Genomic DNA, 72,089 nt, shown 5'->3' on the forward strand with positions numbered 1-72,089 from the left:
TCATTTGAAAAGGTTAACATAGCTGTTCAAAATGTCCAAGGTATTCCCAGAGAATAATTTATGCATTAAAAGTGTATTTTAATTGGGAAATGTCTAAATAGAAAAAAATTAAAGTACAAATTAAAGACAAGTTGATACTATAGTTCATAACTGATTTTTTTTCTCCTTGAGCTTCATGTATATGGATTGATTTATAAGCCTGGCCATCCCATTTAAAATTTCAATACTTCTTCTCCTTTATCCCAGAACTTCCTATCATTCTTTTTACTTTATTTACCTCCATAGCACTTAACACAATATAGTTTGTACTTTACTTATATAGCTTGTTTTCTTTTGACTGCCTTCTAGAATGTAAGTTCTATGCAAATAAATGTTTTCTAATGATTGTTCTTCAATTTCCCTGGACAGTCCCAGGCACATGTAAGCATTCAATAATAATAAATAAATATAGAAATAAATTGCTATTGATCAGATTTAATAAGGAATTGTCAAATTACATCTAATCCTCTTATAAGAATCATTTTTTTGGAAGGCAGTACCACCTTATAGTTGAGGCTGCTTTCTGGAGTCATTGTGCATTGAATCTTGATTTTAACACTGGTTGTCTGTTTAACCCTAGACAAATAAGTTAACATCTCTGTGCTTTAGTTATCTCATTCCCAGGATAAGGGTAATAATTCACTTATCTCATGTATGAAGTGCTTAACAAAAAGACAAAAGTACGTTCTCATAAACTGTCACCCTTTAACATTCACTGATACTGTCATTAAATCAATTTGTGCAAATAACAATATTCTTGATGCACTCATTGCCTAAGTGAAATACAGCCATGACAATTATGTAGAAGTTAAAAATATTTCGCCTCAATCATCTAAATCTTTTAGTTCAAAGCATATTTTAAGCACACATTATTCATATAATTTACTTTCTGAAAGTTAGCAGGACATTAATTTTTTTTTATCTGACAAGTCCCAACTAAGTCAAACAGTAGAGTTACAATTCCAAGAGTCAGGCTTGGCTTTGAAGTCTGCTCTGCCATTTCCTAGGTATGTGGCCCTTGGTAAATCAATGAAAAACTTTAGGCTCTGTTTCCACATTTTTAACATGGGTAAAACTTAATTTTATGTTAACAGTTGAATATCAAGCAGAGTGCAGTGCCTGGCACATAGCAGATCTCAATAATAGGAAGGTTAAAAAAATTAAATATATAAAATCTAGAGAACCATGTTTCTGACAGAACTGTATAATTTGATATAAAATTAAGTGAGAATTGAAAGTAAAATTATATTTCTCTGAATCCAAGTTTAATCTTAAGAAAATACATTAGAAATTCATATTTTGGAAGAAGCTATTTTAAAAAGAAGATTTAATATAAGAAATGTTGAGATATTTGACAGCAAATTATTTAGTATTTCCTTTGTTTGGCTAAGTATAAAACACAGAGCCCATTAGTACCAGTTTAAAGATGAACATGACTCTTTTTAAAATCAACACCTCTGAATTCCTTAAAATTCAATGTTGTGTATACAACCCCTCTCCTCCCCTACCCGCATCAATTTAAATTTATGGGAGTTCTAAGTTAAGAAACGTACAAAAACTTCAGGCACACATATCTTCAAGGTCATTATTATCCAATTATCTATTATCTAATTCTCTATTGTTGATTTTTTATAATTTGGCTGTGTTAGGCCGCCTTGTACACCTTGTTAGCACCACAGTAGGGGCGCTGGTTCCTGCACTTAATTACGGTGGAGAAGAGGGGAGATGCTTCTACTCTGGTTCTCTAACCAGAGTTTGCTGGAGCCATAGTGGAACAGCAGGCACCTCAGGCCACCCCACAGCAGACCACAGAAATAAGATTCTACCTGTGACATGAAGCTCAGCTAAGTTTTTCTGAGCCAGATCAGGACTGGCGTACATTTGTCTAGAACTGCACCCGCCCAGGAGCTAAGGAGTCTGAGCAACCAGGACATTGCTTTGAGGAGTGTAAAGAGTTTCAACATGCTACTTTCCTTTCTTTAAATCCCAGTGACCCTATTTCAGAAAATAACTTTAGGAACTGTGGCAAGGTAGCAGCTCCAAGTTTGCTACTGTGAATTGATGCTCAGATTTTCTATGTTCAGGGGAAATGATGGAGATAGGATTGGGAACAGGAAGTTTGCAAGTTAGTAGTTCATCATTTTGTTTTAACCTGTAGATGGAATATAAAAAGCCTCCCAAAGTCTTAAAAATGCCATAAGTACTGCTAATGTTATAAGGGACCAAAATGTAGATGCTGTCTATACAAGGCATGTGGATGTCCTTTCAAAAATGCCCTGCTCAATATTTCTTAATACTAAAACACAGACCAGTGCAGATAACGTTATAAATAGAATAATGTGATTCAACTTATCAGAACTGCCCCTAGTCTATGGATTCCTTTGTGTCGAGCAGTCTAGCTCCAGTGCATGTGGCTTAGCCAAAGGGGAACAGGCTCTGTCATCATCTCTTTCCATTGGATGCCCTTGTGCAGGGTACAACTTGCACATCAATGTGTGGTGGCCCTGAAACTAATATTTTAATACCTTCTGTATATCCAGACTGACCATGCTGTGTTCTGATCCTTACCTTGATTTTTAAATGACTAGAGATTGACTGAAGGGGGATTTGAATCCATTTATTTGAATCTGCTTATTTCAAAATCAATGTATTTTCTGTTAAAGCAAGCTGCCTTCTACTGCTACCTTCCTTTCTTTAAAAATATTCATTAAGGGTTTTAATCTCCATGACAGTGCAGGAGGTCCTATTCATGGTATGAAGGGGAGAAGCATACCTCTTTTGGACAACCTCAGATCAGATCTAAAGTGGTAAAGCAAAGACTTACTATTGCTGTCAGTAGACTTTTCAAATAGCTTGAATTTCTCATCCATTTTTGATAAACACAGATGTGTCCAGTTTAGTCTATAGCAGTGGTCGGCAAACTGCAGCTCACGAGCCACATGCAGTTCTTTGGCCCCTTGAGTGTGGCTCTTCCACAAAATACCACGTGCGGGCACGCATGTACAGTGCGATTGAAACTTCGTGACCCAGTGCAGAAGTCGGTTTTCAGCTTCAAAAGAAATTTCATTCGTTGCACTGTTGATATTTGGCTCTGTTGACTAATGAGTTTGCTGACCACTGGTCTATAGTAATAATTCTCACTCTTTTCATAATAAGGGCTTCCTTTCCCTTATTAAAAACATAATGTTTCCCTCTTATGTCCATATTATAAATACATCTGTTAAACGTATTACATTCACTACATAAGAGTTTGTTTATTCATTTTCAGTTAAAAATATAATATTAAAGAGTACATAATTCAGAAATCTAAAGAAAGCAACTGATGATAAATAGCAACCAAAAAACAGAAACAAAAAATCCCACTGAATTTATTTAGTAACAGATATTTAGATAATTTGTGCAATAAACTCTGTTATCAGAAAGACCTGAAGTTGAATTCCAGTTTCTCTATTTGTTTTCCATGTCATTTAAACTTCCTAAGATGTATTTTTCTTTCTCTGTACCTGTACCATCCAATTATGATAAGAAATATGAATGAGACACTGTAGGTAAATGGTCTGGTACACAATGCCCTCTATGTGTACAGTGTGTACTCAGTAAATGTTATTTTTCTCTTATGAGAGAATATAAAAGCTAGGAAGCATTTCAGAATAATAAAATAACTCATTGTTGAAAACGCCTAACTGTGAATCCCTAGGAATGGGAGACGTCTCCAGAGTGAAGACAACAGTGTGGGCATAGAGTCTCAAGGGTACCTATCATGAGAACGAAGGGGCAGGGCTGAGATAGGTGTGTGTGAGGTGGAAGATACCATTCAGAAACAAGCTGCTCTTTTTGCTAGTAGTCTTCCAAAGTCTCCAAAAGAGCAGGGATGACTTCATCTATCTGAAGGGTCTCCAGGAACTAGACAATGAAGGTGTAGGTGTGGCCAAGAGAGCCCACACCTGGGCCAGCAATTGTGTGAGCCTTTTGTTTAGGGACTGACCTAGGGGAGTGGAACTAATCGGACGTGTGGCTATTCTCCCAAAAGTCATTAGGTTTGTGCCTGACTATTATGTTATAATGCTGAAGAAAGGAAGCTCCTGTTGAGATAATATTTGTTCAGACTATTTTTGAGTGTAAACTCATGCCTTCCTTTCCCACATCCTCACCAAAGTGAGGTCGCTCATCATGAACTTGTTATATTAAAATGATTATTCAAAAACAAGATGTATTTCCTTCCTTTTGCTAAAGACTTGAGTAATCATCCAAGGGCAGATCTTTAAGGACATCTAAAACATCATTTTCTCCCCAAAACCTCAAGCTTTTAAAGTGCACTAAATTATTTGAACCAACCATTTACAATTTTATTTTATTTTTGCTTTTTATGCATAAACCAAAACCACAACCTAAAAGATTATTATTTTTTTTAGTGAAAATATTATACTCTATGAATAAGTTGGTCGTTCCTGGAACATGTTTTAACTTTATCAGGCCAATAAAAAGACATTGAGGAGAAAACAATAATTAAATACCAGACTAACTGGTGCTTAAGTATTAAAGTCAATTTATGTTTGTTTATTCAATCCACATTGACAACTTGAAAATATCACCTTCCATTACCTTTTTGCAAGAATTCAAGGTTTTCGTATGTCTAGCAATCCTTATTACCCACCAGTGAACAGCCACTGCAGGAACCATGGTGTTGTTCCACACCTAGTGTCTTTCTGTTCTCCTTTTTGCTTTATGCCTGTGTTTCCTGACAAAATGACATACAAACCAATGATTTGGAGAAGTAGTCTGGAATTTCTTTGTTGAGGGGAAATTTTTCCTGACATTATTTGGTCATTGAGAGTATTAGAATTCTCTGAGGATCAAGTAGTAAGTGTTAAATTTCTCTGCCTTTATGTATATGGGTATTTTCAAGTGCAGAGTTTTCTCCAAATTGGTCAGTGTGCCTAACGATGGTGTTCTAATCTGCCAAATACTTAGTTTGAGTTCTTCCTATTTATGTTAAAGATCTTTTCTTTTATAAACTTGATAACTTACACCTTACTAGTAGCTCTCCTATGACTAAAGCCTGGCTTTGTCGCCTTTAGCAAAATGAAGCCAAAGAATGAAAATAATTTTGACTTATTGTAACCAAAATCTCTGCCTTGTTGCTAATAATTATTTCTGAGAGTCTTTGAGCCTTTCATGACCTTTGCTTGCAGGAATATAGACTGCTTGCCTATCCAACAGTGAGTTAGATCAGCCTCAGTATTTCCAGCAAGTAAGAGTGAAGGCTGGTGATAACATAATAGGTAACTCTTTTCTAGGTTTTGCAATGGAACAGATATGGTTGCTGTTGCTTCTAACAATAAGGGTACTTCCGGGGTCTGCTCAGTTCAATGGCTACAACTGTGATGCCAACCTCCACAGTAGATTTCCTGGTAAGTCTGAGCCTAATCTTTTCTCTAATTATATCTGGAAAGAGTGATTATGTTTGGAAAGTAAATCATTTAAATACATATGAAAAATGGTTTGGGGACCCCTCTATATTAAGTGGATATTAACAAATGGCAAATGACAAAAGACATTTTTCTGGAGTTGTAAATTACATCCACATTAACATACAAAGTGTTCATCATGGTTAATATCATTATAATGGCTGCTCACAGATGTAAAAAATATTGGCTAGTGGGTGATAAAATTGGGAAAGGCTAATTTTATTCCAAATTTGCCTAATTTATGCCTTTTTTCCCTCATAAGTTAATTCAGACTCTCAAAATTGCTCATATATGCTAATAGACTTATTAGAAGTAACACTTAAGAAATGATTGTGAAATATTATGCAATACTCAAAAAAATACTATTTCAATAAAATGTTGGTCACCACTAAAATACACGGCCAGCTTCAGAGTGCATTTCACAGCAACCCATCAATTTGGTGACAGATAGAAGATTTTGACCATATTGATAAACATGTCTCTCAGGTTCCTCAACTCTACACTCAATGAGATGTAAATCCAACAATTCATTTAAGTATTTGTCATTTCATATGAGATAAAGTTATAGAACCACAGTTCAACATTTTCAAAATGAAAGTTAGACAATCTGAAACTACTTTTTCAAGTCTGCCATCCAAATTAAAATACCTTCTACCATGTTTTACAGTCTCCATACCTGTCATCACTCCTGTGTCCAGAGCAGGCTAGGGCAACAACACACTCGCACAGAGCAATCAGTAGGTTGTTACATAGTTGATGTGAGATTTCTAGTTTATCTGCAGAGAGGCAATTTGGCTTGCTCCAGAGTAAAGACCAAAGTGTGTGGGAATGTCTTCATGAACTCAGACCTAGGATGCAGATGTTTGGCAGGTTAACTAAAACATGGAGGTCAGGAAGGAAAATGTCTAAAGGTAAGTATGCAAAAGCAGGTTTGTTAATGGTTTTGAATACCAGAAATGATGTTTTGCTTTGGTTTGTGTATTTTATTTATTTTTTATTATGGAAAATTTCAAATGTATACAAAAGTAGAGATTAATAAAAACAACACTTATATTATCAGCTCCATCAATTATCAAAATTTACAAATTTTGTTTTGTCTTCCTTATCAATCCCATCTCTGGAATATTTTAAAATAAATTCATAACAAAGAAGAATTTAAAAATCATTATACTTCATGTGCACATCTAATAAACTTAATGATTCCTTAATATTATCTAGTACTCGGGCATTTTGCTTTTAAAATATCCACATTTATTAATATGTGTCTTAAATCTAATTTAATTTATAACCGTTCCTCTCTGTCCTTCACTTTTCTAAAATTCTATCTATCTCTTTAAGTAATTTGGTCATTTGTTTTGTAGGACTTTGACACTCTGTATCTGGTTGACTGCCACTCTGACGTGTCATTTAATATGCTCCTCCTTTCCTGTATATCCTATAAACTAATAAGAGCTAGAGATTTGAGTAAAGCCAGGTTCATTTTTTTTTTTTTTTGACAAGAATACTTGGTGTGTTATTTGTGTAATAAAAGTATCTGTCTTTATTTTATAGGCAGTGAAGAGCCATTTAGTTTTTTAAACATGCCTTCTGAAGAGTTTGCAAAGGTCACATTTTGTTGTAAAAAGCAGACACTGGGAAAAGTATAGACACACATCAGGAGAGACTAGAGGAAGAGAGAAATATGAAGGCAGTGGCAGTGGGAGCGTAGATACTGTGTGGTAGACTCCCACCAGCACTTAGGACTGATTCTATTTGGGATGTGAGAGAAGACTAGAGGATGTTTTGAACATGGATAACTGAATGTTGATATTGTTACCTGACAGCAAAAGTATAGGGCACTTGCATATTTTAGAAAGAAATTTGGGGTTTGGACAAAATGAACTTGAGGTGCTTTAAGAACTTAGAGTGGTAGCGTCTGTCCAGTAATAGGCCCTGGCTCTAAGGAGAGAGGTTGACACTGGAAACAGCTATGTGAGAGCTGAACCCCTGTGCAGCAAGTGAGCAAGAAATGGGGGAACAGTGAAATTAAAGTTATGAAAATAGACTACTAGCTAGATAACTTTGGTGGTGAAGGAAAGGAAGAAGTAACCTAACTCAGCTATTTAAATGAGAAGAAAGAATTTTAGGATTAGAGGACTAGAGACAACTGAGTATACATGGGTAATGGGAAAGTACTCCAGAGATTTGAAATAATTGAGATAACAAGGAAATAAAATGTGGATGAGACTTAAGGTACAGGTGGAGGAGTTAACCTTGAAAAGTGGTAGCTGATTCTTTAATTTAAGAGAAAAGGAGAAATAAGACACAGGCAGAGGAGTTGAGAGATGCTAATTGTCTTTATCTCTGCAGTGAGGTGGGAGGCAGGGGCTCTGAGAGTGAGGGGCCAGGGCCTGGGCTAGGGATGGCCAATGCTTTCTTACTCTGTAATTGATGAAAAAGAAAGCCCAAATGTAAAAAGATTGCTTAACATAGAGGATCTAGCTGCTGTTGAGGTTATATATTTGTAAGGTAAATAAAATATGTAGATGAGCCATGGAGTGATTAGGACAGTAAAAGGAAGAATTTTTCCTTAAAAGTTATGTTAAAACATCTATTTACAATGGTGCCCACAGACAACCTGCATCAAAATCACCTGGCCTACTACTTCACCCAAAATATGGAGTGGCAGAATCTCTGAGTATGGTGCTTGGAATCTGTATTTTAAATACTGCAGATGAGTCAAATACACATTTATGATTAAGAACAACTGACAGAGTATAATCTATTATTCTCTCAAGTCCATTCTTCCAATTAAAAGCTCAGTCATATGTTGGGGAAACAATTAAAAACAACATCTCTCAATCCAGAAATCCTCTCCACAAAGATGGTAGAGATAAAAACACTTTTATCATTGAATAAACATTAAGCTAGAATGTGGTGCTCATCACAGGCAATCCACTAAGAGTTTGCAAAGACAAAAAGAAATCTCACTCTTTTACTAGTATATAGCCAAGCAGATGCAACCCATTACGGATATGTTTTCAAGATAAACAATAACAAGACCTGAAGTAGGAGGACTTGACACCAACATTTGTCACATATAGCTTATCCTAAAATTACTTGATAATTCTGTTAGCATAATGGCTTTATCCAGAGGAAAAATAAAATCCACATATTTTTATGAAAGGAGGTACTTTTGCCATCTTGAAGCAAGGATCCCACTGAAGTTAGGCTCCCACCCTCCCACGGGGTGCTTTCTTTTTTGATATTTACATTTTCAAGAGATATTTCCCAGGTCTTGAAAAAGACATTTCTAGGTCATAGAACTGACAAAAGACATGTCTAATTTTCCACAGGATTTATATACATTTCAAGGAAAGGAGAAAGTACTTACAATTATGTTTTCTGATGTAAATGATCTAAAAGAGGGAGAAGGCCTTTCCTTTATTTTCAACAAGGATAACTAAGCCTCTTATTTTTAATTTCTGTTTTTCTTTATAAATCTTAGCACTTTTAGTATTATCTGGCTTAGACAACAAATATCCAAATTTTCTAAAACTACACACACACACACACACACACACACACACACAAACACACTGTTGCAATTTAAAATTTATATTTAAAAAATTTTGAAATCCAGATAAATTAGGAATTCCAGGAGAGGCTTTAAGTTTATATGGGTACTAGAGGCCTGGTGCACAAAATTCATGCACGGGTAAGGGCCCTAGGCCTGGCCGGCAATCAGGACGAATCTGTGGGGTGACCTGTGGGGTGATCAGGGGGCCCTTGCTGGCACCCGCCTTGGCCAGCCTGGTGCTGCCCACTTGCCGGCTCCAACCCCAGCCCTCGCCAGTCACCTCCCTTGGCTGACCTGGGGCCTGTGGGCTGGGGGCAGCTCCTGCGTTGAGCGTCTACCCTGGTAATCAGTGCACGTCATAGTAACCGGTCGTTCCGGTTGTTCTGCCATTCGGTCAATATGCATATTAGGCTTTTATTATATAGGATTACTTTCAAGTAAGTCTACTTTTGCAGGTCATTTGCAAAAGATCAGAGTGAGCTAATAAAGTCTAGAGGTTAATTGCTCACTCCCCTCTTGACTCACTTTTCCATATCAAGATCACTCTTGATGTCATTAGGAGCTTCACAAGCAGCTCAGCTACTGAGCAGTGGGCTAGAATGAGAATGAGTCTGGTACAGGAGAGGGGCTATCTAAATGCAAAGTAATGTTAATAATGAGAGTAATCATCTCACCCTATCTGACCTTTGTGTTTCATGGCATTAGAACTATTTTCTTTAATTTCCATGGCATTTATCCTTGAGCTAAGGGAAATACCATTGTCTAATTCATTTCCAATTTAAAGGGATAATATTTAATTTTAAGATGGTTAACTATTGGCTTTCCAAGCTAATAGCAGGGAATAGAGATATGCCCAACTAACATTATAGTGTGCTCTTCCCAGTATAAAACTCAAACCACAGTTGACTTTGAGGGTATCAAGGAATTATTTGACCAGAGTGAAATACATAGATAATTGCATTTGACCTCTGTTACTGATGGGTATCTTCTGGAACTAGCCCCCTTTGTGGGCAAGATGATAGTTTATAAGGGTTAACCTAAACTTTCAGATTTCTAAATAAGTCTTTAATGATAAAGGCACAATCAAGGAGAGATTAGGTTTATGGCACCATAACCTTTGGGTCCTGGCACTGTTTTAAGGTGACTAATGAGATATGGGAAACTGAATGTATATCAGTGTTACATAACTTATCATTAATAAGGAAGAAAACACTAGGTTCCACATATTGAATGCTAGGAACATTACATAATTCTCTCTTTTATTTCTTAAAACAAGCATACAACACCATTTTTTGAAAAATTTTATGAGTTTTTTTGAGGCAAACTAATAACATATTCCAGGGAGCAAGATCTCAAATGCTTTAGAAAATAATAGTTTTGCAGTTTCTTTTATGCATTTGAAATTGAGGGAATGTCGTAAAACCATTTTTTTTCAAATATATATATTTTTTTATTTCAAGAGAGGAAAGGAGAGGGAGAGAGAGATAAAAACACCAATGATGAGAAATAATCATTGATTGGATACCTCTTGAATGCCACCTATTGGGGATCAAGCTCACCACCTGGGAATGTGCCCTGACCTGGAATTGATCTCCTGGTTCATAGGTTGATGCTCAACCACTGAGCCATACCGGCTAGGCGCAAACAACTTTTTTTAATCGTTATTTTATTATCAGAAAATTGAAGAATAGAATGCTGCCAAGTTAGCAATTGACAAATAAAAAAATTAAAAACTAAAAACTAGACTTTTTAAATCAAACAATGATACCTAAAAGTGAATTTTAAATAGCTTAAACAATGATGTATACAAACAAAAATAATCCAATTAAAGATGGGCTCTAAACCTGAAAAGGTATGTGAAAATTGTTGAACATCACTAACATCAGGGAAATGCAAATCAAAACTACAATGAGATATCATTTTACAGTTGTTAGTATGGCTATCATAAAAAAGACAAGAGATAGTAAATGCTGATAAGGATGTAAAGAAAATTGATGTAGCTCCCATGGAAAACAGTATGTTTTCTTTTTTTAATTTAAAATAGAACCACCATATTATGTAGTAATTCTACTTCTGGGTGTATATTTGAAAGAAACAAAATCACTATGTAAAAGAGATATCTGCACCCTGATGTTTATTGCAGCATTATTTAAAATAACCAAGACATGGAAAAAGCTAAGTGTGCATTAACAGATGAGTGGATAAAGAAGTTTTGATATCTATCTATTTCTATATCATCTATATCTACATCTATATCTATATCTATATCTATATCTATATCTATATCTATATATCTATATCTATACATACATACAATGGAATACTATCTTATCTAATAAAAGAGAAACATGCAAATTGACCATACCTCTGCTACACCCACAAGCCACACCCACAAGCCAATCAGGAGTGAATATGCAAATTAACCCAACCAAGATGGCGGCAGCCATGGAGCTGGAGCAAACAGGAGGCTTGGGTTGTCCCCGGTGATGGAGGAAGCCAAGCTTCCCCCGCCCTGGCCTGCCCTGGCCTCCACTCAAGGCTACAAAGTTTCAATTATAAGAAGATAAATAAATCCCAGATACCTGCTTCCAGTCTATGCTTGGGTCACTGGGGTGTGTGGCCAGCCTGCAAACCAACACAGGCCACTCGCCCAGGCTGCCCCACACCCCAAAGGAACCCCCACCCTGATCCGGGACACCCTTCAGGGCAAACCAGCCAGCCACCACCCATGCACCAGGCTTCTATCCTATCTAATAAAAGAGTAATATGCAAATTGACTGTTACTCCAACACATAAGATGGCTGCCCCCATGAGGTCAAAGATGGCTGCCCCCATGTGGACACAAGATGGCTGCCACAAGATGGCCAGCAGGGGAGGGCAGCTGGGAGGGACCAGGCCTGCAAGGGAGGGCAGTTGTGGGCAATGAGGCCAGCAGGGGAGGGCAGTTGGGGGTGATCAAGCCTGCAGGGAAGGGCAGTTGGGGGGACCCAGGCCTGCAGGGGAAAGCAGTTGGGGGCGACCAGGCTGGCAGGAGAGGGCAGTTAGGGGCAATTGGGCTGGCAGGGGAGCAGTTAGGCATCAATCAGGCTGGCAGGGGAGTGGTTAGGGGGTGATCAGGCTGGCAGGCAGAAGCGGTTAAGAGCAATCAGGATGGCAGGCAGGTGAGCAGTTGGGAGCCAGCAGTCCTGGTAGGATCAGGCCTAAATGGGCAGTCGGACATCCCTCGAGGGGTCCCAGATTGGAGAGGGTGCAGGCTGGGCTGAGGGACACCCCCCCCCTCCGGTGCATGAATTTCATGCATCGGGTCTCTAGTTCATTTATAAAAAAAAAAGAAGAAAATCTTGACATTTGTGACAACATAGATGAACCCTAAGGGCATTGTGCTAAGTGAAATAAGTCAAAGAAAGACAAACAGACAAATACTGTATGATCTCACTTATGTGTGGAATCTTAAAAAAACACATACAAAGAGACTAGATTTGTGGTAATGAGAGGTGGGAGTGGAGGGTGAGAGAATGGATGAAGGGTGATTAAAAAGTACAAACTCCCAGTTTCATAATAAATAAGTTCTGGGATGTAATATACGATATAGTAATGATAGCTAAGTAAAATCTAAAAGTTCTCATCACAAGGAAACAAACATTTAAATTAATACTAGTGTTCCACAGGAAATAAAAGAGAGAATCACCTATTTAATCAATATAATTCATGGGTGGGTCAAGCAAAATGAACTGCCTGGTTTTGTGTTAGGCTTTGCTTAACCTTTGCAATGTTCTGTACCCCAAAACAAAGTAGGAGGAAATCTATACTAATAAAAGCCTAGGTGGTCCTCATGCACGACTTCATCATAAGATGGCCACCACAAGATGGCAAACACAAGATGGCTTCCACAAAGATGGCCACCACTAGATGGCCACCACAAAGATGGCCACCACAAAGATGGCCACTACAAGATGGCTGCCACAAGATGGCCACGAGCACCTGGGGGTCCCACGGCTCTGCGTGGTGTGGAGGAGGCTGGTCCTGGTGGAGGAGGCGGGTCGCGGCAGAGAAGGGCAGTTGGGGGCCATCGGGCCAGCAGGGGTGGGCAGTTGGGGGCAATCAGGCTGGCAGGGGAGCAGTTAGGTGTCAAGAAGGCTGGCAGGGGAGTGGTTAGGGGGCGATCAGGCTGGCAGGCAGAGTGGTTAGGGGCAATCAGGCAGGCAGGCAGGCAAGCAGTTAGGAGCCAGCAGTCCCAGATTGTGAGAGGGATGTCCGGCCGCTGGTTTAGGCCTGGTCCCCTGTGGGCCTAAACCGGCAGTCAGACATCTCCCAAGGAGTCCCAGATTGGAGAGGGTGCAGGCCAGGCTGAGGGACCGCCCCCCATGCACGAATTTCATGCACTGGGCCTCTAGTAATGTAATAATTACCCTAGAGAGTATGTTCTGGACCTCTGGGTAGATAAGAAAGACCAGTTCTCCTGCCTTCTTCCTCTGTAGTGGTGTTTTGGTCTCTCAAGTTGTGAAGAGTTTGCTTGCTTCCACTGTGCACCTGTGACTGCAATTACTGCACTCGATGAGGCAGAAGAACTGATCCAGGCAGCGATTGCTGATCACATCCTGATTAATTTACAGTGATAAAGTGCAGTGGAGAGAAGAGCAATTAGTCAGCAAGTTCAGTGGCTGAATAATTCAGTCCCTATCCTTCTTTACTTTAATAACAAAGTTCTTTATTGAATGTATTTTTCACTTCCTCTGCTTGTAGAAGCAAAACACATATGCTTTTTTTTTTTTCTTCCTGAAAAAGATGACCAAGCTCCTCTGGTTTGGGGAAGCTAGTGTGGGTATACATGTGCAAAATTTGCCTCAGTGTTCCTACAGCACTGAAACAACAGCTTGCATTTGCTAACGAGAAACAGATGTGAAAAACTTAGATGGCAAGAAACCTGTTCAATATAGAGAGGAAACCTGAATTTCGAATCCACTTTAAATTCTTCATCAGCTGCTGGCATTTCATGTAGATGAAATATTAATACCCCTTCAGGACTTCTTGCTCTTTTAGCAACAAAACCTCAATATTGTATAAAAACTTAAGAGGAATAGTAACTTTAAAAAGATGAGTTAAAGCAGCATACATAGCATCTGTTCTCTAAGCAGTTCTGTTTATGTAATGCAAAATATTGCTGCTCTCCTCTTACAGGGATAGAAACAGAAATGGTATATAAATTACTCTTTAAGCTGCTTAAATGGTATACATTAGTTTTGTGATGTCTACCAGGAAGTAAATTGTTTCCAGGTGAGGTTTCTATGGCAATACAACGCGATTCACTCCAGCATACAGAAAGGGCTCCTCCTATTAGATTGGAGAGATTTTGGTTCATACTGTCAATTTTAAACCAATGCTACTATGAACCATGGATACAGGTGCAATAATATTTATGCAGATACCTGCATCTGAACCGCACAGAGCCTCCATCTGCTCACAATAGATTCACCTATCCTCCTCCCATGTCCCTGACCGTAGTTTCAGAGAGTGCCCAGTGCATAGCTGCCCTTTGAAACGGACTATCTCCTTCCTTCAGTTATTAAACTGCTATGGTTTGTTGAATGGAGTAGAGGTGGGGGTAGGAGAAGACAAATCCTATTCCCAAGTTTGTTTGATACATTGCCACCTGAGCACTAGAATGGACTTATTTGGGCTAAGTCTCACAAAGTTTTTCATGAATCTTTATTCACTGAGATTGAAATCAGCTAGTTCCTCAGGAAGAAAGTCAGATGAAACACATCCATCTGCTTCATGACTCATTCTCTCTGTCTCTCTCCTGTCCCTTATCCTATAAATTTCTCCCTTATGAGCATGTGAATCATACAAATAGATAATACATATTTGGTGGGAGTATTTGATCTCACCAGACAGAATCTACCTAAGGGTTAGCTTCTGCCCAGTCAAAATATATAGTTGTGATTAAGGAACTCAACTGGTTAAATAAAAGACTTGAGACTTTGGCCTCACCAGGTAGCCTGTGAGGAATGCACAAATCAGGCTCCACACAGATCTACTGAATCAGAATATGCATTTTAATAAGACTCTAGTAATACATATGCACAGTAACATATAAAAAAGTGCCAGTTAGACATGGTACTCATAATGATTTGTTAGCTCTGTGTTACGATATAGCCATAGTGCTTATGTCAACCTCAGAGGCTGTCATGCACTTGCTTGCTACTAATGACAATATGGATTAACAAATCTATCACTATTAAGGGGAAATGATTTATAAAAACTCATTAATAATGAGGGAAGATAATTAGTCTCTAAGACTAATGCATTTAAATAAGGTTAAGTAATTAAACAAATAATGAAAATCCATTATATTCATATTATTTAAAGGGTTGAATTTTCTTAATTAGAAGTCAGAATGTACCTGAGATTAAGGATTTGAATTTTCATCTAAAACTCTGAAAACAGGAATCATCTCAGGCAGTTGGCAGAATACAGATAGGAAATATGAGCTAGACAAATCCCTATTAATTGTGCACATTTTTTTTTTTTGTCTGTGAATCTTAGGACTTAATATTAAAAGTTATGCCAAAACTGGTTTGGCTCAGTGGATAGAGTGTCAGCCTGCAGACTGAAAGGTCCCAGGTTCGATTCCGGTCAAGGGCACATAACTTGGTTGCGGGCACATCCCCAGTAGGAGGTGTGCAAGAGGCAGCTGATCGATGTTTCTCTCTCATCGATGTTTCTAACTCTCTGTCCCTCTTCCTTCCTCTCTGTAAAAAATCAATAAAATATATTTTTAAAAAAAGTTAGAAACCATGCATGCTGTTTGTGAAAGAATTGAATCAAGTATATTTTAATAAACATTTGCTGAGTATTTCTTAGGCACACTGGGAAAACTCGGAGCTTTCAATGAGTTCATAATTTAGCAAGAAAGTAAAAATTCATTCCTAGATATAATGTAAGCAATATAGTAGACTCACAGCTAAAGTGATGTGGAGAATCATTATGTTCCATCAGGGAAATGAGGAAAAGTCTTATTAAAGGACAATGTAGAAATAATTACTTTGTTCTCAGCCTATTTCTCTTCTTATCTGAATGCTCTCTTGGGCAGTTCACCTGTTGTTATTACTTATTATTGACATCTTGAGTATTTGGTGATTCTTAATTTTATATTTTTTACTCTGTTCTATTCTCCAAATATTAGACTCATATATCCTACTACCTGCTGTATATTTCTGCTTGAATGTCCCATATGTACCCCAACCTCTCAAAAACTGAGCTTACTTTTTCCTTCCTGTATTCCTTACTTCAGGAAATAATCCACTCAGTCATGAAAACTAGAAACCTAAGTATCAGTTTGACATTCCTTTCTCTTAATGCCATCTTTTATTCAACTTTTTATAAAATTTAGCCAGTTAGAACTATTTTATTTTTCCCCAACAATTCTTTCCAAATGCCTCTGTTCTACCAAACATGGCTGTATATAACATGGTATGCAGACCTCTATTGTATCATTATCAGGCTGCATTATCATTGTCTGGCTTTCTTCTATCTCCTTTGCTCAATCATAAGCTCCTTGCAGTAAGGGAATCTTGTTAATGTCTTTATCTTCAGAGTCCAGCACAGAGACTGATACATAATATGTAAATATTATGTATTTTGCTTGAATTTGTTGTTGATATGAAGTAGCATGTAGTTTAGATCTTGAAATAAGTAGAACTTATTTAAAGAGGTGGCACTGATTTTGTGTTTTCAACTCCTGTTCCTGTGCAACCCATCCTTTTTTATATTATGCACTGACCCCCAAGATTGCTTTTTATACAGATTTTTACATTTTTATATAACTGGTGAAGGAACATTTTGAGCCACTGTGCTAACTACAAGCTGACAGCCCAATTTGGGGGTGATACCATGTTTGTTTGTATTGCAGAACATGTGTGTGTAAATTATTTGAATAATTGCATTGATCTGCACTCTTATTATTCTAGGTAATAATAAAAAATGTTAAAATAAATATTCTGACATTAGTGAAAGGAAATGTTCTCAAACTTAAAAGTATTGACATGAGTTGAAAGTCATTCTGGTTATCACCAGCTAGGAATACTTAGCATCATTCAGATGCTGTTAGTTTTAAGCCAGTTGAATACGCAATTGTTGAGAACAAGAACAAAGTTAGATATAGTTATTGGATATGTGAATTATATGCTGCAAATATATTGTCAGTAATTATGTCTAAAAGGAAAAGTATAATTAGGTGTTCTAGGAATGGAACTTTATTGTGGATAAAGAAGTAAAGTGATATTTTTAAAAATATTTATTGTTGAGAGTATTATAGATGTCCCCTCTTTTTCCTCCAAGAATTGGATCCATCCCCTCTTGACTCCCATTTACATGGCAACCATATTCTATGAACCCCTAATCAGAACACCTTTTTGTATATAGATAGGTGGTTGACAGTGTGACAGTATATTTAAAGTGTAATAATTTTTTAAAAATCTGAAACAAATTCATTGCCTGATTTATAGGTGAAAGCAGTGCAGAACATTTCTTTAACCTGAATTCAATTAAATACTGTATTTTTAAAATTTCTACGAAAAGGTTGGCTTGGATAAAGTATCAAGGGAAAAAATGCCTTTTAGGCAACATAATGGCACATAAATTCTGTAAGCAGGCCTGCCATCTTAAACATACTTGGTATCTTTAAACACAAAACACTAAAAATCCAACATCTGAAGGCATTTATTCATTGATTTTTTTTGTTGTTGTTTAATATTGGGTTGTTCAATAGTCAAGTATTATCCCAACGGATGTCACAATTCAGACCACGGATTGAACAATAAGAAGGCTCAAAAAATTTAATTATAGAGAGCAACTTTTATTCAGTATCTCAAAAAAAATTTACCTGTCTTTGTCAGAAATTGCCCATTGGCAGCTTGAAGTAACTCCCCTCCCCGCCCCCCAGAGCCTCACAAATGGACGAATTGTGCTGAATGGATGTCTTTAGTATCTACAATCAGAAAAAAAAATGTGTTCCTTGGAAGAGGCAGTGAAAAGTCTTTAGAAAACTGGGTTAGGATGGATTTGAACAGATCTCTTTTCTTACACTGCAAAAAGCCTTTAGTTTGTTGTCATATCTCCATGTGGGATCAGCCTGTAGCAAATTCAATTCCATTGCAGGGGCTACACCTCTTCAGTGATAAAGCAGAAAAGAGAAGGGAGCTCTACATCTGGACAAAGTAATCACCGCCATTTGTAAAGCTATTGTAAACATCAATGAATTCCGCTGAAGCAAAGGTGATAAAACTCGTCTTCAGTTGGTTTAAGCTAAGAAGAATGATATTTCTCTTTTGTAATATTTAATGATATGTATTCATTTTGATACATTTACGACATGCCAAATAATGCAATGATGCTTGCTCTCTATTTCCCTGGGCATAAAGAGTTCCTAGTGAACCCTCTAATAGCTAAGAATTTGATGTGACATTCAGGTAGACATTGCGTTATTTTACACAGACCGTTTTCTACATAAAGTTTTCGGTGATCTTGCCTGCATGTTTGCCACTTGCTCTCATTCCCTGCCATTTCTTCCTTTGCATTTTAAATCCTAATGAAAACTGAACTCTCTAGCTCCAACCAGAGCACATTGCACACTTGTGTCATTATTTACACTGTCCCCTCCATGTTACACATTTTTCACTCAGTGCAGCTAACTCCTATTGATACGTCAAAATTCAGCTCAATGCCATCTTCTCTAGGAGGCTGCTTCTAACCAGTGGGTCTGGGTGAGGCTCACTTTCTACACACCCCACCTCTCTGCCCAGTCCTTCTGATACTGTGGGCCACATCTATCTCCCCTTATGGACTGTGATCCACTTGACAACAACGACCACTGCTTTGTAAATTCTCAGTGCGGTCTGTGGCTCCAGCACTGTATGTAATTGATTAATTAATTCATTGAACACTCACTGGAGCACATTGATGAATATCATAGCTTCCTGCTTTCCAGGACTTTCAGTTTAATGAAAAGACGAATATACAATACATATATGATTCTAAGGCAATAGAACAGCTTACAACAGAGTGGAATAAATTAGATTAGAAATCATGGATGTCTTTGGGAAAAGGACAATGAAATCTGAGACCTGAAGGAAGAGTAGGAGTTTCTCAGACAAAGGCTGGGGGTAGGAGGAGAATCCCAAGCAGAGGAAAGAGCACATACTGAAGACCTTGTGTAGAAAACCTGCATTAGGGCTTTAAAAAGGCTTGATGTAGGTTATCAAGGAATACTTCACATATAATACCATACAGTTCTCAGGGTACATCTTGAAATTTTAACATGAACATATGCTCATGCAATCAAGACGGAGAGTGTTGAGGACCGGGTTCAAGATGTGGACTTTTGACCCAAGTGAGTAAGCTATGGAAGATCTGAGCAAAGAGGTGAGATGATTGGATTCATGTATTAATGGCTGTGTTAAAGAGAGGGGTTAAGAGTGGAAATAAAGGGACCAACTAGGGAGTTAATGTAGTATTCCAGGGGGTAAGGTAATGGTAGCAAGGGCCAAGGAATATCCTGAGGATGGAGAAAAATCAATAGATTGAAGATACATTTTGAAGTTAGTAGACACTCAATAAACCTTTGTTAAAATTAACTCTATTCTTTTAGTAAAGAGCATCATTTAAAAGCCATGTTGGCATTTAAACAGTTAATGTTGCTGAAGGTTAATAGAGATGCTGTCTCAACTGAGAATTGTAATTATTATTTTCTATGTTAATAAAGTGTACTTCACAATGAATTCATTTTCTTTTTCTACCTACAAGGGGAATATTGCTTGGAATTTTCCATAATAACTAGCCAAATATTGCCTTTTGGCCATGAAAAAAGATTTTCTTTGTTTTGTAAAGTATTTAAAATTATTATCAAACATAGAAGTTTCCATATTGACTTATTCAGATACTCAAAATACGATTCACTTTGCCAGCAAAAAAAAAGAAAGTGTAGAGAACAAATACTCCAAAGAAATATGCCATTGAACACCTCTACCCTTATATTAGAATTGAAGTATTTAAGGAAATTAATTCTATGCCAAAAATTCCTGAATAACATTTACTTTTTCTTAGGTGAACATCTTATCGTTTAACAAAAATATTTTTAATTTGCTTGTTTTCTTTTTTTGAACCATCAATTGCATTTCTCCACATAGCCTACTCTGATTTTGTTTGTGTTCACAGTCTGGAAACCTGATACATGCTTTGGATTCTTTATCAAAATGGTAAAACAGAGTGTTAAAAGGTGGCAAGGATACCACATTAATTTCCTAGAGCTGCCATAATGAAATCACAAGCGGGGTCATTAAAACATTGGAAATGTACTGTCTCACAATTCTGGAAGTCAGAAGTCCAAAATCAAGGTGTCTCTGACTATAATCCTTCCTTTCCTCTTCCTAGCTTCTGGTGGTGGTTTGCTGGCAATCTTTGGCACTCCTTGGCTTATAGAAGCCAATTCTCTGTCTTCACATGATATTTCCTCTGTGTTTCTGTGTCTTCACACCAGTCATATTGGATTAGAGACCCCCCCTATGCCAGTATGACCTCAGCTAAACTACTTATATCTGAATAATCCCCTTTCCAAATAAGGTCACAATCTGAGGTACTGGGACTTAGGGCATCATTGTACCTTTTTTTATTTTTTTTCTGGGTGACAGGCACAATTCAACTTTTAACAGTTACCAAAGCCAATAAATTAAATGACTTTGCCTCTGAAAAATTACCTTGCAGGAAACCTCTTCATTTTCTACATATATTTTCTTCATTACACGTAGAAAAATAACGAAATAGAGGTAATGAAAAGCTTGTGTGTGTGTGTGTGTGTGTGTGTGTGTGTGTGTGTGTACATCTACAAACCTAGAATGGATCCCATCACTGCTAACCCACAGTCATGGAAAACTGTGCAAATTGTGTTTAACATTTCCATGCCTAGTTCCTTTTATTGAGGCATAGTGATTGGCAAACTTTTCTTTGAGTAGGCTATGCATTTTTTTGCCGTATCAGAATACTATTTTTCATTTTCTTTTTAATATAGGTAAAACAAAATGGAATTCTAGTGGATGGCTTTTGTTTCTACATCCTGGATAAGATAGGTTACAAAATATCAAAGTGCTCAATAATTTTGGCTTAGGATGGATTTTAACTGTTTCTTCCTTATGATGGGAACATACATCATGTGGTGAGCCTCACTACTCTAGACAGGAGATCTGAATAATTCAGTTACTTTAGTTCTGAATTTCCTCAGTAACCAGATTTTTTTTTTTCTTCTAAATTATCTAATCATTTGATAACACTCAACCAACATTTAACACACATCTACTATGAGGGAAACAGAGATGAACTAATCTCTATACCTAAACGTCACTCCCTGAGTAACTAAATCAAAGATTGTTTTTCCTGGCTCCTTTTCTTCTATATCTTTCACTTTGGATTATGTTGTATTCAAATACAGAAATGAGTTAAACAGATTGAGAGGGCAAATAAATATATCAGGGAATGTTAAAGTCATTCCTGTATCCTCTACTGTGCTTTTATGACTTATATTTGTTTTTATGTATTTTTATTTCAGCTGAAAGAGACATCAGTGTCTACTGTGGGGTGCAGGCCATTACAATGAAGATTAATTTTTGCACAGTACTTTTCTCCGGTTATTCTGAAACAGATCTTGCCCTGAACGGAAGGCATGGGGATTCCCACTGCAGGGGGTTCATCAATAACAACACCTTTCCTGCTGTGGTTATTTTCATCATCAATCTCAGCACCTTGGAGGGCTGTGGCAATAACTTAGTGGTAAGATTCGTGTAAAATAGTGTGCTGGGTTTGAGGTCATAACTGAAAAAAAAAAAATCCCATTCCATGAAATAACCAGAAGTTCAATCTATCTTTCAAGGGAAAATTCCAATAAAACTGAACAAATCACTTTCCTTTGCCTGCTTGAGGCTTCTGCTCCCAAACATACAATTTTATTTTTCAAAAATGGTTTTCTTTATTGTAGCCGGGCAGTTGAGGGGCCTGAGATGGGCTGTGCTACTCTAAGCAACATTATTTTGTGTGAATGACATTGATGAATATTTCTCTCCAGTTTGTCATTAGCTACATTCCTCATGCTTTTTATGGAAGCATCTTATCATACAGAAATTATTTGTTCCAGTGAGTTTGGCAATGAATCCCTTGGCCTATTGCTTCTTAGTGACCTCATTCAGAAAGAAAGATGAATTTAGAAGGGAATTTTTAGAATTGTCTAGGTTTTTTGTTTAACATTGAATAATTCACACCAATGTTTTGTAAAAGAGGGCTGTCAGCATATCCAGTGTGAAATTCTTCATTGTGTGAGACTGTCCTTTGAATTTCATAATGCTTGTCACTCCCAATCTTACCCATGAAATCCCAGTAGCACTCTTTCTAGTCATTGAGAATATCAAAACATCACTTCAAATATCTCCACCCAGAATAAGAACTACTAGTATGAGTCTAGGCTGTCCCTTTACTTATTCATGCATTGAACACCAAAAATAGAATTGAATAAACCATTGACTCTCCTGGGAATTAAAATTAATTGAAGTATAAATGTTATGATCTGGGGATAGTTACATGAGATTCATTTTGTACTGTTTTTTCATTTTGCTTATTTAAATACAATATTATTGATAAATTCTAGCAAAGACAAAAATGAACTATGATGAGCAAGGTCACTTACCCTAGTGAAGAAAGAGAAATTGGCTTTTCCTCTTCATAAATTATTGTTTGGGATTATGGAAGAGGCTTGCTTATTCTGAGGGCAGAGTTTCTAAGACTTGGTGAGAAAGAACAATAGGAAAAAGAGAGTCCTTTATCTCTTCCCAGGGGTCAGTTAGAATATTGTGCCCATGACCATCCCAATCCCATAGCTTGAGTACTGTTGACTCTTTATTAAAAACATTTATTCATCTCTCTGAGTTGTGTGCAGAGAGGTTATGAAGTGGCCTAAGGGGCAATGATGCAGGTTGATTATTACATGTCTGTTTCCTGATGGAGAGAGCAAGCCCATGTGTAGAGCAGCAGCCATTGCTCTCCCCCCACCACACCCCAAGGTCTTTCTTCACTAAGCTTTCTTTTCTGGATTAGTCTTGCCCTGCTACCTACAAAACAATTCAGGTGAAATTCCAGGCAAAGCATGTGTGTGTGTTTCACAGACAGAACTGGTATGTTTAGCGAGGGGTCAGATAAGTGGTGAGAGGAGAGGAAAATCTGCTTGTTTTCTGATTTTGTCTTTGATGTCACCAGCGTTGGAGTCTATTCCAAGGATAATCCTTCGTGGAAAAAATTAAGTAGACTAGTAATTACTTGAATTTGAATCAAAGTGTTCATAATGATTCTGGCTCTGTTCATCAATTATTAGCACATTAGCTTTGCCCATGTGCTCCTAGGTTCATGTATACCTAAAGTTTATTCTGTTGTCCATAATTAACTATTACAGGTTTCCATAATATCTGCTAAAATATTTATTGAGTGTCATATAAGTATTTGACATAGTGTAAGAGGCTGCATTCCTCTATGGTATTATGAAGGTCAAGAGCATTACCTTATTAAGATTATTCTTAATTTGGTATGGTAGTTCTTAAATTTTAGTGGGATTAGAAAATACAGTGAAAACTAATCAGTCCCAGGAAAATACAAACATGGACTATACTTTTGGGAGTTCGTGATCCCCCTGAAACCCATGTATGAACTACTGCCCTGGAAGGAGATAGAATCTGTATGTACCACAGAGGAAGACTGGCTGAGAAGATGGACTCCCAGAACATTTGTGACCTTAAATCATTTCTTTAGAATTTATCTTGGGGGCCCCAAGATGCTGGCCTCACTGTGCTATACTGAAGATGTGAAGGTGAACAAGGGGGTGTGACTATGGCTGAGCAGATTGCCAAGTCAGGAGGCTGCTCATGCACTGTGGCCACTCCTATGATGGAGATAGACATTGCATGTGCAGGGGCGGGAGGGTGTCAGAAGTTTCCTAAGGAAGATGAGATGCAAGGGAGAAGTAGGATATGTCATGGTGAAGTGGGGAAAGAGGAGGCAGAGGAGTCTGCACAAAGCCCTGAGCAATAAGGGCCTATGGGCTGGGGCATTATTATTAACCAAGAGTGGGAGCCTGGAGATATGAAGGTAAAGTGGAAAACAGGATCAGATTAATAGAAATCTTTTAAACCATGCCACAGAATTTGGAATTGTCATGAACATTTTCAACATTTTCAATTACTTGTTATAGAACTATGAACATATAATCTCTTTTTTATTTATGAACTGCCTTTGGTAAATATAAAGTTTCATTTAGTTCAGACACATATAATCACTTCAGATAACATTATGTTTGTTTAATTTCCAATCATGATATGTTATAGTTGAAAGAGACACTAATAATGATCTGGTCTAATGTCTTATTTTGCATATGAAATGCTGTGATTTATACATAGCTATTTACCATCCCAACAGGTATCCACAGTCCCTGGAGTCAGTGCTTATGGAAACACAACTTCAGTACAAATAGGAAATATTTCAGGATACATTGATACTCCAGATCCACCAACAATCATCAGCTATCTACCTGGACTTCTTTACAAATTTAGTTGTAGTTATCCATTGGAATACCTGGTTAATAATACACAGCTTGCTTCGTAAGTTCCATTTTATTCTTGGTGTCTCATATTGCCTTTATGTTTGAAACATTTCTTATCCTTAAAGGAATTATAATGATTTATAAGAATTTATTTAGAAGAATTTGTTGAGAGTAGCCAAACTAATGTAATGGAAACCCTATTAGGTCTTATCTATCTATCATCTATCTAAATTGTTATGGTCCATATCAAAAGCTCAAGAGAAAAAATATATATTATATTTTTATATACTTATTATACATATTTCCCTCCAAATTAAACCTCAAACTAATCAGGTGTCTGCCTCCAGTTCTCTTTGCACCCTTCAAAATAGCCCAAGAACCTAAGAACTCTGGGTGCTTGTGCAGTCCAGAAGGACCTGTCATATTTTCAGTGTGTAGAACATTCAGTGACTACCTTGTTGTGATTGTATGGCTTCAGTCTCTGCCATATGCTCATTGTTGTCACCTTCCCAGATGCTGATGATTGGCAAAGAAAGGTGGCATGGCCCAGAGCCAAAGATCTCCAGCCATAGACTGAGTTCATAGCCTTTGTTTATAGTTATGTATCCATTCATTTTTCCAAAAACATATATTTTAAGACAGGGTTATATCCACATCCTATATAATAAAAACCTAATATGCTAAGTGTCTGTCTGTCTGGTCATCTGTTCAACCAATCAAAGTGCAATCAAAGTGTAATATGCTAATGATATGCTAAGACCACTCAACTGCTTGCTATGATGTGCACTGACCACCAGGGGGCAGACAGTTGACCAGTTGCTATGACGTGCACTGATCACCAGGGGGCAGGTGCTCCGACCAGTAAATTAGCTTGCTGCTGGGGTCTGGCCTATCAGGACTGAGCGAGACAAGCCGTACACACCCTGGAGCCCTCCCGTGGTCTCTCTCCAGCTGGCCAACCTCCCGCATCCCTCCCCAGCCCCGATCATGCACCAGTGGGGTTCTTTGGCCTGCTCTGTGGGATTGGGACAAAACCAGCTCTCTGACATCCCCTGAGGGGTCCCGGATTGCGAATTCGTGGACCGGGCCTCCAGTTACAAAAATAAGCATGTAAATTTGTCAAGTATCTTTGACAAAATGGGGTGTTCTATAGGAAACCGTCCCTCTCCAATTCCAGTGTTTGCTATCACAAAGGTATAGTTGTTGTTTAATCTTAGTTACAAGGGAATGTGAAGAACACATTTCGCTTCAGATAAAAAACATTCATAGCTGATTTTAATGGCACAATGATGTTAAATATTTTGGCCAAAAACAAGTTTTTAATATGGAAAACAGGACAAGAAAGACCTTGAGTCTAACAGAAACAGGTGTAGAGAAAAGCAGGACTTACTCTGCCCACACTCTATCTCCACACTAAACATACCTGAGCTCCACTGTGCCTGGACATTCATTCAATTATTTAATAAATATTTATTATACACCAATATGTGCCATGCCATGTTCAAGTAGTGAACAAAGTAAAACAAAATCCCTGATCTCATGTAACTTCTAATAGAATTGATGAAAATATATGTGCATCAGATTCAAATTCTGCAAAAAGTCTCATATAGGTAATGCAAAATGGGGGGAAAGATGCTTTTATAAATAAAAAAAATTATAAAGAACAGTTTGTCTTTACTTTTGGCTGTTCTTGCTTTTTTATTATCTATCTCTAGTGATTTAAACCATATGCCCACTCCAACCAGGCCTTACTTAAAAATATGTCAGGCCTACTTAAGGATTTTAGTGCCTTAAATCTAACATTAAGGTATAGCTGGAACTTTTAGTTTGAAATTCCATCAATGTGTTGTTTTTTTCCCTAACTCTATTTTAGGTCCTCAGCTGCTATTTCTGTGAGAGAGAACAATGGTACATTTGTCAGCACTTTGAACCTGCTTCTTTATAACGTAAGTTGATGGGTGAAGGATGCTATTTTCTCTCCCACTGTTCTGAGGAACCATTTATGCAAATGCATTTTATATAAAAATCTACTTAAAGCCACGTTAACTTCATTATCCTTTGGTACATTTATCCATCTTTCCTACCATTTTCATATATCTTGGTGATAAAGGTGTAATAAAAAATTTATTATTTCCTAAAAGTTGATAAATGACTTAAATTTATTTCATAAATGTGATTCTGCACAGTTATTCTAAGTGTCTCTCTGCTTTTAAGTGTATATGTTTATTTACGTGTGTGTGTGTGTGTGTGTGTGTGTGTGTGTGTGTGTGTAGCCACAGTCAGGGTCAAGATTTAAAGAATAATAAATTTGTATTAAAAAGTTAAGAAAAATCCAAATGACATTTCTCTCGAAGGCATGCTTAGTTATGAATGTGTTAATATCTTTAACATGGCTTTTGATTGATATCAATTCTGTCACATTTGAAATAATTTGGGTTGACTACATAATATTACCTAAATGTTCATCATGTAAATATCAACAGTGGCAGCAAAATATGAAAAGTACATGGATTTCTATTTATAACTCTAACATTAATCCTTTAAATGATATTTTCATGTTGATTAAAAAATTTTATTCATACATTTTAAATGCCTGATTTAAATATCAATTTTTCAATCTATCAACCAACATTTCTGTAAATTATGAATCTGATTTTTGCATTATTATTCATGTCATCATGGTACTGAGTTATAATTCATGCAACTGATTTAAAAGTCAGTGCTTTATACTTTGAATATAATGAGCTATAAATATTGTAGTAGGACATTTTCCAAAGGCATTTTTAAAAATCATGTTTATAAGTTTGTAGTCTGACACCACAGAGTTCTAAACAACAAATTAAAATCTATTGGAATGAAGATTGCTTTTGTTGGTATGATTTTCTGTCATTTCTAAACTTTCTTGTGTAAGGGGCTGCTAAGTTACTTGGTTCTATAATTTCAGCAAATATGTGCCAATATCCATTCCCAATATGACCAAATGTTTATTATTATTGTGAACAATATTTTAATTTGAAAAGTTTCTATTTGTTGATTTGTATGTGTAAGCTCCCTGAGTCAAAATGACTGGTGTGGATTCACTATTATTTGTTATAATTGAGTGAAACAAGAATGATAATTTCTGATCTTAAAAAAAGTGAAAAATATATCCACATGGCATTTTATAATCATACTAGGGGCCCAATGCATGAATTTGTGCACCTTGAAAGAAACTGTGGGCTGCAAGGCTGCAGTGGGCACAGGGGTGGATTTCGGCACATCCTCCGTGCCCCTGCCCAGCCCCTCCTGCCACGGCCTCCAGCAGCCCCGCTCCCACCGCTGCTGCTCCCAAGTGCCGACGGCACCAGCCCCCTCGCACCCGCTGACGGTGCAGAGCGATTGGGGCCGGCACCAGCAGCAGGTGCGAGTGGCAGCTGCCAGCCCCTATAGCCCCTCAGGAGCAGGAGGAGGTGGAGAAGCCCTGAGGGGCGAATGGGGCCAGCAGCCACTACTTGCAGATCAGGGCTGGTGCTGGGCACTGGCAGCGGGTGCAAGCAGTGGCTCCAGTGCTGGCAGCAGGTGCAAGGAGGGCTGGTGCTGGCAGCAGGTGCAAGCCTCATGTGGGACCGCGGCATGCAGGAGCAAAGAATTTTCAGTAACTACCAGAGGCTTGCCCCAATAACAGTGACCAGTGTCCCACCTTGGTCTAGTGTCTCCCCCCACCCCCCACCCCCCGCTTACCTGCTCCTGCTCCACCATCCTGCTGCAGCCAACACCAGCCATGTTCCACACGTGCCCCCTGGTGGTCAGCGCAAGTCATAGTGACCAGTTGTTCGGTTGTTCCATCGTTCAGTGTATTTGCACATTAGCCTTTTATTATATAGCATATCCTGTGAAATTAAACTATTTTCTCATTGGAAAAGCAGAAAATAAAAATTTAGACATGATAATTTGAGGAAAACTACTGTTAAAGCCTTCCCTTTATTATTAGAAATAATGTAATAGTACTATTGATAACTAGACATAATTCTTCAGAGTTTCTAGAATCTTAATGCTAAACAAAAGCCTATAATTTAATGATAACCTTAAGATTTTAATTCCATGGTAAAAGGTAATGAATTGTTAGATATCAGACTACCAGTGAAATAGGTAGTGCCAGAATACTTCTCATTTTTAATCAGTTTGCAATAAAAATATTACTAATGGTTGAGTTAAAAATTAAATTGAATTTTAAAATTTATTTAATAACCAGTTATTTAATAGAGTTCAACCATTTCCAAAAAAAACTTGTATTTTTTTTATTTTTATTAACAGACTTTATTTTAAGAGCAGTTTTAGGTTTATAGAAAAATTGACCTGAAAGTACAAAGAATCCCCACAGATCTCCACTGCCTGCAGCCAACTTCTATTAGTTTGGGATATGCTTGTTATGGTTGATAAACCAATACTGATATAGTATTAACTACAGTCCATAGTTTACATTTATGTTCACTCTTAATGTTCTATATTCTGTGTATTTTGACAAATATCTTTGACATGTGTCCACCTTTACACAAGATTTTCACTGCCCTAAATTACTTTATTAAAAAAAACATGGGACCATAATAATATCTTGCCAAGTTATAAGATATCAAAAAGCTAGTAATTTGCCTTAACCGGGTTGGCTCAGTGGATAGAGCGTCGGCCTGGGGACTGAAGGATCCCGGGTTCGATTCCTGTCAAGGGCATGTACCTTGGTTGTGGGCACATCCCCAGTAGGGGGTGTGCAGGAGGCAGCTGATTGATGTTTCTCTCTCATCGATTTTTCTAACTTGCTCTCCCTCTTCCTTCCTCTCTGTAAAAAATCAATAAAATATATTTTTAAAAAAGCTAGTAATTTGTAATAGAAAATGTTTTAGTATACTTTCACTAATTAATCCCAAATCATATTTATTACTTGTTGGAAACACTAACATTTACTACCCAAATGTGATTTTATTATAGCACTTCAAATTAAATATTATTTTAAAACCATGAGGAGCCCTATCTTCCTATTTCACATGCAGGCTCTTATTTCTAACCTTTAGGAATGATGAAAAGTTGCATTATATACTTACTACTCTTATTCTCTGGTTAGTCATTTGGAGAGGAAATTTATGCTTACCCAATTGGGATTCAGTGCAAATGTTTATTTCTATGTGTTCTGGGATTCAGTAAATATTAGTTAGAAAAATTTATTTATAAAAAGTAATGACTATATGGACTATCGTATTTTCATATACGTGACTTTGAGTTGAACTGTGGTTTTATTTCTGTGCAATAGATCGTTTTCTCCTCTGTAAAAATAGAAAGTAAGGGTGAACTTGTGAATTTAAATTGTACCTAAATATTAGGTGTCTTCTGAGCAGATACAAAAACAGTAAATCTGAAATAGTGGATGTTTTTAAAAGTTGAAGAAAAAAATCTAAAATAAATGTAATTTATTTTAGAGACAATATTGTACTGACAAGAGTAAAGGCAACTATCCAAAATAGAGAACTATCTTTTAGAAGTAATTTTCCAAGGAAAAAATGTGATGATTCATGGTTAAATTACATTATTTGCAAATGACTTTGCAGTATAATATTTGTAAAGAATTAAGTTTCTTGCCCTAATCGGTTTGGGTCAGTGGGTAGACCATCGGCCTGTGGACTCAAGGGTCCCAGGTTCGATTCCGGTCAAGGGCATGTGCCTTGGTTGCGGGCACATCCCCAGTGGGGGGTGTGCAGGAGGCAGCTCATTGATGTTTCTCTCTCATCAATATTTCTAACTTTCTATCCCTCTCCCTTCCTCTCTGTAAAAAATCAATAAAATATATTTTTTTAAAAAAGAAGTAAGTTTCTTCTGGACAATAGTGATGCAAATATAAGAGAAAAATGCTGGCTAGTTAGAGAAAAATTACTTGAAAGTTGGAAAAGTGGGGGGTTAGGGTTTGGCCAGTGACAATGGCTGTGAAAGAATTCACAACTGAAAGAACAGATGTAGAGAGAAAGTTTATTTTACTTTCCAGGAGAGGAAAGGGCCAAGTATTGCTAGTCAATACAGTGCAGGGAAGAGAGGGTGGCCTACTCTTTTAGGTAGTGGCTGTTACTAAGAGACAAGGAAGGAAGGGGGATTCTGTTGAAGTTGAGCAGATTCCAGGGGTTGTCTTGAAAAGTTACCATTTGTTTGCTTTCTAGGAGATAGTACCACAAATGTCCTAAGGAGGTGTCGTCTCAGTATTTCTCCCAAGCCTGTAAAACAAGCTTAGAGAAAAAGTTATAAATAATTTAAAAGTGGCTTGTTTAAAGGAGGGGAGGGTAGGAGAACTTTCTACTAACTAGAGATAGAGACTCCTTGGTGTGAATTATCCTTGAGTTGTAGAAACAGCAGGGAGGAGGAGGATGCAAGAATGTAGCCTTGAGAGTAGCTTATTTTGTAGCACAGTATGAACAGAGGAGCTAACAATCTTGGGGTTTAATTACCAGGTGCTTTTCATAAATTGTGGAAGGCCACAGCAAAGAAAAGGAAAAGTCTTTTTCTGTCCTTACAGGGAGCCAGAAAGATAATTAAATAAAAATACTACCTATCTGAAATGGCTAGAGGAGCTATTAACATTTATCACAGAAATAAATAAGTACAGCATATAATCTCTCACTTATCTAGCTTATTTGGGAATGAAATATTCAACATGATTGCAACTTTTTAAAAACTTAAACATACAAACTATTACTGTTTTAATTTTAAAAATTCAAAATCTGTTGCTTTTTTCCAGCCTTTTAAAACATATGCTCTGTATTTTGTCTTGCGTGCTTGATAACTTTGAGATTTCATAATGAATATTTAAAAATTATTTTTGCTACAAAATAACAATATCTTCAGAGTTACTGAATTTGGGAGGAACAATTTACCTCCAGACTAAATGATTTTACAGTTTACAACTCTATGGCAAGCATTTTGACAACTTGGAGAACATGTTGGTCTCTTTTTTTGGTTTTCTATTAAATTTGGTAATTTGAAATTGCCAGAATAGTGATTTTGTGTAAATACTTTCCAGTGTATAAAGACATTCAATTCCCATGGCAAAGGGCTTAAACTAAAGCAGTTATAATTTAAATAAACTTTTTAAATAAATGAAATATTAGTTTAAGTAAACTGAATATTGACAATTGAATATGAAACAAATAAAACATTAACCATTTACTAACAGTTAAGTATAATTTAAATTCACTTACCATCATATATTGTAAACTAGGGAAAAAAGATTTATGCATGGAAAAGAATTTGTTACTTGGATATGGTTTAGGACAGTTTTGACGAGAACCAGAAGATTAACTAAGTCCTTTTTGGAGTTGGTTTGGTAGATTTACATTGATTTGTCCCCTTTTTGATGACATTACTGTTTTAAATGGTAAATATGCTGTTGTTGGAAAGGCAATAATATATTGTTTATTTTTTTCATCATTAGGATTCAACCTACAGTCAACAGTTAATTATCCCGAGTATAGGATTGCCTTTAAAAACCAAAGTATTTGCAGCTGTGCAAGCCACTAATCTGGATGGCAGGTACTTTCACACTCTTATCTTTTGTTGGTTAAAACATTTTTGCTGCCTAAAACCTCATGAATCACAAAGTTAGCTCATTCCTTTCAATTTCAAAAATACTGTCATTGAAACAATGTTTAATCATGCTAATAAACAGAAATAACAAATTACAAAGATTAAGGGGTAAACACTCATTTTTATGTCATTAATTGGAAAAATAGCAAGTCTTCCTATAAAGAAGGAGAGGTAGTGACTGGAAGAGGGCATGGGGAATCTTCTGAGATGCCAGAATGTTCTGTTTTTTTCCTCTTGAAAGATGATTAATCAGATGCTATCATTTTGTGAAAACTGATGATTTGTGTGCTTTTCTATTTGTGTGTTATTATTCAATAAAAAAAGGTTTATTAGAAAATCAAAGAACTTTCTCCACAAGAATCTGGACCAAATTTGTATAAAACAATCCTCAGAAACATCTCTGTAAAGAAAAACCACCACCAAAAAAAAAACAAAACAAAAAACATTCCATTTCCATATGATACTTAGAAAATTTAGAATGATCAAAATTGAAAGAGAATTCAAACGCTAAAGATCCAATCTTGTTCTATAAAAATTTAATATGTAAATGGCTTATTTTGGGTTTCTCACATATTATTACTTAAACTTTGTATCCTGAAGAGATTATTATACTCTAGAAATTTGGTTCTACGTTAGCTTCTCTCTCTCTCTCTCTCTCTCTCTCTCTCTCTCTCTCTCTCTCTCTCTCTCTGTCTTCTTTTATTGGCATTCAATTCCCATGGACTAGTAATTTTTGTAACACCAGAGTAGAAATGAAGTAATGTATAAATGTAAGCATAGTCTGGCCTTGTGGAGGAAGGCTGTGTCTTTGCCTCATGGCTTTCTTCTACCTAACACAGTATATATATATATATATATATATATATATATATATATATATATATATATATAATCACTCCCATCACCACTGATTCTGGCATAATGTAGAGTGTGTAATTTACACACCAAACTTCTTTGCTGTATGTGGTATTGTAATATTCTTGTCATCTGTTAGAGACAGTAACTTCTGGAAACAGATGGCCATTGTTCACAGTGAACTTAGAAGCATCTATGCAGTTCACTTTTGGGTTTTGTTTCCTCAGGCTTTGACTATTCAGTTGCCTTGTACACACATCCATTTGATGTAGGATGGCAACTTATTACAGATTTTAAAACACCTTTGAGTTTAGGAGAATATCTTAATCAATAAGAATCTTCTGCAAATAACTAATTAAAAAATACTATATTTCATGGGGTAAGACAGTTGTCAATATTTACTTGCCTTACCCAAAAGGAGTTGTGACTCTAGATTATGTTTGCCTCTTCCTGCAGATGGAATGTCTTAATGGATTATTGCTACACAACCCCATCAGGGAATCCAAATGATGATATTCGGTATGATCTCTTCCTTAGGTAGGTATCTAAGTCCTGTATTGATAGAAAAAACTAAATTGTTGGTAATTGAATTGGAAAATACAAGCCATTGATACAAATTATAGGGTACTTTTATAGTTTTTAAATGTAAAGTTTTACATTTTGAACTTTCAGTCCTTATAAAGCTGTAAGTATAAAAGTTGAGACCAGTTTTCAACAGGAAATGCTGATAAGGCTATTGTTAAATGAGAGTTGCAAGTAAGTTAGGTTCATGAATGTTTTATTCATGTTTAGGATATATGGGAATATTTCACTGTCTTAGCAAAAGCATGGCTAGGCTACTATTGTCAATAAGAGAAAGGCAGAGGGATGGTACTATTTATTCACAGCTACACTTGACTCTTCACAAGTCAAAAGGAGAGTAAAGTTAAAGTAATTGTCTAGATAATTTAGACCCCAAAATGCTTTTCTCCATTTATCAGTATTTAACATGAAAGTATAAAATAGCCTCCTACTCCTTTTTTTATTAGAGCCAGTAACTTCAACTTCATTCCCCAATAGACAGTGATAGAGTGAATGTAATCTAAATTTGGGGAAAGGGGACATTGATCATAAAAACATTCAATCATCTCAGTTCCCTTTCAGCATTTTTATCTGATAGCAGAACAGACCTGAGAGTCAAGCAATGGCTTCTAATCATCCTTATAAAATGCAGTTGGCTCAGATCACTGCTGCTTATTGACACACAATGGGGATAATATGATGAGAAACCAAAAGAATCTGTTTTATTGGCTAATCAAGGTGAAGATGATGTTCAGAGGTTATGGTCAAACTGATACTCATATTGTATTGCTGGAAGTGTTAATTTGGGCAATATTTTTGAGAAAATTTATCAAAAGTCTTAAAAGATTTCATGTTCTTTAACTCTATGTTTACAAATTGCGAAGCATATTCTAAAATATTGATAATTTTCTGGTCTATCAGTGCTATTTAAAATAGTAAACATGGGGACAAACTGGATGTTCAGCAATGAGGAAATGGCTAGGTGAATTACGGAGAACCAGTAAATTGAGAGCTCACCCAGGCACTGCAATCATGTAATTATTTATAAAATAGAAAAAAAATGGTTGGTTGTATTTTACTTTTTCCCTTTCTGTCTTCTCAGTGTTTCTATACTTGAAATATATAGTTCTTAAAATTTAAATGTATTAAGTATAAAGTGAAAGAATCATATCTAATTATATGTACAGTTAACCTCATTTATGTTCTATATGATAGAAAGGACTGTAAGGAAATACATAAAATGGTTCACAGAGATTACTAATGCATGATGAAATTGTGGATAATTTTGTTTTGACATTTTTCTTTTTCCAAAATGTCTATAATAATCACAAATTGCCAATGTGGAATACAATTATCAAACTTCTATCTGGTATGACCCTGGCTTCAGCTTAGTTCTCAATCTTTTCAGTTTTCTTGTTGGAAACTAGAAGAGTGAAATGCGTAACTAAAAGAAGTCTCCAAAATGCCATTTTCAGTAAAATTAGGAGTAAAGAAAGCCCATAGAAAGTCCAAAATATGTTAGTGCTAATAAAAGCAGTTAAGATTAAGAGAAAATGTTGGAATATGCTCGTGAATAAACTTGAGAAACACAGGGCAGAGAAAACTCAGCTGCACAATTACATTATTAAAAAAAAAATTGCCTGTCATTGTAAAACAGGAGGGTGGCTCATGAATTGGGGAAACCCTTGAGGAAGGTCATTAATATTCTACATTGCCCTATGAGTCCCCAGGATAAAAACAAAACAAAACAAACAAACAAACAAACAGGTCTGGGGAAATCCAACTCTTTCATATATGAACTAGAGGCCCAGTGCATGAAATTCATGCATGGGGGCGGTTCCCTCTCCGTAGCCTGCACCCTCTCCAATCCGAGACCCCTCGGGAGTTGGACATCCCTCTCACAATCCAGGACCACTGGCTCCTAACTGCTCACTGGCCTGCCTGTCTGATTGCCCTTAACTGCCCCCCCCCTGCTGGCCTAGTCACCCCCAACTGCCCCTCCACCAGCCTGGTTGCCCCTCACTGCCCCCCTCTGCTGGCCTGGTCACCCCTCATTGCTCCCCCCCCCCGTGCCGCCCTGGTCGCCTCACACAGCCTGCTGCTCAGTCATTTGGTCAGCCCTCACTAACCACCTGCCATCTGGTTGCCCCACGCAGCCTGCTTGTTCAGTGGTTTGGTCATCCCTCACTAACCCCCCTGCCAGCCTGGTTGCCCCATGCAGCCTGTTTGGTTGTCCGTTTGGTTGTTTTGGTTGTGACAGTCGCTTAGGCTTTTATATATATATAGATGGCCAATAAATGAAGGTATTTCTAACAATGTTCCTATATACTACAAAATAAATGCAAAAAATGTCATAAAAAATGTTAAAGATGAATTAAACTCATTATGATAAATATTTCCATGTGCTGGTTGGGTAGCTCAATTGGTTGGAGAGTCATTCCATATACCAAAAGGTTGTGGGTTCAATCCCCAGTCCAGTTGTGTAGTGGAGGCAACCAACCAATGTTTCTCACATTGATGTCTCTCTCTCTCTCTCTCCCCCTTTCAACATATCCTGGGTGATGATTAAAAAATAATAATAAATGTTGCCATGAAACAGATAGATTTGTAATCAAATATTCTAACAGTAATTTTGTTTTACAATTTAAGAAGTAATTATATTTATGAAGATACAATCAAAAGAACTCAGGTCAGAAAGAACAGTAAAATTTAAGGCCATGAAAATGTGAAAAGGGAATTGGGAGAATTTTAGATGAAATAAAAAAAACAAATCTATTGTAAATGGAGGACATAATTAGAAGGTGTGCAAAGGAGAATAGACACAGTAGACAGCACAGTGTGGGATAGGGAAAATAAAAATAAGAAATGCAATTAAAAAGAAACAGACGTGAAGGAGATGATAAAAAGGTTAGAGTAGAAACAATAGAAATAAAAGATGGCAAAAGGAACTAAATTCATGTATAATATGTGTAATTGGAATCCCCCAAAGAAACCAAAATAATAGAATAAAACAAATATTTAAAAATATAGCCCAAGAATACTCTCCTAAATTAAAGAAATTTGTACCAACATAATGAAAGGACATTGGATAATATTGAAGCGTTCACAAAATGGAAACTAGAGGAACTATAAAAAGACATAGTCAGAAATATAATAAAAGTGAAAGACTAATTACCCTCTCTCAGGAAACTTAGTTCTGGTGGCCAATAATTAAGTAAGGATATAGGAGTTTAAATGACATAATAAATAAGCTATATATTGATAACTAGCAATTTAAAACAATATCAGAAAACAGAAAGTCATTACCACTTGGAAGTTTAAAACTCTTAAATAACATTTGGATCAGAAATGGAAATATGAATCAACATTTTGGAAAATATAAAGAACAATTAAGTTGTTTTTTTTAAAAAAAAACAACATAAAATAGAGAAGTACAAGGTACTCAAATCAAGAAAAAGGTGATAAAGTACAACTCCATATATACAACAACAACAAAACATGGAAATGAGGAAGGTATAGCCCTACCGGATATTATAGTTAATAAAAGCTCTAAAATTATTAAAAAATGTGATACTATGCAAGACTAGACACATAGATGACAAAAATTTGAAAAAGTAAGCTGAGAAATAGATCCAAAACGTGGGAATTTACTATATGGTAGGCTGTGATATCACAAAGCAGTGGGATAAACAGAAATTTTTAAAATAGTGCTGGATAATGGATAACCATGAGAAAATATAGCACTAGATCTATAGTATACTTCACTCAATACATCATAATAAACTTTACACAGATTATTAACTTAAGTATAAAAACTATACCTTTAAAAGTGGTAGAAAAATATATTAACATAAGAAATATTTTTTAAACTTTGGAATATGGAAAATCTGTCTTCAACCCAAATACTAGACACCATAAAAGAAAATATTGAAAATATAACATAAAAATAAAAGTGTGTATGTGTGCACACATGCGCGCGCGCACATACACACACACACACACACACACACACACACACACACACACACACACACTGTGAGGAATGTCCAAAGCCAAACAACAAAGTAAAACAATATGCAACTTATATAAGAAGCAAGGATGCCCTCTTCCTAACATATAAAGAACTTGTAGGAATCAGAATGGAAAGGCCAACAATAGAAATGTGGGCAAAGGACATAAGCAGCTTTCAGATTAAGAAACACAAAGTAGCTCTAATGCATACGAAAAATGTAAATAATAATTATAAGGCGATACTTTATTTTTTCTATCAAATAGGGAACAATCCAAACATTTTTCCATAAGCTTTGTTCCTGTAGCTCTGGGGGAAAATAGGGATTTTTTTTTTCATATATCACTGAGGAAGTACAAAAATGTAACAATATTTATAGAGGGCAATGTAGCAAACTCTATCAATTAATCTCACAGATATATTGCATAGATACTCTGCACATGTTCAAAATGCTGCATTATAAGGCAACTTATTATTTACTCTGTTTGTAAAAAGCAAAATATTCAAGGATACACAATTAGGTAACTAAATAAACCTTGTCAAATAGAATACTATACAGCTGTGGATAAAGAATGAGGAGGCTCACTAAGTATTGATATGGAAAGATCTCTTATGGTACATTGCTAAATTTAAAAAAAGGCGAGGTCCAAACATGTAGATTGTGCTATAGTGAGAGTGGATGTGCATCAGGTCAAACTGTTTGCAGTAGGATTTATTCATTCATCCCGTGGAGGTCTATGGAACGCCGACTTTGTGCCAAGCATTGTACTGGGAATACAGAGATGCATGCATGAATTCTGAATTCCTAGATTGTGCTATAGCTTGTGCAAGAAGGAAGGAACAATAAGAATATGTTGCTTGTGCTTCTCTTTGTACATTTCCTGGAGGACACAAGGCGAGTGGGATCACCTCTGGCAGGTTTGTATGTGGATATGTGGATGTGACTGGTATGGACAGGGTCAAAGATGGGAGGAGACTTTTCATATATATATATATACACATATATATGCATATATATATATATATAAACATATATATGCATATATATATATATTTTATTGTTACCATGTGAAATTACCTCTAAAAATTGACAGTAATATCATAATCAGGAACTGATCTATTTATGTTCTATGATCAAAGTCATTCTTATCATATCTGTTGAGCTAGCTTATTCTCTTATTAAATATCTCTAGCATGGCATGATTTTGTTAGCTCTTAATGTAGTGGGGTACTTTTAAGACTGCAGAGATTTATTTACAAGTCCCAGTGGGCTGGTAATTTCCAATAATATCCTGTTTTCACATTCCCTAAAATGCAGCTGTGACAAAGACCCGCAGACCACGGTCATTGAAAACGGTAGAAGCCAGCAGGGCCGGTTCTCCTTTGAAGTGTTCCGATTTGTGAAGCACAAGAATCAGAAAATGTCCACCGTCTTCCTGCACTGCGTTACCAAGCTCTGCAGAGCTGATGACTGCCCCTTCCTTATGCCAGTATGTTTCTGAGCAACTTTAGTCTAAATTGTCAAATTGATCTAAGCTGAAAGGTTATCAAGTGCTCACTAATTTCTGTAGTGAGAGTGGATGTGCATCAGGTCAAACTGCAGTAGGATTTATTCATTCATCCAGTGGAGATCTATTGAACGCCGACTTTGTGCCAAGTATTGTAATGGGAATACAGAGATGCATGCATGAATTCTGAATTCAGTGAGCTTATCCTTTAGGAGCAGGAAATAGTCATGAAATGAAAGAAGAGAAAAATGTTATGTCACAAGGCAGACATAGATATGGGCTGTAGTAAGAGGCAGTGCCCATCAATGTGAGAGAGATGAAGCAGAAGATATTAGGAGGGTTGGTGGAAGAGATGAACCTTGAGCTATGCCAGAAGATGGATGAACCCAAAAGGAAAAAAGAAAATCAAGACTGTGAGAGACACTCCATGCCAAAGAATGGTCAAAGTCACAGACACTTAAACAGAGTAGCCAGGGAACCTCCAGTCCTATAGTAAGGCTGTGGAGCAGAGTGGAAGATGATGGAAAACCTGAGGGGGGCGGGGGCAGGGCTGGCACTAGAAAGGGAGATTGGGGCCAGATGGCCTAGGAATCACTTGGATTAAAAATTAAAAGCTATAAAAGGTGAGACTTTAAAGTACTTAAAGCCATCACATAAATTATAGACCCATTTACTACTGAATAAAAAATTTCTATTGTTGACAGACCTTCTAGGGTCATATCAATATTAACCTGAGAAAAATACAGGCACATTTTATAACATGAAATGACTGTAGTATGTTTATATTTATGTTCAAATTCATGATTTTCTTTATTCTTATAGACTAGTTTAGTTCTAACTAGCTATATCAGATGGGGTTAAATGGAGAGTTCACATTACTTTGGCTCTGTGCTGACCAACATTTCAGGGAAAGATTTATTGAAGGCTTGAGAGAAATAAAAGAGGAAAAGTTTGATAAACACAGCTCTTTTTTCAGGAGAGCCACTGAGTCGTGTAAGTTAATGAGGCAATGCACTACTATAACAGGAGGAAATAAGAAATGTGGTCCAAGACAGGATAAGAAACACTGTAGCAGTTGTATGTAAAGTAAATAAATGCACAGAAGTAAATGAATAAAATTAAACACGTGGTATCTCTTCCAAAAGAATCTGCTTTCCAAATGGCCATAAAGAAACAATTTTGTGCTGGTGTGGAATTTCATTTGTTTTCATTAACTCCTCAGAGTTGCAGCCACAGAGAAAGGAGAGATGCAGGGAGGAGGACCACTTGGAGCCCCCAGAGCACTTCTGGAAATGCCATCCTCTCTGCGGGGCCCATCATTACGCGGAGTGGTAAGAGTGCCCCTCCTTTTGTGTGTAGTAATAGTCAGTTCCAAAATGGCTTGTTAGTTGGCTTCTAAGGAGAACACAAAGTGGCTCCTAAAGAGCGCTAATTAACTGTAAGACAAGATAAACTGCTAAACAACTTTAATTTCACAGTAGTTTCCTGTTTACTCAGCTTACTCAAAGGGCAGTATTGTTGTATCACATTTCCCTTTACACACACACACACACAGAAAGTATACCATCCTGGACAGTTTCACTTGCCCTTCCCAATTCACTCTACTTTTCCCGCCCTGCCCTCTGCCCCTGACAGACCTATGTGAACTTGGTCTATAGGTGGCCTGGCCATCCAGTTTCTGGTTGGGCTTGGCCAATAGGTGGCGCTGTCAGAGAATGGGAGTGAAGTCCACCCAGCTCCTGCCAGACAACTCTCTCCACAGAGCTGGTCTTAGAGCTGGTCCCGCCTCTTCACCCATTGCCCTATTAACTTTACTTTCTCTTGTGAATTCCCTACATTTTTATTAATAATCCTATTAAACTCTCCTTAAATTGCCCAGTTTGCATACCCTTTATTTTCTCCCAGGATCCTGAATATTACATAACGCTGTCTAATGTACTCTTTCATACTCATGAATCTACTGATGTACACAACTGTTCATACACATATATCCTCATGTATGCAAGTACAATATCTGTGTATGTATATGCTCTCTCTCTCTCTCAAGTGATATTGCTTTACATCAGCATGAAACCAGAGACATCCAGAATAAAACAGACATGCACTGTAAACAAAACAAATTAAATTTTAATTAAAAAAAAAACACCAAAAAACTAGGTAGTTTCATCTTTTGTCCTAACAAGCTTTGTGACTTGGGATTGAATTTTATTTCAGTTCTGTGGGCAAATGTTTCTCCATTTTTTAAATAAAGGTTTTGAAAAGTACCCTTAAAGATTCTTTCTAAATCTATAGTTCTAAATTTGTCTTAAAAAAGCAGAATTCTGATTTGGGTTATATTGTAATATTTTTTATCTATTTTATATTAGTCATAAGTCTATTGTTGTATTTCAATTAGATTATCTTTACCTTTTCTTCATCCCACAGTGAAAAATGTTTTACCTGAAATAGGTGATTAAGCAAAAAGTGGTTTGGGACTGAAAAATCCAGACAATTGTGTTATTCACTCCCCTGTGTTTGTATCAACATAGCATTAAAAAAAAAAAAGCTAATAGGCCTTTTAAATAATGCAGACATTTATTAAATATAAAATTTGAAACTTAGTCCACACTCCTGAGGGTTTGATATGTGTTTTGAATGGTTTGAAAAGAACTAGTTAGTGGCTTATAAAAGGCCCACATCTTGTCTCTATTTAACTGTCCGAAATAGCTTCTAGAATCACACTGCATGGAAATTCAGCTCGTGTTGCCAATGATTAGGAATGCTTTGGGGTTGGTACAATAAAAATGTTGAGTGTGTCTAGTGTCAGTTTGCTGTCAGAAAAGAACCTTGAAAGTTGAGTAGATGGCTTTTCTTCTTATTAACCTCCTTGCCTTCCTTTTTACTGGAACCAAATTCAATTAATTTATTTTTAATTTAAATTAAATATTACACATTTCAAATAATTTGCTAGTGTAAGATAATTTTCAAAAACACCAAAATTTCTATAGATTACCAAGTAGAAGCTTCTAAATAGCTAACCAGCGATTCAGGTTTGTAGGTGTCACCTACATCATATCTAGTCATTCAAAATATCTATGTTAAAAACTCAACGAACTAATGCCTTTAATCACAACACCACTGATGTCATGCAGGATTTCTTCCTTTCTAAGTTCAACTTGTTTTTACCTCATGGGTGATATTTATTCCCAACACACTGAAGTTGTCTCTTAGTCACCTTGGGCTCTCCACTGGCAAAGCTCCCAAAGGATTATGTTCAGACATTACAGATCCCCTTCCTTCCTCTCTGACTCTCTGTGAATTTATTTTTAAAATAATTTAGATAAATAGCAATAGGATGTTTCTCAATTTTTGGTGATCATAGTGGTCTCACTGTGTAGAGGACCATGTATAACAATGTTTCTTAAAAAATGTATTTAGTTACTAAATAACATATTAAATTCCATGTAAACACAGAATTTAGGAAATCAAGCTGTATCCATCTACAGGCAAATCCAATATAAACTTAATGTCCTGCTTAATGACCAAGGCAACCTTCTTTCCTTAGTTTCACTCTATTTTTACCATAGGTCAGCTAGAATTTATCTCTCCAGATCCTATGGCCGATTTTATAGAGAGAAGTCCAATTTCAGGCTTGATTTGCTCTGGTCAAACCTCTCTGATACTTGGAAGTTTTGCTTTTTTTTACTCATTGAACCACTCCTTTCCCCTACATTTGGCTTAGGTCAAGTTTAATAAGATGTTAAACCTCAGAACTTTTGTTCTGTTTTGTGTTTTAATGAGATCAAATCTATTCTGGTTATTTTACCCAACATTGTTAGTTGATTTAGGGAAATATTTACATCCTCAAAATTCAAATAGCTACAAAAGTCCTGAAGTGTTATTCTTTTAAACTCCCAAATACTAAAACTATTTGATAGGAAAATGCTTATCATGGGGTACAATTCTGGAAATCTAAAGGTATCATCACTGAAAAACAATAGTAATAGTCTGTTTACATAAATTCCAATGGAGAAGTCCAAGACAAACTCTTGTTCAACTAGTATCATTGAGTATTTTCGGTAGTTAATAATTCACCCAAGTGAATTTATTTAGCCCCTATAAGAGATAGGCACTCTGGTTGGAATTTGGAATACAATAGAAAACAGGCCACAGTCTGCTCTCAGTGATCTCAGAGTTCAAAGGTAGAGATAGACTACGAACAAACATAACAGGGTGGAAAGTAATAAGTTTGAAGGCTCTGAACTTGAAACATGTGGTTCCTTTTACTATATAGATAATTGAAAAATTTTTAAAAAATAGCTTGTGCCTGGCTGGTGTAGCTCAATGGACTGAGCATCATCCCATGGACCAAGAGGTCCCAGATTCAATTCCCAGTCAGGGCACATGCCTAGGTTGCAGACTAGATTCCCAGTGGAGGGTGTGCAGCAGGCAGCTGATTGATGTGGCTCTTTCATGGATGTTTCTATCTCTCTCTCCGTCTCCCTTCCTCTCTGAAATCAATAAAAATGTTAAAAAATAGCTTGTGCTAAGAAAGGAAACTCTTCATTTTGCATATATCTTTGTACTAATGTTCTTTTTTCCCCCATTTGTTTCAACTACTTATATGAAAGTAAAGCAGAGAATGATAATTTATCTGCCACTTCTGGCTTTGGAACAGCTGTGGCATTGCTGTGACCAGTTTTCTCCTATGGGTCCTCAGCTAACGTTGTGTTTTTGAAGAACCCATCAAGTTTAGTATTCTAATCTGATCTAATTCCAGAAGGTTTATTTTGGCATATATATCTATGTTAAGAACAAGAGGACATGAAAACCAACCAACCAAACAAACAAAAAACAGGAGTGTGGCCCTAGCCTGTTTGGCTCAGTGGATAAGCATCAGCCTGGAGACTGAAGGATGGTCTGGGCATGTGGGGGAGGCAACTAATCGGTGTGTCTCTCTCACATCATGTTTTTCTCTCTCTGTCTCTCCCCCTCTCTTCAACTCTCTCTAACAATCAATGGAAATTTGTCCTTGGGTGAGGATTAACAAAAATATAGAAAAATAATTTTTAAAAGATACACAGGAGTGTGTGGTGACAAAAATTTCCTGGAAAATGTCTACCTCCCCTTTCTGGGCTCAACTGGGCTTTGATTTTTTTTTAAATTGCAATAATACTAATATTGCTGGGCATCAGCAACAGCAATCAGATCAAATTATTTTCTCTACATTTATCCACTATCAAATACAATTCCATACAATATTCTAGTATTATATGCTTTGAATTCAGCCATCGGCCAAATGTAGGATGCTTCCGGTTTTAGAGTCCTAGAACCTGGAGCTGGTATGGCTCATGCGGCCTTGAGTCCCCACAGAGATTTTGTTCACAGCCAAGTCTTCATGGGTGACATCTGGGATATTGTTCTTACAGAAATGTTAGAAATAATGTGGGAGAGGAGGGGATATTCTGACTTTTCTTATTAACCTCAGGGTGCAGAAAATAGTTGGGGTACTTTTGCCTAATTTGGGACATATAGGAGAAAGGAGCTTTCTATTTTTTAATAGAAACATGTTTTAGAGCCAATGAGTTTGATTTCTAAACAAAGAATAACTGTTAGAAAAAAATTTAGAGTGTTATATATTCTTCTCCATGTTCCAGGAAGGCAGTTTGCCTTAAGAAAAGAGTCACATGGACCTTTTGGATGAATTAATCACAGTTCCTTCATCCCATCTCTTTCCATGAAAAGAACGTGTCTATAAAATGGTGTTGCTTGGAGGTTAGGATTTTCCTAAGGGTGCCTTAGAAGGAAAATTGGAGCTGTTTTTCTTTTTGTCCTATAGCAATGCACCGTACCATTCGAAAGATTCCTGAGAATGCATGCTCTATTAATTTTGGGCATTGCTCTTCAGGGATCAAACAGAGGAACCATCATTTCTGCCAAGGCTCACATGTCTAAAAACAAATGGCATCAGATGTTTTATAAATATCTCACCAAGTTCTCCCATCAATGGTTTCAAATACTGATCCTAGAGTTTTGTAGCTTGAGATATTCATCTCTGACTAAAAATATACTTTCATACTTGGCTAGTTTATATTATTTTAGAAAAAAGAGGCTGAAACTGAGCTTTTACTTAAACACATGTTTACTTTATCAAAGCAGCTGTGACAGATGGAAGTTTCTTCATCTGTAAAGTGGGGGTAGCAATCATATCTAAACCATATGGCTATTATGAGGATTAAATGTGATAACATACAAAACAGCACTTTATAAACTGTATGGCACTACATGCACATTAATTGTCATAATATTTATACTCCAAAATCTGTCAACTTCAAATAACAGTCACAGATGCACACACAACCACATATTTAAACACAAATACAAAGTTCACTCACTGTACAAGCTCAAGGGTTAATTGCTATATGATTATTAAACAGGTAACAAAAATCGTAAAGCCAAGGGAATGTGTTCATTGCATCTATTGTTTGCCAGGAAAAAGTGAAAAATCAACAGCTTCCCAGATGCAAATTAACCTACAACTCAAGCTCAGACTTCATGTTTCCCTTTCAGTTAGTTATTAAGTGTGAATTTATCTTCTTGGAACGTAAAATGATGCTTTTGCTGATTTCGATGGGCAAATTGGCAACATTTAAAATAGAGCAGCACTAAATAATGAATATTTCTCTATAACAGAATAGCAAATGGCAGGCTATAGGGCTATAAAAAATGTAATAACTGTTAACAATTACTGCCCCCACTAACATGACTAAAGAGATAATGATGAAACAAAGCTGGCAGAAAAGAATACAGAACAGTATATTTTGCAATTATATTTGTGGCAGAGTATGGGCTTGGGGAACAGATAGATGATGAAATTTTTCACATGTGGAATGGAAAATTGGAAAGCAGAATGGTTTAGGAGAATTTTTATTATCGATTGCCTTCCCCATGGAGCTTGTGGGTGAAGGTGAAGAGACATGTTGGTAAAAAGTAATTATAGAATTTTAATAAACATAGATAAATATTTGGAGACACAATATTGCTATTCTTTTTTTTCTTTTTCCCCTTCCAGATGAGACTCCAACCAACAATTCACAGCTTGGTAAGATAATTAACATATACTGAAACTTAAAATTATGATTTTTTAAATTTTAAAGTTTTTTTGGTGATCAGTTGCAAATTTATAATTAACTAAATATATTACAAGTTTGTTATATTTTAAATAACAGTTCACTGAGGATTTCTGAATTCATATGTGACCTGTTGGTCAATTTTTATTGAATTTTATAGATGACTATTATTTTTTTGATACCCTGGGGCTACCAAGCTTTGAAACAATATAATCCTTTGGTTATTGAATTTAAAAATAGTCACATAGATTGTTGCTTGATCTAGTGTCATGCTGTTATTCTATAAGATACCAATGGCAGATGTTTGCGTATATATAGGGATAAGGTAACATGAATCTAACATTGGGCCTTTCCACTGTGTTTGTCTTATTACTTATAGGTTCTCCAAATGAACCACCATTCCAGCTGAATGCCGTCACCAGCGCACTGATATCAGGAATGGTCATTCTGGGCGTCATGAGCTTTTCCCTACTCCTGTGCTCACTGGCCCTTCTGCACAAGAAGGCACCCAATAGTTTGGTGTTGAATGGCATAAGAAACCCAGTCTTTGACTGACTGCAACAGGTTCTTGCTCTGGAGAGAAGGCTCACTGTGTGACCGCAGTCTGTGTTCCATCTGAATTGAATGTGAGCCAGCACTTGATATTTGTAGCTTTGGTAGATTTCACAGTGTAGCTCTTCAGCGTGATGCTAGTGAAAGAATTTTGATAATATTGCTGTTGTCTCTTATGGATGTGGTCAGCCATATTTGTATGGCACCAATGATTATACTGACAACAAGCAAATAACATTCAGGACTTATATCTTACAGGATAAGTCATATTTTGTTTTATTTCAATTTTCTTTTGATTATTGGTTATAGAGATAAAAGATAGAAATAGAAAAAAAATGAATATTTTACATTTTGCCCCATAAGCATTAAAACCCAATGCACTGGCATTTAGATTTGCAGTCCTAAAATGAAAGTTGTTTTGTTTTATTCCAGATGATTTCACTTGGGAATATACTTTCATTGAATTGGCCAATTTAGCCACCTGAGATTTAACTACTCATTCTATGACCTCCTGTACTTCGGGATGATTTCTCAAATCGACATTAACTTTCTAGAAAAACTTTTGGGAAATATATCTTTTTAAAAAATTATTGAATTTATTGGGGTGACATTAATTAATAAAATTAAATAGGTTTCAGGTGTACAGTTTTATAATATATCATCTGTATATTGTATTGTGTGTTCACTGCCCCTAGTCAAGTCTCCTTCCATCACCATTTATCCCCCCTTTACTCTCTTCTACTTCCTCCACCCCTCTTTCCCACTGGAAATCACCATATTCTTTTCTGTGTCTATGAGCTTTTTGTTTTTCCTTTGCTTAATCCCCTTTGCTTTTTTTTTTTTTTTTTACCTAGTTGTGGAGTTTCCATTTCTGATCAAACAGTAAAAGTACTTTTCAACCTCTGAAAGATACTAAGTGACCATACATAGACCATTATTCCTTTGGCTGTGATTAGTTTCCCCAAGTCAGCATGTGTTGGCTCTTCTCTAGCAGCTGTGCTTCCAGCAGTGAGACAACTACAAAGATAATTCTTAACTCAAGAACCATTATTTGGGAAAGCAAGCTGTAGTTGTGGGAAGAGGACCTAGTCCCCAAATATAAGCATAATGTTCCTATGCGGGATTTTAACGATCCAGGTCCTTTTATTTCTCCCCGAGAAGAAAGTGAAAATAGGTTAAATGTATTTTGCATATCTTTGTTGGAGTCTCCAAAAAATATGTTTCTTTCCCACAAATTTCTGATGCTGACAAAACAAATAGTGTGGAGGAGACTTTATTTTAAAGGTGTCTTCTTGAAAGTGTCATAATTGCTATAGAATTAACAGTATTTTCTTCTAATAATAAGCTGCAAGAAGCATTGGACACTTTACCAGTTTTGCTAAAATTTTAAAATTATATTTTATTGCTTTTAACCTAGAGGAAGGGAGAGAGATAGAGAGTTAGAAACATTGATGGGAGAGAAACATCGATCAGCTGCCTCCTGCACACCCCCTACTGGGGATGTGCCCGCAACCAAGGTACATGCCTTTGACCGAAATCGAACCTGGGACCCTTCAGTCCCTAGGCCAATGCTCTATCCACTGAGCCAAACCGGCTAGAGCCAGTTTTGCTAAAATTTTAAAAAGCCAAGTTTTAAGCAGTCTCTGTTCTTACAAGAAGAAAACACACACACACAAAAAAAAACAAAAAACAACCTTCCCTTTGTTCAAGCTATCCACACAGTTGAACAAATAAAATAATTCAGTGACAAACACCAAAACCTAGAAATGCTGTGTTAACTATAAAAATTTCTGAAGAAACTAATTTCTCTTCAACATTTGACCCATTTTTCAGTACTTAATTTACTATACTACATGCAAGTCACTATGAAATTTAGATTTGAATCAAATAAAGTATCTGTATTCTTTTTGTTGTTATTTTATTAACATTTTTTAATGTTGACACTATGGCAGGTATCTTCCCTTTTCACCCTCTTTGTCTACCTCCACCACCCCCGCGTCCCCTACCTTGACCTTCACCAAATTATTGTCTGTGTCCATGGGATATTCATATATGTTCTTTGGCTAATCCCTTCACCTTGTTTATCTAGCCACCACCTCCTCTTAGGCATGGGCCAGTCTGTAAGTACCTACACTCTTAAATTAATAATTAAGTCAATCATCAAATAAAAAAATCGCCTTTCTTCCAATTTACCTGAATAGTTCAGAAGAAAGTGTTTATGTTACAATATTTAGCTATATAATGACCTCAACTTTCTCTTTCAAGGTGTAGGCATAGTCAGATTGACATGGGATCTGGAAAGTCTCTGGATAATTTCTTCAATATTAAGTCTACTACTTAAAAAGCAAATCTCCTCTGTGATACTTCACAATAACTTTGATGTGACCTTCTGAACTCTATCTGTGTTAGCAAATTTATTTTCTAATATAAAGGGAAAAATTGTGCAAAAAGAAAAATATGGACAAAGGTACTTATGTGACCCTAAGTGTATGTAGATCATATTGAAATATTCTGGAAAATCTATTTCAGATATTTTAAGTGAATTGCCATTGGCCTGAGGATTAAATCCTATGAATAGGACATAATATCATTGCCACTAGTTTTTCAGTTTGATTTTTGTGTTTTAGGATGGCTACTGTTTCAGCTATTGACCTTTTAACTTATGTACACCATATTGTAAAACTGAATAACAGGCATATCATTTCGCAAGCAACTTAAATAACATATTATTTTTGCCACCCTTTCTGCATAAGTGGGAGAATCAGAGCTATTATGAGATAAAGCAGATCTGTTTTATATAACTTTGTTCTTACAAACCTGCAGTTGCATGTAGTATTTAGTACTAACTATTCTGGTTACTATAGTGTGGAAACCTTACAGAATATGTGCAAATGTTCCTTCAGTTTTAATACCTCAGACTGTTGTTTGCACTTCAGGGGTAAGGTGTGATGACATGTAAAAAATGATTGTTTAATAAAATAATTGTAAATGATTTTTGTTAAAATAGTGACTTTAAAAAAATAATTCTCCTTTCTATTGTTTTTCTTAATTATTTATTCTTTTTATTTATTATCTAAAGTTTTACATATGTCTCTTTTTTCCCCAATTGACACCCCCCACCCCAGTCATTCCCACCCTGGGTAAGGCCCCACCACCCCAGTGTCTGTGTCCATTGGTTATGCTAATATGCATGCATATAAGTTCTTTGGTTGCTCTCTAACCCCCCCCCTCCCCTACCATTTGTCTCTGGATCTATTTTTGTTCATCAAATTATTTTGATCATATATCCCACTTATGAGTGAGATCATGTGATATTTATCTTTTTTCTGACTGGCTTATTTCTCTTAGCATAATGCTCTCCAATTCCATCCATGCTGTTGCAAATGGTAAAAGTTCCTTCTTTTTTATAGCAGCACTAGTGGCACAGTGCAGGAAATTTGTACACAGGCGGGGGTATCCCTCAGCCTGGCCTGCACCCTCTCCAATCTGGGACCCCTCGAAGGATGTCCTACCGCCAGTTTACAGGGATCGGTCCTAAACCGGCAGTCAGATATCCCTCTCACAATCCGGAACTGTTGGCTCCTAACTGCTCACCTGCCTGCCTGCCTGATTGCCCCTAACCACTCTGCCTGCCAGCCTTCTTGCTCCCAACTGTCCCCCGCCGCTGGCCTGCTCGCCCTCAAATGCCCCGCCTGCCAGCTTGATCACCCCCAAATGCCCTCCATGCCAGTGTGCTCGCCCCCAACTGCCCCCCCACTGCTGGCCTGCTCACCTCCACCTTCCCTCCCCAATGGCCTGCTCAACCCCAAACTGCCCCCCCTGCTGGCCTGCTCACTCCAAACTGCACCCCCCACTGTCCTGATCACCCCAACTAACCCCCACTAACGGCCTGCTCACCACCAACTCTTCCCCTGCCGGCCTGATCACCCACAACTGCCGTTCCGTCCTGGCCTGATCACCCACAACTGCCCTCCCCTCTTGGCCTCTAACCACCTCTACCTCAGCCCTGCCACCATGGCTTTGTCCAGAAGAACGTCCAGAAGGTCTCCTGGAAGGTCTCCCAGTCTAATTAGTATATTACCCTTTTATTAGTATAGAGGCCTGGTGCATGGGTAGGGGCCAGCTGGTTTGCCCAGAAGGGTATCCCGGATCAGGGTGGGGGTTCCCTTGGGGTGTGGGGCAGCCTGGGCGAGAGGCTGAGGGCTGTTTTCAAGCTGGCCACACCCCCTGCAGGGTGGGGGTCCCCACGGGGGTGCCTGGCCAGCCTAGATGAGGGGCTGATGGCTGTTTGCAGGCTGGCCATTCCCTCCAACGGGGACCCTCACCCCATGGGGGCATGGCCAGCCTGAGTGAGGGGCTGAGGGCTGTTTTCAGGCTGGCCACAGCCCCTTTAGGGTTGGGGGTCCTGCTGGGGTGCCTGGTCAGCCTGGGTGAGAGGCTGAGGGCTGTTTTCAGGCTGGCCACAGCCCCTTCAGTGTGGGGGATCTCCACAGGTATGCCTGGCCAGTCTGGGTGAGGGGCTGATGGCTGTTTGCATGTTGGCCAAGCCCCCCAGTGGGGACCCTCAACCCATGGGGGTGTGGCCAGCCTGGGTGAGTGCTGTTAGCAGGCTGGCCATGCTCCCCAGTGGGGACTCTTACTCCATGGGGGTGTGGCCAGCCTGGGTAAGGGGCTGAGGGCCATTTTCAGGCTGACCATGCCCCCCAGCTACCCAGGCTCCCAGCCCCTCTTTTATTTTTTTCCAGCTACTCCTTCAGCAGTGGCCAGGGTAGGCGAGAAGCTTGGCTTCCTCCATCGCGGGGGGCAACCCAAGCCTCCTGCTCACTCCAGCTCCGTGGCCGCCGCCATCTTTGTTGGGTTAATTTGCATACTCGATCCTGATTGTCTGGTGGGCATAGTGGAGGGACGGTCAATTTGCATGTTTCTCTTTTATTAGTGTAGATAGTATTCCATTGTGTAGATGTACCACAGTTTTTTAATTTACTCATCTGCTGATGGGCACTTAGGTTGTTTCCAAATCTTAGCTATTGTAAATTGTGCTGCTATGAATATAGGTGCACATATATCCTTTCTGACTGGTGTTTCTGGTTTCTTGGGATATAGTCCTAGAAGTGGAATTACTGAGTCAAATGAGAGTTACATTCTCAACTTTCTGAGGAAACTCCACACTGTCTTTCACAGTGGCTCCACCAGTCTGAATTCCCACCAGCAGTGCAGGAGGGTTCCTTTTTCTCCACATCCTCACCAGCACTTGTCCTTTGTTGATTTGTTGATGATAGCCATTCTGACAGGTATGACATGGACTCTCATTGTTGTTTTGATTTGAATCTCTCAGATGAGTAGTGACTTTGAGCATGTTTTCATATGTCTCTGGGCCTTCTGTAAGTCCTCCTTTGAAAAGTGTCTATTTGGATCCTTTGCCAATTTTTTGATTGGATCATTTATCTTCCTTTTGTTAAGTTGTATGAGTTCTCTGTAAATTTTGAGATTAAACCTTTATCGGAAATATCATTGACAAATATGTTCTCCCATGCAGTGGGCTTTCTTGTTGTTTTATTTATGGTTTCTTTTGCTGTGCAGAAGCTTTTTATTTTGATGTAGTCCCATTTGTTTATTTTCTCCTTAGTCTTCCTTGCCCTAGGAACTGTGTCTGTAAAGATATTGCTATGACATATGTCTGCTATTTTGCTGCCTATGGAATCTTGTATGATTATTATGGTTTCCCATCTTATATTCAAGTCCTTTAGCCATTTAGAGTTTGTTTTTGTGTATGGTGTAAGTTGGTGATCTAGTTTCTTTTTTTTTGCATGTATCTACCAAATTTCCCAGCACCATTTATTGAAGAGACTGTCTTGACTCCATTGTATGCTCTTGCCTCCTTTGTCAAATATTAATTAAGCATAATGGCTTGGGTCGATTTCTGGGTTCTCTGTTCTGTTCCATTGGTCTATATGTCTGTTCTTGTGCTAGTACCAGGCAGTTCTGAGAACTGTGGGTTGGTAATACAGCTTGATATCTGGTATTGTGATCCCTCCAAATTTGTTCTTCTTTCTAAGGATAGCTGTGGCTATTCGGGGTCTTTTTTTATTCCAGATGATTTTTTGGAGAGTTTGTTCTAGATCTTTGAAATATGCCCTTGGTATTTTAATAGGGATTGCATTGAATCTGTAGATTGCTTTGGATAGTATGGACATTTTGATGATGTTGATTCTACCAATCCATGAACATGGTATGTTCTTCCATTTGTTTATGTCTTCCTCTATCTCTTTTTTCAATGTCCTGTAGTTTTCCAAGTACAGGTCTTTTACATCCTTAGTTAAGTTTATTCCTAGGTATTTCAATTTTTTTGGTGCAATGGTAAATGGTATTTTTTTTTCGCTTCTCTTTCTGTGAGTTCATTATTGGTGTATAAAAAGGCCATAGATTTCTGGGTGTTGATTTGGTATCCTGCTACATTGCCAAATTCATTTATTAGGTCTAGTAGTTTTTTGATGGAGTCTTTGGGGTTTTCTATGTATAGTATCATGTCATCTGTGAATAAGGACAGTTTTACTTCTTCTTTTCCAATTTGGATGCCTTTTATTTCTTCTTCTTGTCTAATAGCTATGGCTAGCTCTTCCAGTACTATGTCAAACAAAAGTGTTGAAAGTGGGCATCTCTGTCTTGTACCTGTTATTAGGTCAAATGAGTTTAGTTTTTGCCCATTGAGTATGATATTGGCTGTAGGTTAGTAATATAGGGCTTTTATTATGTTGAGGTATTATCCCTCTATTCCCACTTTGCTGAGAGTTTTTATTCAGAAAGGGTGTTGGATTTTGACAAATCTTTTCCTGAATTGATTGGTGTGATTGTGATTTTTGTCTCTCAAGTTTTTTATGTAAAGTATCACATTTATTGATTGGTGGGTATTGTACCATTCTTGCATCCCCAGAATAAATCCCACTTGGTCATGGTGTATGATCTTTCTAATGTATTGCTGAATGTGATTTGCTAGAATTTTGTTGAGGATTTTAGGATCTATGTTCATCAAGGATATTGGCCTGTAGTTCTCTTTTTTTATGGAGTCTTTATCTGGTTTGGGATCAAGGTGATGCTGGCTTCATAGAAAGAGCTTGGAAGTGTGCCTTTCTCTTGAATTTTTGGAATTGTCTGAGGAGGATAGGTTTAGTTCTTTGAATGCTTTGTAGATCTCCACTGTAAAGCCATTTGGACCAGGGCTTTTGTTTGCTGGAAGATTTTTTATCGCTGTTTTAATTTCTTTAGTAGTTATCGGCCTATTCAGGTTTTTTGATTATTCTTGATTGAATGTTGGGAGCTTGTATTTTTCCAAGAATATTTCTATTTCATCAAGGTTGTCCATTTTGTTGGAATAGAGTTGTTTATAGTATTTTTTCATAATCATTTGTATTTCTGTGGGATCGGTTGTTATTTCACCTCTTTCATTTCTGATTTTGTTTATTTAGGTTCTCTCTCTTTGCTTCTTGGTGAGCCTGGCTAGAGCTTCATCAATCTTGTTTATCCTTTCAAAGAACCAGCTCTTGGTTTTGTTGATCTTTTGTATTTTTTTTTGTCTCTATGTCATTTATCTCCACTCTGATTTTTATTATTTCCTTCCTTCTGCTTACACTGGGCTTTTCTTGTTGCTCTCTTTCTAACTCTTTAAGTTGTAGGGTTAGATTATTTATTACCATTGTTTCTTGTTTTCTGAGGTAGGCCTGTAGAGCTATGAACTTCCCTCTCAAGACTGCTTTCACCATGTCTCAAAGATTTTGGATTGTTGTGTTTTCATTGTTGTCTGTTGCCATGATGCTTTTTATTTCTTCTTTGATCTCTTTAATAACCCAGTCATTGTTTAATAGAATGCTATTTAGCCTCCAGGTGTTTGATATTTTTTAATTGTAGTTGATTTCTAGTTTTATGCCATTGTGATCTGAAAAGATGCTTTTGTTCCGATATGTGGTCTATCTTTGAAAATGACCCATGTGCACTTGAGAAGAATGTATATTCTGTGGCTTTGGGGTGAAATGTTCTGAAGATGTCAATTAAGTCCATCTGATCTACTGAGTTATTTAGGATTGCTGTTTCTTTGCTGATTTTTTGTTTAGAGGATTTGTCCAGTGGTTTTAGTGGGGTATTAAAGTCCCCTACTATGACTGTATTGCTGTCAATCTCTCCCTTTATATCCTCTAGAAGTTTTTTTTTTTTTTAATGTATTTGGGTGCTCTTGTATTGGGTGCATATATGTTTACCAGAGTTATATCTTCTTTTTTAATTGCTCCCTTTAGTATTATGAAGTGGCCTTCCTTATCTCTTGTTATGGCCTTCACTCTGAGGTCTAATTTGTCAGATATAAGTATTGCTACCCCAGATTTTTTTTTTCATTTCCATTCACCTGGAAAACCTTTTTCCATCCCTTCACCATCAGTCTGTGTTAGTCTTTTATTCTGAGGTGGGTTTCCTGTAGACAACAGTTATAAGGGTCATGTTTTCTTATCCACTCAGCTACCCTATGTCTTTTGATTGTGGCATTTAATCCATTTACATTTAAAGTTATTATTGATAGGTACTTGTTTGTCACCATTTTTATTCTTTATGCCTGTGTTCCTTCTTTGCTTCCTATTTTTTCTTTTTATAGAAGACCCTTAGCATTTCTTGCATTGCTTGTTTGGTGTTAAAAAACTCTCTTAATCCTTTTTTGTCTGTGAAGCTCCTGATTTCACCCTCAGTTTTGATTGATAGCCTTGCCGGGTGCTGTATTCTTGGATTCAGACCCTTTCTTTGCATGACTTCTATATTTCATTCCATTCCCTTCTAGCCTGATGTGTTTCTTTTGAGAAATCAGTCGCTAGTCTAATGGGGGATCCTTTGTAGGTAACTTTCTGTCTCTCTCTGGCTGCCTTTAAGATTCTTAATTTGTTGGTGTTTGCCAATTTAATTATAACATGTCTTGGTGTCTTTTGGGATTCATTTTATTTGGGACTCTGTGAGCCTCTTGGACTTGTGTGAATTTTTTCTTCCCTATATCAGGGAAGTTTTCTGTCATTATTTCTTCAAACATGTTTTCTATTCCTTGCTCAGTTTCCTCTCCTTCTGGCAACCCTATTATGTGATGTTGTTTCATTTCATGTTGTCCCAAAGGCTCTCCTTCGGTTTTTAAATTTTTTTTCTAGTTGCTGCTCTGCTTGGGTATTTTTTCTTACCTTGTCTTCTAACTCACTGATATGGTCCTCAGCTTCTTCTAGTCTACTGCTGATGCTTTCTATTGAGTTCTTTATTGCAGTGATGTCATTTTACATTTCTTCTTTGTTCTTCTTAATTTCTTCTTGGTTCTTAAACATATTGTTGAATTTGTCTTCCAATCTTTTTAGTGTTCTTATGACCATTGCTCTGAATTCTTTCTCTGACATATTTCTTGCCTCTATTTCATTTACTTACTTTTCTGGTGATGCCTCCTTTTCTTTTGTATGCAGGCTGTTTCTTCGTCTCCCCATGATCGCTCCTCTCAGGGTGTCTGGTTATGTATCTCTCTCTCTTGCATTGACTTAAAGGCACAAAATACAACACAACAAGGCACAATGCAGAAGGCATCGAACACAGATGTATCCTGATACTAATAACCCCAAATAATGGTAACCACCAGAGAAAAGATAATTAGGACATAAAATTTAAAAAAAAAAAGGAGTGCAAAAATGATATTGAGAGAAGGAAAAAAAATGTAAAAGAGAAAAGAAAGAGAATAAAAGAGAAGGGGATAAAATATATGTATATTGGGAGAAGACTCCAATAAAACAACAATCAATCCAAAAGATGCAAACAACAAACATCCAGAGATGAATGCAAACTACAAACAACAACTAATCCAAAAAATGCAGATGACATACACTCAAACAACAAACAGCCAGATGAATCTGAGGGTGCAGAGCTTATTTCCAGAAGGTAAGGTCAAGGAATTGAATGAATGGAGAAATAGCCACAATTTAGTATAGAGAAGGTAGAAAGAGAATTAGTGTATAAGATGAAAAGTAAAAAAACCAAAAAATATTGGAACAGGAGAATAGAGAGTAGATAGGCCTGAGTTGGTGATTGGAATTAGTTAAGCTATTAGTAGAAGAAGATAACACATGAGGAGAGGAAAAGCAGAAGCAAAAAGAGAGAGAGAGAAACAAACAAACAAATTTACAAAAACCCAAACTCATCAGCAATCAAACAAACAGCAACAACAGGACAGAGAGAAAGACAAGGGAAAAACAAAACAAAATAAAACATAAAACAACAACAAAGAAAAAAGGGAAGGGAAGAGAGAAAAAAATGGATAGTGAAGAAAAAGAAGAGAGAAGTGTGTATGGACTTGGAGCAGGTGAGCAGAAATTAGATATATAAGTAGGATCAATTTTTAAGAGGGGTTAAACAGAAGGGATAGGGAAAAACTAAAGCAGGAACAGGGTAACAGAAACAGGAGAACAAAAGGGGAAACGTGAGGAAGTGAGTGTTGGCATAAAGCTAAAATTGAGATAGAGTAAAATTATGCTAAAGGAAAAATGAAAATAGAATGTAGCACACTAATCCCAAAATAAAATAAAATGAAATAAAGAAAAAGTAAATTAAAACTTTAAAAGAAGGTAAAATAATAGTAGCAATAATAATTAAAATGTAATAATAAAATATAAATAATAATATAATAATAAAATCAAGTGAGAAAAAATTTAGTTTCTTAAGTAAAAGATAAAAAATAAAAATGTGCAGTATTGAAGGTCATTCAGTTCCTTTACTGTTCTGTTTGGCACATCTGTTTCCTGTCAGATAGTCAGGACAGTATTGAAGTTCCCTCGATCCACCACTCCTCTGTGTCATAAGCCTGTTTTCAGGCAGGCAAAATTTCTTTGTTTCTAAGCCTGCCTTTAGTTGTGTTTACACAAGTGTCAATTTGTGATTCAACCCCTGGGAAGCAGTGTTTCTGTATTGACATCCAGGGCTAAAAGTCCTCTCTACCCAGTATTTAGATTTTCTTTTCCCTGCTGCACTTAATACTGGGTTGGGGGAATGGACTGCCCCAGAGCTGGTTTTCTGTTCTTCTCTCCCCACTCTGATCCCCACATTCCACAAAAACAACTTTCCCCTGCAGTCTCTGAGAGTGTTTTTAATTGTAAGATCCTATGTACTGGGCTTAGTAATCAAAAGCAAGGATTTAAAAAGAAAACAAAAGCCAGAGTAAGCATGCAGACTCACGACTTTTTCCCCAGCACTGCACATCTCTGTGCACGTCTTTTTCCCCGGCACCGTGCAGCCATATACTGGTAGAACTTCAGGCTGCCTGTCTGTGCCCATCCCAGCTGTGGGTTGATTTCTAGAGTTCCCTTCTGCCAGCTGCTCTGTGGACCCCCTTCCACATTTGTGGGCTACGCTGATCCCAACTGCCACGGATTTTGTGGGGTGCAGTCTTCCTCTGAAACTCTAGATCCCACTGTGCACTTTTCTCCCTCCAGCCTGGATCCCAAACCTCACCTTTCTCTAGGCAATATCTGACCTTTCTGTCCACAGATTGGTGTTTAATTCGCCAATTCCAGGTGGGTGTTGCTCAAATTAGCTGTTCCTTCTATTTGCTCTGTGAGAAGGTGCAGGGCTCGTCCGCATCCATGTATTCACGCTGCTTTGTCTCCTTCTGGACAGACTATTTAAGCACCCGAGGTCAAGGTGCCTGGAGACCCGGGGTGTTCATAGGTTAACAGTTGAGGCAGGTGGTCCCTGGGTGTTGTGGTTGTAGGGTCCCAGGAGGTACCTGAGGTTTCCCTGATTGAAGGTAAGGCTGGGCTTCCAATCACAGCCACCCTCTCCTTCAAGATGGCGTGGTCTCTGTGGCAGAGCTGGCCGCTCTGGGAGAGGTTTCAGCAGCAGTAGAGGCTGCCCGGCCAGGGGAGCCTGGTCTGGCAGTCCCCAACAGTCCCTTGGAATATAGCTGTCCATCACTCAGAAATACAGACACTCCCTGCACATCCATGCACTCTCCTTTTGTTCTCTCTCTCATACACTATCTTGTAGCCTGCCCATCAGCAGCCATCTTGGATGCTCCTTTCTATTCTTTCACAAATATTGAGGAAAATTAAATTTAAAATAAAATGCCTAATGCAACAGGGAAGGGCAGTGATCTCTGAATGTAGCTGCACAAAGCTCACCTCTCCATATTAAGCTTCCTTCCTCATCATGGCCCTGTGTTGGGAGACATATCTATGAGACCCGCGGAGGGTAGAGAAAATAATACACTTTTCCTTGAGTCTGAGCTCTCACTAAAACAGACTGCAATTTGTTAAACTTTCAGGGGGAAAGTCAAAACTGAATAGACAAGGAGCTCAGCTTCGGCCCAGAGTTGCATAGTCACTCATGACAGTTTCATCAGGCTTGAACTGTCATCCCTTGTTTGGGATGGGACACAGAGTTAAGGAGAAATCCTTTTCCTAACTCAGGGAGAATTCAGTCTTACGGAAGTGAGTACTACTCTGGGTCCTCAAGAATTGGCAATTAGCTTTGGGAACATCATAGACATGACAGTTCATGAAGGGGCTTTGTCAGCTGTGGAAAATGTAAAGCAATAAACTTCTAGAAGTGAGTCATGAGCAGGAGAAGAAGGCCATGGGAGACGCTTGTTTGTGAAAACATATGAGGCATAGTTTGAGGGGTTCCAGAGCACTTGGCAGGGGAGAAGTTGAACAAGATGGAGAGCCTTCTACCATGACAGAGGAGGCTATTAGGCCAACACACACTTGCTTTCATTCCATATTTATAAGAAAAAAAGGCAAACTGTTCACAGATGGATTGCTTTTAGGAATGAAATTCCTCAATTATGTCCTAGTCGGAGACATTTAATATGAAATCATCTAAATTTGTAATTTAGAAAACAATGTACTTGGGTAGTAAACAAAACCAATAGCAGAGCTAGCTGCTGCATCAATAAGGATTGTCCAGAGAAGAGGATCGAATAGGACGCATACCAAGAGACCGATGTTAAGAAATTGCTTACATGATGACAGAGACTGACAAGTCTCTGTTCTGCAGTTAGCAGGACCCAGGAGAGTTGCTGGTGTATTTCTGGTTAGAAAGTCAGCGGGCTCAAGACCCAAAAAGAGCCATCCTATTTATTTGTGTCCAACACAGGAATAAACCAGTGTCCTAGCCCAAGAGGCAGCCAGGCAGAAGGAATTCTTTCTTGTTCATGGGAGGGTCAGCCTTTTTGTTCTATTCAGGCTTTCCAACCAGATTAAATGGGGTCTGCCCACATTAGGGAGGGCAATCTGCTTTATTCATTTATTCAAATGTTAGTCTCATCCAGAAAAACTCAATATATACACTGAGTGGCCAGATTATTAGGATCTCTGAATGCATAATAATCTGGCCACTCAATATGTGTGTGTGTGTGTGTGTGTGTGTATGTGTGTGTGTGTGTGTGCGTGTGTGTGTGTGTGTATATATATATATATATATATATATATATATATATATATATATATATATATATTAGAGGCCCGGTGCATGAATTTGTGCATGGTTGGGGTCCAGCCAGCCTGCCTGCTGGTTGAACTCCTGCATATTAGCCTTTTATTATATAGAATATACACTGAGTGGCCAGATTATTATGCATTCAGAGATCATAATAATCTGGCCACTCAGTGTATATCCAGCATAGTGCATGACCAAATGTCTAGGCAAACTATGACCCAGTCAAATTGACACAAAATGAGCCATAACAGCAAATAAACTTGTAAATACACCATCAATATGTGTCACACTGCTGAAAACCAAGTGATAATCAACCCAGTAATAGTAAAGAATGAACAAATTAAAATGTTACAAAGTTTGGCAGTCTACAAGAAAAATAATTTTGAAATGTTTAATGTTTGGAAGTAGGGGCTTATGAGCACAAGGTTCTCTTTTATATTAGCTGGCAATATGGATCAAATAGAGAAAAGACAGGGACATAAGTCCATGTGCAGTGATGAGCTCCAAAGTCACATCCAATGATGACACATCATCAGGAGAAACAGGGCAGGCGGCCTGGCATCCAAGTGCTGATGGCCCCGCATCCTGCAGGCTGGTCATTGGAGCAGAGTGAACGATGACATCAGCAGTGACAACAGGCCAGAAGCAGTAAAGAGCATAAAACAGCAAAGTGGAAATAATAAGGGGCAAATGCAGAGAAGGGATGTGATGGACACTGGGAGGAGAGTCACCTTCTTAGTGAAAACAGGTTCATTGGTAGGAGACAGAAGTAGAATCTTTGGTAGCTGTTGCCCATATTTCTCACGATGGTGGCCTGTCTCCTCCAGAGGCTCAAAAGAAGTGCAAACTGAATAAACATCAATTATATTTCCATGTTTGTGAGAGTATCTTGCCTGGTAGCCTATTGATAAACACAGGAGTCTCTGCAATTTGAATAACACAGGAAAACTAAAACAGCCTCTATTAATGCCACTTTTTACTGAGTTACCAAGGACAGAATTGATTAGGGGGTTTTCTACTCATGGGTTCTAGACATAATCTTTGGAAATCTCTGTTCAGTAAAACTTCATTTATAAAATGCTTTGTATTCTTGGCAAAGTGAAATTGAGAGCTCAGCTTGCTATCTGCATAGTTCAAACTTCCCATTCCCTTTTGCCTCTGTACCTGGGATATTCTGTTGTACCAAAATTGCCAATATAATTTCCTCAGTTTTTCCTTTCATTTTATGTGTTGAAAAGAGAAGTGTCATCACTGTATGGAGGGTTAGTCAAAGGCAATGTGGCTTAAATGTTGAGGTGCATTTTCATCTGGAGCTGAGCTGTATTAGCATTGCCCAGAGTGAAAACGGTTCCTGAATAACCCTCTAACACTTGAAGCTCATGAGAGAGTTGTTGTTTGACAATTTCACACAACTCTGCCTCAAAGTTATACAGATCTTGAAGCTATTTCTCCTCTTGTATGTAGTTTGTAACTTTCTTTTTTACAGTAGTGAACAATCGACTAAAATGAAAAATTACCCTAGACTCTAGGGCCTAGAGGAAATACAGTACTTTTTAGAAATTGTTTTCTACTTGGGAACTGGACTGATTTGTTTTTTAAAAGCTATTTTTTTTTTTTTTGCAATAACATTTCTTTTTTTCACTTATTTATTTATTTATTTACTTATTCATTATTGATTAAGGTATTACATATGTGTCCTTTTTTTAAAAAACCCTTTTTTATTGTTTAAAGTATTACATATAGTAGTACATATATCTCCTTTCCCCCCCCCCAGTGACCTTCCCCCAGCCTTCCCTAACCCCTGCCGCATGCCCTCATCCCATATCCCCAGTGTCTTGTGTCCATTGTTGTGCTTATATGCATGCATACAAGTCCTTTGGTTGATCTCTTTCCCACCCTCCCCACACTCCCCAGCCTTCCTGCTGTAATTTGACATATGTGTCCTTATCACCCCATTGCTTCCCTACCCCCCACTCATGCCCTCACTCCCCTGTTGTCTGTGTCCATTGGTTAGGCTTATATGCATGCTTACAAAAGCTAATTTTGCTAACATGTATTTTGTTGTTGCTAAAATGAGGTGGCAGTGAATGATGCAGAGTGCCTACTGAGAGAGAAATTAAACCCAGTAATCTTTCTTAAATCCTATGAAAACAAATCATAATTTTTTTTTGCATAACCCTCACTCGAAATACAAATGGAACAAAGGTGATTCACTATCTCTCATTAAAAGGTGTATTACAACTTCAATACTTTCTTTCCAGTTTGTCAATAGATACCTAATGAGAATTTATCTTATTTCACAGTCCACCATCCCTGGATTGTAGCCTTGTTCCACAAGTAGAAGCAAAGGGCATCAATAGTCTACAGAACTTGCCTAGAAACTGCCACTTTGTCTCATATTCCACTACCAAAAACTTAGGCACATAGTCATGCTACCAGCAAGGGTGTCTAGGAAATATTTTTACTGTGGGTGTCCACGTGGCCCGTGATCATCAGAGGATTTCACTTACACTCCTGTTACATAAGTAGTGCCATCATTTACTCACAGCCTTAAAATGTTAGATACACTCATGTACAAGGATGTTTGTCATTGCATTATTTTCTAGTAAACAAATATTAGATGCTGTTTAAATGTTCACAAATGCAGAATTCTTCTATGTATTATGCTATTTTTCTGTGATATTAATAATATATAGACACTGAAAATCAGTTATAAAAAACTTTACCAAATGAGAAAATGCTTATGCTATAATAAGAAAAGAAAGAAACAGGAGACAGAACTGAATATATAATACGAAGTCACACAGAAAAAAGACAGGAGGAAAATTGATAAAAATAATAGCTTTGGTCAGTAAGGAAAAATAATTAGTTTTGATATTAGTCTTTTTATACTACTGCCCAGTGTGTTCTCCTTTTTAAGAAAATATCCAGATAATTTAAATCAGAAAGCAATTTTAGTTGTCTGGTAATGTAGAAGTTGAGGAAGGGTTTTATCTGTATTATTGAGGTAATTGCAGCAATTCTCAACATTATATAATTTTATCTACTGAAAAAATTCCTCTGTACCTAATCTAATAAGCATATACACAAAGAAAATAAAAATCCAAACTTTCCTGAGAGACAGTGAAAATGCAACTGCTTTGTTTATTCCTAAACAATTCTAACATTTTACTCAACATGCAAATGGCCTGCGATGCACTTCAGATTACACAAAGGCAGATACTAAGTAGAGTTTTGGAAACTCTGGCTTCTATTGGCGGCGATGAATGAGCTGTCTGACTCATTGTTTTTCATTCGTGCATTTGTTTTTCTCACAGTGCTACCACTTGTCATGGCCACATAGCCAGGCTCACACTGAAAATGAATTTATGCTCTGGGAAATGATTAAAAAGCATCATCATCTTTATTATGCCAACAATGAAAATTATGTTTGCTCATGCTCTCTGGAGTTGGTGGCTGGGATGTTTGAAAACAATATTCAGGCATTTTCCTTCTCACTGGGGACAAAAATCCTTGCTAGTGTTATTTATTTTATTTTATTTTACAAATAATCTGTTTTTCTCTTGCCCTTTAGAGCTCAGAAAAGCTGCATGTAATGAATGCTGTTTGTACATAAAGGCAATTTCCAGAATGAGTATAATGACACTGCCTGTTGGTTCTTCAGAGAAATCGCATATAAAAAAGATACAGAAACTCTCCAGATTACCCCTTTAGTCCAACACTACCATATTTTGAAGTAAACAAGTAACACTTTTCTATGCATTTTTTACCTCACCCCACCTCCCAGTAAGAACAGTGATAATTGCTTTGTCGACTCTTCAGTGTTGTTGCCATTACCCATTAAGTATCCCTGAGTATGTGTAGCCAGGACTCCATTGTAAAGAAAACTCTAAGTTCCAAATTCCTGCAGTTTTCCTCCAAAAATGGATCTTTCCTCAAAATGTTAACCAGTAAAAGTAACTGTATACATACCCGGAATGCTTGAAATAATGCCTTGAAAGGTGTGTGGTTTTTCCTAAATTGTCAACTATATGGTTCAAAAGGAATCATATTTTGCTCAGCTTAAAATCAACATTTTTCTTTCTTCATATAGGAAAAAGGGAAGAACAAAGCCAAAGATAGCACATCAATGTGTGTCTTTTGCTCTTCAGTTAAAATATTTCCCCCAGTATCTAAACTCTGTGCTAACTCCAAATGGAAGTTAAGAAGCAAAGAATAATGTGCTGTTTTAAATGTAGATGGAAGATAAGATGTTGAGACTAAATTTAAAAAAATACACCAAGATATATTCATTCCACTCTCACATTTAAATAATGCTCACATTAAATAATTGTTCCAAAGGAACTGTCAAAATGAAGCAGTCCGTCATAGCTTACCCCGCTGAGCTCTGACAACTATAAAAGTATAAGGCTTACAGCAAAGCTATGAGAATTATTTTTTTAAAAATCATTTGCAAAACAGGAGCAAAACCTTTTATTTCTATTTGATCATTGGAAGAAAAGTGAAAAAGCCCTACATTATTGATTAGGTGAACCTTTCTAGATTATATTGATTATGCAGGGCTCCCCCAAGGAATCTGAACCATGTAGGACAAATTTGAGGTTTGAGGAACTATGCATAAATCACAAAGGTATAGGCATGAATGCTTTTAACTTTTATCTTTCATCTATGTCTGTGCTTTCTATACTCAGGGAAAATCTGGAACTCACTATGAAATGCATAAACTCTGCAAATCAGTACTAGAGTCTTACTTAAAATCAAGGAATTGAGCACTTTTATAATAAAGCAGATTGCTTATTCTTGAGAACTGGAATCATACCATAGCCCAGTGGTCGGCAAACTCATTAGTCAACAGAGCCAAATATCAACAGTACAATGATTGAAATTTCTTTTGAGAGCCAAATTTTTTAAACTTAAACTTCTAACGCCACTTCTTCAAAATAGACTCTCCCAGGCCGTGGTATTTTGTGGAAGAGCCACACTCAAGGGGCCAAAGAGCCGCATGTGGCTTGCGAGCCGCAGTTTGTGGACCACTGCCATAGCCAACATTGGTCTGGAATAAAGAGAAAAGAAATTGGCAACTTGCAATAACTCTAGAAATATAGTCCTCAAAGTGTTATCGGTGAGGTGCCCTCTGTGTCCCCTCCTGATACTGGTGAAAGTGGAGTTTTTTGGGATGCAATGGTGGAAAGAATTTCCTGAGGCCCCCATGGGAGGATGAAGTGTCATGGAAAGCTTTATTGATGATGTAACATTAAGGGGGTTCCATTCCAAGGTTCCATTTCCTTCCTTTTGTCTTGCCAGGGAAGGAGTCCTGCCTTGTCTTCAGCAGAGCTAGAATTAAAGCCACTACCCAGAATTTCTGCTCCATATCAAAGAACAGTCCAGTCCACCATCTGGTTAGCTTAGCTTGAGTTCCAAACTGCAGTCCATTGTGTGTGGGATCCTCATGACCATGGGCAGCCACATGGCAGGCTAGGGCATGGGTGAGTGCGAGTCACAGAGCAAGACAGTGCAAGGGAGTGCAAGAACAACTGAGAGAGAGAGATTTCTTTAGGGATTATGTATTCCCAAATTTTTGTGAACTTGCCTTGGGGTCCTAGGCAATAATCTTTGTCCCCAGGTTAGACTGACAGACAAGCACCTTTCCATACATCACCCTTACTTCACTGCCTATGTTCCCATCTTCCTCTTTGTTGGATCCCTTCCCCCAGTGATCTATAGGAATAGACCAGTGGTTCCCTGGGGAGTGTAAAGTTGCAGCTTCCTGGTGAAGCTGCCCAGATGACCATGCTTATACTGTCTGGCCTCCTCTTTGCTCTCTTCCTATTTTAATGTTAACTAATCAATTATTACTCTAACAAAAGTATAGGTCCCCTGACCAGCACCATCTGTCTTACGTGGGAATTTGTTAGAAAGGAAATTTCTCAGAAGCCAATCCAGACCTACTCAATCAGAAACTGTGGGTGAGGAGGCATATTTTCTATTTAGTAAGCCCTATGATTGATTCTGCTGCATATTAAAGCTTGAGAACTACTGCCCTGGAATAAGATTTAAGATAATTCCAGAAAGCAGAAAAGAGGTCCCCATACACATGTGTCAGCATCTCTATATCCCAAAATAAAAAAGGAAGAGCCATACTACCTAGTGTCTAGAACTGGACATACACCTCCATTACGAAATCAATCTGTACACCTTTTTACCTGATTGATTACACTTTTACTTATTGATCACCAGAGCTGATTCAGCCAACCTGCCTGTTGCAAGTGTGTACTTTCCCCGTCAAGTCTCCTTATTTATTCTTTGGATGTAGTAATTTTTATGCTTGATTAAAGGGAGTGAACTTTTCAGATGGAGACTGTTCTTTGGTCAAGACATACACATACCAAAATTCTTCTGCTCTTCTATATTAGATTGCTTAGGAGGAGACTGAGCTTGCCCAGGGAAAGTCCCTATTGTCTAGATTGTATAGAGTATGTCTCTGGCAATCCTATATAATAAAAGTGTAATATGCTGTGTCCAACCATTCATGCGACCCTTTATTCGACTGTTCCACCAGTCGCTATGACGTGCACTGGCCACCAGGGAGGCAGACGCTCCAACCGTTAGGTTAGCTTGCTGCTGGGGTCTGGCTAATCTGTACTGGGCGAGAGGGCTGGACATGCCCTGGAACCCTCCTGTGGTCCCTCCCCTGCCGGCCTGCCGGCCCCCATCGGCCCAATTGGGACTAGGCTACGTGGCCCTGATCAGCCCCGATTGCTGGCCAGGTTGAGGGACCCCACTAATGCACGAATTCATGCACCAGGCCTCTAATATTGTATAATGGAAAACAATATATGCTTTGGAATCTAGACTCAATATGAATCACAGTTCTGTCACTTGTTAGCTGTATGGCCTGGGGGGGAAGTAATTTAGCTTATTTGAACTTCCTTTTCTTATCTATGAAGTGAAGATTCTCATAACAACTTTTCAGATTAATTTGAGGACTAGAGATAATCTATATAAATGCCTGGAAGTCAGTAAATATTAGGTCTTCCATCTTGCCATTTTCCCCTTACTATTGCACCTGCTTCTTGCCATTATTATGACTTCTGGCTTCTTAATTTGTTTCTATATAGGATGGTAGGAGATTAAGAGCATGGGTTATGGTGTCAGCCCATCTGGGTTTGAATCCCAGTGCTGAAACACATGTGTTGTTTCTTCATGTTTACAATGTGAAAAGTAATATGGCCTACTTTCACAAGTTGTTGTAAAGAATAAGTGAGGATAGAGTACTTACCCAATGGCTGACATCTAGAAAGCATACAATTAATGTTAGCTAATTTCATTCTTCAATATCCCTGTTGTGACTTTACTTTTCTTCCTTGTCTCTTAAACATAGTACTTTGGTGGAGAAAATTATCTCTTCATTCGTTCATTTAGCAAATACTTTTGAGAATCTACTATGTGAAAGAAATTGAGCACAGATCCTGCCTGAAGGTTTTATAGCACATATTTACATTTACCACTTACTACTTCTCCACATTAGTTTCCTAATCTCTAAAACAAGGAAAATAATCCCCTCTGTATCTATGTTAGAATGTTTTAAATAAAATGAAATAATAAATGAGATTGCAAAAACGGAAATGAAAAGCTTCAAGGCCATATTCAGATAATCACACTGTGAATACCTCCCCAGATAGCAGAGCCTCAAGACAACAGCACAGTTACTGCTCCTCCTTCCCAGACATATCCCCCACCCCCATATCTGTATTTTCTTTGGCAGCCTTAGTGCTTTTAGGAGAATGAGATGAGGGAGAAAAACAAGCAATTTAACAAGTAAGAAGTGAATAAATAGACAAATTCATAAGCTTTTTCTTTTCTGCAAAAGCTTAAACTAAAGCTCTAGGCAGCGCTTTAAATATGTTGTGTATTATCAAGGTTATTTGCTGAAAAGAAAATTTATCTACCAACAAGACTAAACTCTAGAAACAAGAACTTGATTTTTAAGTACTGAATGACATTTGAATGCCCATGTATTGAGGTCACTGAATGACATTTGAGTGCCCATGTCTTGGGGGTCACTGAATAACATTTGAGTGTCTGTGTGTTGGGGTCACTGAATAACATTTGAGTGTCTGTGTGTTGGGGGAAGTGCTGGTCGCTGCCTGCTGCAGGCTGTAGAAGTGCAGGTTATTGAGGATCCAGTTTGGAACCACAAAAGACGAACTCACCATTGTTAGGGGCCCCTTCTCAATCCGAGGGTAATGATAGATAGGGTCTTAAAGTTTTTCTTGCTACTTCTAAGACCCATTGCCATTGGGTATCTGGGAATTCTCTGGACATCTGTGTGTGCATCAGGCTACACTCTTGCCTGTTATTTGTCACCTCTCATGACTGGAAGTCAGTTTTCATTCCTGATGTGTTCTGCCATTATCTAACAGCCTGCATAGCCCCTTTCTCTGCCTCTATTCCTATCAATTGCTACCCAGGTCCTATTCTGCTGCTGGGAGAGTCCTCTTTCAGGACCCTCTACCACTTTCCCCTCATTGACTTTTATACCAGAGTAGAACCTGTCTAAGTCTGCCTGAGGGTTCATTTTCAATTGTAAATGGTTGCATTGGCCACTCCCAAGGGATCTGGTGCATGTGGTTCTTATCCATGCTTATTCTCAGTTTACCTCTCTTATACTATATTCTTCTGAGCAGTCTTGACATATTAAAGCTTAGATTGGTAGGTAAAGATGTAATCTCTCAAAGAGAAAAATAGTAATTTCAAACTTCCCTAGACAGAAATTTTAGATGCAGGCCATTTAAATCACAAAATTTCTAAGAAGACAAACAAAAATATTGTTAATTAAATGTTTAATTATTATTATAGCTAGCATATTAATTTTAAACTAGAGGCCTGTTGCATGAAGAGATTCATGCAATAGGCCTTCCTTCCCTTGGCTTCCAGCACCGGTTTTCCTCCGGCACCCGGGACCCAGGCCTTCGCTCCAGCCGGAGTCTGCCGCCTTTGCCAGAGTCTGCCTTCTTCATCTTCACTGCAGATTCCGGCCAGAGTCTGCCATCTTCGCTGCAGACTCAGGGCAGAGTCTGCCGTCTTCATCTTCGCTGTCGCTAGAGTGCCGCTCCTATAGATCCCTAAACCCCCTCCCCCCGCCCTCCCTCTCATAGCAGGCGTCCTGCCCCACCCTGCCACTCTGCCCCTGGAGCAGCTGGGCAGCCGCCATCTTTGTCCTTCTAATTTGCATATTCCCTCCTCATTGGCTGGTGGGCATAGTGGAGTGATTGTAAATTTGCATGTTTCTCTTTTATTAGTGTAGATAGTTTTAATTTATAGTGTAGCACAATCTCATTTATATGTAGCATGTGGACTTTATAGCATAAAGTGTCCTCTAGTATAATCAATGTGTATACAGGATGTTTACACTCCTTTTATTGGACTTGGAGCATAATGTTACTATTAAATATATTTAAAAATTTTATGGTTGCTTTCATGGGCCAAATTTAGGGTTACATTTTTTAAAAATATGTTTTTATTGATATTTTAGAGAGAGAGGAATGGAGAGGGATAGAGAGATAGAAACAACAATGAGAGAACATTGATCAGCTGCCTCCTACACATGCCCTACTGGGGATCAAGCCCACAATCTGGGCATGTGCCCAGACTAGAAATAGAACTGGTGACCTTTTGGTTCATGGGTCAAAGGTTAATACCAGCCAGGCCAGGTTTACTTATGCCAAGTCTCTTGTCAAAAACACAGCTTATAATTTCTATGGGAAATATTGCTTCTTTGGGAAAATACATAAATATAAATACATTACCTTTCATGTACATTGGCTTGTCTACTATTTGAAAAAAAGAGACCCAGTTTTTTTTAAATTTCTATTGGAACTTTTTTCCTATGTGTGTTTCCATTTGGGGATAATGATTTCCCTTGAGGTTATGTGGTTGTGTTATGTGGTGGTCGAGTCTTTTATCATAAATCAAGCACAAGGAGCTAAAGTTCTTAAAAAGTGCACATATATGTGTGAGGATGGGGAAGGTTGTATGTATAAATGTATTACAACCAAAAAATCTTTAATTAGAAAATAATTTCAATTTAAAACAATACTATTGAAATAGAAAATAAAAATTGATTTTACCCATATATTTCTTTTATTAGTAGTACTTTATTCTTTCAGTGTATTATAATTCATGGCCTTGTTCAGAAATTTAGATTTTATTTGACCAATGAGGCCTGAAAATCCTCTTCCTGGTCATCTGGACCAAGATGTACTCTGACAGATGCAGAGGTGGTGCTTCAAGAACACAGGACATCTGGAGATTGGCAATAAAAGTAAGTCGTGCCCAGGGCTGAAGGTAACGTCCAGAGTAGTGGAAATCACTGATCACTAGGAAGAATGTTGAACAAAAAGTTGGGAGATCTTCATTCACTTTGGTGAGTCATAATCTCTCTAGACTTTTATTAGATTCCTTATTGTTGGGCTTTATTAATCTCCTGTAAGAAAAGCAAACAGCATTTCTTCTAAGTCATGTGTGTCTAACTACTTTAATATATTAACATTTTAATAAAAATAGTATAATTACATATGAAATCATGCTTTGTAACTTTACCTTTTCCAGACATGGAGAGAGAATAACTCTTAAGCCTAATCATGCAGCCTTAGGTTAAGACAGCAATAAATGTTATTTGATCACTTATAACTCCTGTCTTAAGACTTTGTGTAATAAACTATACATGCTATGATAATAAGAGCTCATAAACAGCAAATAACCTAATCATCTTTTGTTTGTTATTGAAATCTTTTAATTTTATGCCAGTTGTTCTTTGTCATTACATACTGTAAGATACAAATCCTTACAACCATATTTCAATACAAATAAAAAGCCATATAAATTTAGAAACTATTTCATTTCATCCATGCAATGTTCATTTCAATTTAGAGTAAGCAAATATTTCACATGCACACAGTGAATCTCTTATAGTCCCATTTTAAGGTTGTCAAGTATTCTGATTTCAATCCTATTTGACCAATTTAAATTGCAATTTAAATGGTTAGATTCATTAGATTTTAATTACCTTCAATTCTATCATAGTGGGTTCCAATCCTTCATAGCAAATTCATTTCCTGCTTAACCAAAGAGACAATACTCTTTAAGTAGGCTCCCCCCCCACACACTCTCACCCCCTACTGCTTGTACTTTTTCTGGAAACAGTTTTAACACAGACAGTTATTTATTTCTGTTCTTACTCTACAACAAATTTATGAATAAAATGAGTAACACACCAATATAAGGGAAACATGAGATGAGAAACATAATAATATTTACTTTGTGAAAAAAGATGCTCATTATTTCTCTAATATTTGTGACTGAGTGACTTTATCATTTTAACTAGGAACCCTAAATACTCATAATAGTATGACTCTGCACCTGTAAGCCTTTCTTTGCATAAGTAATCTCCAATACAACCTTTTTCTAGAGAATATAATTAATGAAGTACATAGAGATAAAGAGTTCCTTCCTAGGAGGCCTGTGATTTCAAGCACAGCACCTGTAAAAATCATAAAGAATCCATCCGAAGTGTACACATTTACACATATAAAAATACTAGAGGCCTGATGCATGAAGATTCGTGCAAGAATGGGCCTTCCTTCCCCTGGCTGCCGGCAGCACCTTCGCTCTGGCCGGAGCCACCTTTCAGCCTTCCCACACTGCTCAAAGGCCCAGAG

The 72,089-nt window shown here is 37.5% G+C and overlaps 1 protein-coding gene across 1 annotated transcript; it reads left to right on the forward strand.

Moving 5' to 3' along the window:
* Positions 1–2,100: 2,100 nt before the first annotated feature.
* On the forward strand, positions 2,101–46,884 carry ZPLD1 (zona pellucida like domain containing 1; the record flags this gene model as incomplete). The annotated part of the gene is made up of 11 exons (XM_080655086.1): positions 2,101–2,137; positions 5,337–5,450; positions 21,665–21,885; positions 24,568–24,749; positions 26,565–26,637; positions 32,136–32,233; positions 33,599–33,679; positions 39,031–39,202; positions 40,443–40,551; positions 46,272–46,301; positions 46,709–46,884. The coding sequence occupies 11 exons, from the start codon at positions 2,101–2,103 to the stop codon at positions 46,882–46,884; spliced, it is 1,293 nt and encodes a 430-aa protein (XP_080511212.1).
* Between the last annotated feature and the right edge of the window lie 25,205 nt (positions 46,885–72,089).

This window comes from Plecotus auritus (assembly GCF_963455305.1).
Source record: "Plecotus auritus genome assembly, chromosome: 2".
Lineage (NCBI taxonomy): Eukaryota > Metazoa > Chordata > Mammalia > Chiroptera > Vespertilionidae > Plecotus > Plecotus auritus.